Genomic DNA, 72,089 nt, shown 5'->3' on the forward strand with positions numbered 1-72,089 from the left:
TTAACCTGCAAGTGAAAAATGGACCTTCTTCTTCCGGAAAGATTTATATGAAACTGTAAAGGGCAAACCATCATTTGTGATGTTATCAAGGTTCAAAATCTAGAAAACATCTTGTGAGCCTCCAGAGAGGAAACGTAAGTGACCTAAAAAGTGGAAAATAATTAGGCTGGTTTCAGACTTTTCCACTGCAACCTTTAGTGCAAGAAGACAATGAAGCAATGTCTCAATGTTCTAAGAAAAATGTTACCTAAGAATACCCCACCAAACTATTTGTCCTTAGAGTAAAAAGTTCACAGACATTTTTAAAAATGCAAGGACTCAGGGAACATAGCACATAAGGGATGGAAAGGAATATAGCTTAAAAAGAGTTGTATCAAAATTGTACATTCAAAACTGAAGCAGATGTGAAAAAAAAAGAATAGGTCATTGGTATTAAATACTATTGTGTATATATCTAAGGTCAAACATAAGACACATAATTGTATAATGGGACAAATAATTGGTCTGGGTCCAGATTCTTATAGTTTCAACTCTGATGCATTTTAGGTGTATAATCTTGGGCAAATTAATAATAAGAAAGATTTCAGGAGGCCATTGTGAAGATTAAATGTGTTATAATATGTAAATAAAAGTGAAGGAGACATTAGAACCCCTCAAAATATGTTAGCTAAAGGAAGCAAACGTGTATTCAGACAAAAAGAAAAATTATCAATCTCTGATAAGTAAAATATAACAAAATTGGAAAGTGAAAAGTGCAAATGTAAATGAGTGCATATAAACTAGAGATACTTTTAAAAGATTTAACTCAATAACTTTCATAATTTTTAATCTTTAAATGGATAATTTTGGATATTTTCTGGAAAAAATGTCTATCAAACTTTTACCAATTCCTTAAAGTTCAGTAAATTTTTCTCATATTAAATATAAGTTAAATATTTTAAATAAAATATATCACAGTATTATATCTTGTAATATTATTTACACCTACGTCTTTCATCCCTTTTTATCTGTAAATATGCAGAGATAATAATATTTTGGGTGGTAAGCATGTGGATGATTATTTTGCCTTTTTCTCAAAACTTGATTATAGTCCTTGAATTTTCATAATGATGAATATGTATAATTTCTACCAAAATAATAAGCTTTTTATAAAAATTCAACATAAAAAAGACAAGTAAAATGTAACAATTCAGAGTCTCAATTATGATAAAATAAGAATTAACAGTATCTAAAATTGTTATTTTAATTTTTACTGATTAAGCATGAGTAATGTGAAAATGACAAGGAAAATATAGTATACCATAAACTATGCATGAAGCAGAGATTTAATGATACTACCATAACATATTGCTCATCAATGATTTGTATATATCTTACATCCAATTCATTTGCAAGACAGATAAGAATCAGAAATTTAGCAAAAGAAACAGCCAAAATAGTTTTCAGAAAGTCCACGCACAAAAGTTAAAAGAACTTGCGATGCATGACTAATTCACCCTTCTTTCACTAGTATTTTCTGGGAACTACTCTTCACTCCCTTTTCAGTCTGTTGCAAGCTCAAGCACTTGGCCAAAGGTCCAAGTCAGCTCATTAATTTATTCAACAAATATTTATTGAATGCCTAATAAGCGCAATGTACTAGAAGTACAGCAATAAACATAACAGATAAACCATGTTTTGTGGAGATAACATTCTGGTGGAGAAAATAAATAAACTAATAATTTATGCATTGTCATATAGTTATAAGCGTTATGAAGAATTTGGTGCTCTTTTATATGGAGTGGTCAGGAAAGGAGTAACTGAAAGGTAACATTTAAGCAGAGCCTCAAATTAGGTACAGATTCAACCAAATAGACACCAAATTCTCCCAAATCTATTGTTATTTTTTTGGTGTTTGTTTCTTGAGTGATGAACCTATGATTTGATCAGAATCAATAGCACAAATGGAAATATTTTCTTGGGTTATGAGAATAAAAAATTGCCACTTTCTCATTTGATTTTAACCTAAAAATATATAAGATATGGAGCAGATGTAGCCAACACCTCCATGTGGAAGACCACCAATTATGACATCAACCAAAAGGAAGTTCTCTGGAAAGAGAGGAACTTGTACTTTTCAGTTACTTGGGTCAACTACCTTTTTTCTTTTCCTTTTTATAATAAATTTATTTATTTATTTATTTATTTTTGGCTGTGTTCTGTCTTCATTGCTGCTCGCAGGCTTTCTCTAGTTGAGGCGAGCAGGGGCTACTCTGCTGTGGTGCGTGGGCTTCTCATTGCGGTGGCTTCTCCTGTTGCAGAGCACAGCTCTAGATGCACAGGCTTCAGTAGTTGTGGCACGCAGGCTTAGTTGCTCCGTGGCATGTGCGATCTTCCCAGACCAGCGCTTGAACCATGTTCCCTGCACTGGCAGGAGGATTCTTAACCACTGTGCCACCATGGAAGTCCCCAATTACCTTTTTTCTAAGTCAGTTTGATTTGGAGTTGTCTATACTTCTATCCAGCAGTCCTAAGTGGTATGGAACTCTCTCAGATTCTCATCAAAAGTCTGTACTATATATCTTCGTATGTAACACAAGAAAGTCTTTAGCAAATAAACATAAAGGCTTGCTGCATGAGGCCCATGAGCAATGGCTTGAAAAGTGTCCCCAACCAGACAGATTGACAGTTAGCTAGAACAGAAAAATGCAATTAAAAAAAAAAAAAAGAGAAAGAAATAAATTTAGCATGTTAACCAAGAACCAGTTATCATAAGTGGAAGTAATCCTATATATCTTAGAATAGCCCAAGGACATCATTACAGTTTATTAAGTGATTGTTTATTATTTTGAATTACTTTGCATTTGATTCATACAGTCAATCATTAATTGATTGATTCATTCAAAAAACACTGGGCAAAAATTATGGGCCAAGGACTACTTTAGACATTAAGGATGGAACTGTGAATATGACCAGTAAAGATAATGCACTGTGGAGTTTGTATTCACCTGACAGAGACATATATAAGAACAGAAAAATATAATAACAGGTTGTAGCAAGTGCTATGAAAAACAACTGTGGTGAGGCATCACCTTCTTTTCCCATGAAGGAAGTGGGTCTGCTCTGATGGTGAGGGGGACAGGGAAAGGCCCTTTGAAGTGACATTTATGCAGAAATGTAAACTATTTAAAAAGTGAGCCACTCATTCTAAAATGAGGGGCAATGATATTAAGTGCAATACTTGGAGGAAACAGTGATTGGGCATGATTCAAGAACAGAAAGGTCAGCCATATGACTGCAGCAGAGTGACTGAGGGAGAGGTGTTTGATCTAAGCTTAGAGAAGTAGGTAGGCCCCAGCTGATGGGGAGCTTTCCAGGACATGGCTCAGGAGTTTAGATTTTTGTTCAAAGAGAAATATAAAGCTACTGAATATATTCAATGAAAAAACATGGAGCTTTATATATTTACATTTTAAATGACCTCTTGCTGGTCTTTGGAGAGTAAATGATAGAAGCACAAAAGAGGAAGCAAGGAGATCCAGAAGTCTGCTTTTTTGGTAGTCCATGGGAGAGAGGATGGTGGAATAAGATATATTTTAAGTAGAACTGATCTCTTCGATATATTGGATGGAAGAGACACATTAAGGAAATGGGAGAAATCTACAATAATTGTAAGCTTTGGGCTGGAGTCAACTAGAGAGATGTGATATCATTTAATAAGATGCAGAGTAGAGGAACACAGTTTAGGGGGGGTCCAAAGGCCATTATTTCAGGCATATTATGATTTTCCAATTAGACATCCAAGTGAAGACGTCAAGTTCTAAGTAGTCAATGGCATAAAAGAGTCAGCAGCTCAGAGTGAACTGTGCAGACTGGAGATGTAATGCTGGGAAACTTAAACATAAGGCGGTGGTTCACTGTTGTGGTTAAGAACTTGGGCTTTGCTGCCAGATGGCTTCAGCTCTGATTTTGGCTCTGCCTCTTACTAGCTGAAGTCACTTAATCTCCCTGGACCTTGGTTACCTCTCCGATAAGTGAGGATGATAAAAAATGCCAGGCTCACAGTGAGCATTCAAAATGGTGGTTATTATTAAAATTACTTTTGTTTTTGTTGTAATTTTAGAGTGGAAACAGACGAAGTCACCCAAAGACTAGAACCTGAGGTACTCCAACATTTATCGGCCCGGTAGAGAAAGAGATGGCTGAGAAAGGAATTGAGAAGGTATAGCCAATGAGGTATGGAAACCAAGGTGGGCTGCCGGGACAGCAGTAAAGGCAAAGCCAGGAAATTACCCGTACAGAACCCCAAACTGCAGTACAATGAAGAGTGAATGGGAACAGAGCAAGAAGAAATAGCAAATGCATACCATATTTTTTGAGATTTTTTTCTGTAAAAGGGGTCATAAAATGGGATAGGAGGAGGAGGGGATAGTAGGAGGAGGAAAATGTGGAGTCTAAGAGCCATTATTTTTTAAAGATAAGACATAATATCTGAAGTTATCATTGAAGAATTTATAGGATGACTCAAGTCTGTAGATACATTTTTAGACTCTGGAGTGTTTTAAAATAATTTGATTTTGAATTTTATTTTAGAAATGGCATGTGTTCTCACGGCTACTACTGTACCCATTGTATTTTGTATTTTCATTCAGTTCGCTTGTGTTACGTAGAATGCCTGCCTGACTGTGCACAGACCATGTATGTACATAGAATTGACCTAGTAGGGAGGGGAGATTCTGAGGGGGAGGAGATAATTAAAGAAGTGTAGGCCTTGAGAAGAGGAAAGGGAATTAGATCCTGGGCATCATTTGGGGAATTTACTTCTAAATTCTTGCACTGTCACAGAAGGGAAAACAAAGAAGACACATACAAGTGCAGGTGGATTTTATAGTGGAAAGTTAATTGAACACTTCTCTGATGACTTCTACCATCACTCTGTGGATGTTCCGTGAGGAGAAAAGGAATATAAGACTTTAAGGACAAGGAAAATCTTCTAATGTAGTCATCTTAGAGTGTTGGAAAGGGAATCAACATCAGAAACACAGCAGATCTGCTGGCTAGGGTTGATGCTTATCTTTGAGAATTTAAAGTAACACCAATTGTTGTACATGATTTTTACTAGGAATATACAGCTGCTCAGATGCAGGAGAGAAGAGAGTTGGGTGTTGTGTTCAACCGAAATTTAAGTCTTCATAAATGAGTATGATAAAAGGAAAAAAAGAAGGAAAGCAGAAAGTGCTTGAAAGGGAGTAATTATGATAATGGTCCATCAAAACTAAAGTTAAGGAAGGATTTGAAGATAGGAGATTTAATAAATAGTGAAAAAGAGATGGAGTCTGTGGAATGAAGTTCTCATGAGGTGAAAGGAAAAATGGTTAACAATACCCCAGTAGTAGGGTTATATAATGCCCGGTGGTAATAAGCTGGAGGGTATGACAATAATTGTGGGTAACTTTACTACACATGAGGAGATAAGGCAACGCCTAGGCCACCACGGTACGTGGATTATGCACATGGAAGCACGTCACCGGACATGATGACCAGGCATCGGGAGAGAGTATGAGTGAGGCAGGAGCAAAAGTCATTGACAAGGAGAGGCTCGACTAGGAGGTCCAGCAGCTGGGGACGGGGAAGAGGTTGTAGATAATTAAACCAGATGTCATGAGTTTCAGAATGGATGGAGTTTTTTGAAAGAGTAAAAAGAAGAAATTGTTTGGAAGAGAAAAAGTAGAGCAAGGAACAGTAGTGTGTTCTTTGAGTTATGTGAGTGAAGAAGAAAACACAGCCACTATCTTAAAGGACTGCAGTGCAAAACCTTTGTCAGGAGATAGCCAGATACTTTTAAGATTAAGAAAAGCAAAGGGAGGGCTTCCCTGGTGGCGCAGTGGTTGAGAGTCCGCCTGCCGATGCAGGGGACACGGGTTCGTGCCCCGGTCCGGGAAGATCCCACATTCCACGGAGCGGCTGGGCCCGTGAAGCCATGGCCGCTGAGCCTGCGCGTCCGGAGCCTGTGCTCCGCAACGGAAGAGGCCACAGCAGTGAGAAGCCCACGAGGACAAAGGAGAGTTTTTGGGTTGCGGATCAGGCTTGAAAGTTTCTGGAAGAGGAGACTGGGTAAGATTAGGGAATACAAGCAGCACATTGTATATGAGTTTATGGTGATGCTGGAAGACCTGGAGCTTTGGAATTCTGCTGATAATTAGGTATCTGAGGCAACAAGGGAATTCTTCATAGTGGGGTAGCTAATCATTTCAGGCAATGGTTTTATTCCTTATAATCAGTGGAGTGGGATATCTATACCGTCCTGCAGGTCTTACTGATGTGGCCTTTGGGGGCTGGGGACAAGGACAGAGAGCAGTGGACTGTCCTCAGAGCGACTGCTCCTCTCTGCTCACCACTGTTACAGAACAGAGAGAATGCAATCATTAACAGAAGACCATTCTGTTTAAAACGAATTCTGTCTCAGCAAGTAGGATGGTATTTAATTAATTTTGTAGAGAGTTGTAGCCAAAAGGATTTGTAAAATGTTTGGGGACTTAAAGGGATAAAGGCATAAGGCCTCTGTTACTAGGTAATACAACTTGTCATAATAACTGATCTCCCAAGGGTGTCTGATAACAAAGTTCAGGCTCTATTAAGAAAATTATCATGAAACTAGAAGATATTTACCAGGGATATGAAAGGCTAGAACTGGTAATTAATCCTCCCTCACCGTTCAATGGAGATTAGAGCCTCATGAGGTGGTTACAAATTTGAGCTCCCACAGTTCAAAACAGATTTTGAAATATTGGAGAGAGTCCAAATAAGAATAAGATAAATTATTTTTTAAATTGTCCATTTAAAAAAAAATTTTATTGGAGTACAGTTGATTTACAAAGTTGTGTTAGTTTCAGGTGTACAACAAAGTGAATCAGTTATACCTACACATATATCCAAACTTTTTTTTTTTTTTAGATTCTTTTCCCATATAGGCCATTGCAGAGTAATGAGTAGCGTTCCCTGTGCTATACAGCAAGTTCCTATCAGTTATCTATTTTATATATAGTAGTGTGTATATGTCGGTCCCGATCTCTCAATTTATCCCTCCCCTTCCCCCTTAACCCCTGCTAACCGTAAGTTTGTTTTCTACATCTGTGACTCTACTTCTGTTTTGTAAATAAGTTTATTTGTACCCTTTTTGTTTTTTTAGATTCCACATATAAGCGATATCATATGATATTTGTCTTTCTGTGTCTGACTTTCTTCACTCAGTATGACAATCTCCATTTTTATAAGGAAAGAGAATTTGGAAGAAGAGAATACTGACAAATGATCATTTCTGCTTTCAATTCTATATTAAGACTTGTACTTGTCTTAATATAATGTTAATTCTGTATATAGTATTACTTCTATATATAAGACATATATATGTATATATAAGACTATATATTTCCAGAAATAGTCTTACAAAGTCAGCCAGAGCCTTCCAGAAAGCAAGGAACTAGGTAGATCCCACCTCACCGTCACCTGACAATGTGTGCAGAGTACTAGACTAAATAATGCAGGAAGAGGAAGAAATATTAGATATTTCCATGGATATTTTATTCATCTATTTTTATTCTAAAGCATTTGAAAGATCTGAAATACTAGTGACAGGTAAGCAGCTTTCGAATCTAAGTAACTGAGAGATATCTGCCTTTTGACGTTCACCGATATCCCTTAGATGGGCCCAGTAACATCTGGGAACTTGTCCCAATCGATTTTCTCTTTGTGTCACATGTGACACTGGATAATTTAACCTCTGTAAAGAGTGATGATCACTCTGATTGAGAATGTGTTAAAAGAATTAACAACATATAAAATCATCTAACACACAGTGTGGACATTGCTGCTTAACAGAGCCAGTGTAGGAATTCAGATTCAGGCCTCTTTCCAGAAATGCTTCGGAAAGCAGCCTCTACATAATGTGGTAAGACTGCCAGCATGCAGGACTGCCAGGAGGAAATCGCTGCCTCCAAGATGGCCTCTCTACTGCTTGAGAGGTCTTGGTAGATTTCATACTTTACCTTGTATCACTGCTTCCATTACAAGTAAAGCTGGTCCCAAGAAAAATAACTCACACTGAGAACAAATTATTTGGAAGCAGGTATAGATGATGAGAGTAATGACTGAGAGTGCCCTGAAGACACGGACAAAGCAGTCTGAGGGAGGAAAGATGGGAGGGAAGAAGAAAGGGGAAGAGAGTTCTGAAGACATGCCATCTCCTCCGTCAGTTTGTCCAGGACCAAACCTGTTTCTGAAGTCTAGTACATAAAGCTATTCACCTCTGGTCATGAGGAAAGATTCCTGATGCACAGGTGAGAGCTAGATTTACATAACACATACCAGAATACAAAATGCAAGTTTTATCTTTCTCTAGAACTTCTGCAGTGTGAGTGGAAATGAAGAACGGAGATTTAATACAAATATATTTTCTCTCCATACCTATAATAAATCTCAGTTTCACAAACCATGTCAGGTACCAAAAGCCTAAAACAAATCTTGTACTCTGGGAGAAAATTTTTTTTAATGTAATTTGATTTGTTTGGCTCTGATAGATAAAAGAGAAGAAAAGGAGCCTTCTTTTCAAAACACTCAGATCATATTTATGCATTATTTCTGGGCATAATTTTTCATAAATATTCATGCAAGAGGTTCATGGTTTGATTGCTCTCGAAGCTTTCCAAGCAATCAAAATATTTTTTTGGTTCTGTTTTGGTTTTTGCTTTTACTTACCCAACATTATACAGGTAAGGTTTTTGCAACATTTACTAAACTTCAGTTAACATTAGTGAAAATTGAAGAAAACAATTCAAGATATGCAAGGTTTGGGAAAATTACTTCTTATTAGAACATTTCTGAAATATCCATCTACAGTATCACTGTTTACATTAATGTCTTAATTGGTGAATTGGTTATAGATGAGATATGTTAAAACCAACTTTTTCCATTTAAAATTTTTAAGGTGACATATTTGCAATTATACCTCCTTTAACATAACTTCAAAAGCTTCATATACTCTGTAGTTTGAATTCTACTGCTTAATTTGAGTGATTATAAAATAATTTGGAGTTTTTAGAGACTGAGAAGCATTTCCCAAGGTTAGCTTTTCCAAACAGAAAATTGAGTATTATAAATTCCACCTCCCACAGACCAGAATTCACAACTATTGGTCAGGGGCAAACACCACTGGCTCTGCGTCCTCAGTCACTGTGTGCCATTTCACCAAGTAGGAGCCAAAGGTAAGTTTTTACACTTGCTTTCTTCTCAGGTTATACACTTTCTTCCCTACTATAATAACCTTTAAAAAAATAATTCAACTTGCTTTAATATTTTGTGGTGAACTTTGATTCAATCAGCTGGGTTTACTTTTGCTCTTTTTATATTTATATTATTCTTGGAAAATCCAAAATTCTGAATTAGCTTAGGAATTCATAACATACAGAAAAATAGTTGATCTTAAGAGCCAGGAGAATAAAATTAGATGCCAATAAAATTACAGTAGTTTCCAATATATTCCTTAAGTCAGGTGCCCTGACATGGAACACGTTCTTTGCCAGTATTGACAGGCACTATTGATTGTTATTGATTGAAATATTATGCAAAAGAAGAAAATGATAAGATTTCAGGTGTTTAAAATATACTGATTATATTACAATTTTCCATTTACAATGTCTTTTTAAGCTATGTATTTTAAATTTTTATATAAGTATAAGCTATTAAAATGTCATTAAATGGTATAGAGAGGACATTATGTTTAAAGTTTCAACAAAGACATTACATTAAATACCAATGTAAGTATTCGAAGGAAGGAACATGCTTTTTTAAACTATACATGGATATGTGTTCTTCATATTTCTAAGGTTCACAGACTGCCTTATTGATGATAGCTTTAGGGGATATGTCAAATGTAAGTAAACTCTAATATGCAGATATATATAATCAAACATAGAGTATGAAGTGAGAAAAAGAATAAGCAAGTGCATAAGTTTTTTGAACAATGAATGTTGCCAGAACTGTACAAGGAAATCTATATACTTTTTAGGTTAGTGGTGGCCACTGTTAATGCTTCCCATCTGAATATGGGAGAATGGTTTCTGAAGGATTTGCAAATCACACTGTTTTATTAAGTAGGACTTTGTTGATAATTGCATAAAACTGTTCCAAATCTGAGATCCTGCAAAGACCTCTGCAAAGGCAAGTAAAATAGAGGCTTAGTTTATCCAGTATGAATAAAAAACTTATTTGAAGAAAGCATAGGAAAGGATAAAAAGGAGCTCCTTGTACTACTTCCTATTCTCAGAGGAATTTCACATCCTTCTGCCTAAACCTGCTTCATAAAGACTTTCTTTCAAGTAACTGAAGGTCAATTTGTCTGCCAGTGCATTCAAGTTTGAAAGTAATATTTATCATGAATTCCTTTTTGTATGTGTGCATAGGTACAAACACCACATGTACTGTTCTTAAAGTAAACCCAAGAAGTGTATCCAAAATACAAAACCTTTAAAATTAGATATGCTTGATCAAAATTTTACAAATACTTTGCTTCCTCAATGAATGATCACTAGGTAACACTTTTCATAGGCCTAATTTAAATGTTTAAATTAAACATAAGAGTTTTTTTCTAAACTAAAATGTATGCAAAGGAGTACATACAGAATTAAAATAATTAAAATTATAAGATCTTGACTGATTCTCCCCAAAGCATGATGTTACCATGGAAACTAAGAATAGCATTTATTAAAGAATTACAAAACAAAAGATTGCTCTAATCCCATGTGTGTGCAAATCCTCCTCTAAGGAAATCTTGCTAAATGGTGACTTTCAGACATGTATTCCTATTGATTCTAAGTTTAAACTTTAGATAGCCACTAAGGATTGAAATAAAACACTAAGGACTAAAAAGGAAAAGGACTAAGGAAAAAAATAATTTTCTTGTCTGCTCCATTTAGTTAAGACAAGCTTTGAAAACATTGCATGAAACATTAATTTTATGTGTGTAAATATTAAATTATGTATGCATTAAAGACACCCAGAGGCAACAAAGAAGTAAAAGAAAGAAAAAACAAACCTTCATTATTTTGTCTGGAAAAAGCCCTAGACTTAAATGTACAAGAAACAGTCCTAGCTGTATTACTAGCCAACTCTGTCTTGGTTTCCTCATTTGTAAAGTGGTGTGACAGTTATAGTGATCAGCATCATCATCCTCATCATCCCTACATCCCAGAGTTGATGAAAGAATCTTAATGCTTAGTAAGTGGTAAAACTCTTAGATAATGTGAAGGCTTTTGTGAATAAGTATACCACAGTCTTTCTGCATACCATTTTCTCCATGTTTCTCTATAAAATAAAATCAATTTCACCATAATTCCAATATCTACTGTAAAAATGTGGATAGGTTTGTGAATTCTTTTGAGCATCTGGCATCAATAGTCCTCGGAAGCCACACAACTTCATGTGCTATGTTTATAAATTATCCATGGAAAGAAAGCTACCAGCTTGAGTTTCTCAGTATTGACAGTGATTTATCATTCCTATTTAGTGAAAACTATTCATAAGTTATTATCAATTAAATATGTATGTGTTTTAATATTTTATGATTAGGAAAGTTTGAAAAATGAAAACATTAGCAAGACTTGTTCTGGGACTTGTCATCTTGGATGCTGCTGTGACCGCCCCAACTCTAGAATCCATCAACTATGACTCAGAAACCTATGATGCCACCTTAGAAGACCTGGATAATCTATACAACTATGAAAACATACCAATGGGTCAAGCTGAGGTAACTGATTCCTCCCACTCCTGAGACTTTTTAAAGCATTGTATGAGGAATTATTAGGGTTTCTTCTCTTTAAATAGATTTTTGTTTACTTATAAGTGGAGATGTTCCATCAATAATTTCATATTAACTTTTTCTCCAGAACATGTTCAATGTGATGGAGGTTAACATTGGGAAACTCTTTTGCTTTCTTTATACTTCACTTTGTTTTCTTTATATTTCCTCATAAAATTGAAAAATAAAAGTTTCTATCAAGTTAGAACAGAGAAAATTAGGGGAAGAGGCAATCAATGAGGAAAAGGTGAATTCAAATAGTACATATAAAATGATAAGGAAGTTTGAGAAGTTTGAAGTAAAGAAAAAAGACATGAGATTAAAATGTAATAGAAGAAAACTAAAAGAATGCAGAAAAAGGACAATGATTTGAAACTTTACTGTATTCCAAGCGCAAATACGCTTCCCTAAATGACTGATTACCCTCAGCAGTAATGTAGGCATTGGCAAGGTTACAGACCGTTACCTAAATCTGATATGACATGTTCCTAATTAAATGGTAGGCTTTTTACATAACTAAAGGATACAGACTAATTTTTCTGAATCAGAAAACAAGCAGATCTTGAAATGCTGGAGTCTAATGAATGTACAACATTGACAAAAACTAATTAAGTACAAATAAACCGAAAGGGAAATTACATCACCTTTACAAGATCAGAACATATTTGGGGCAGTCATTCAAGTGTAAATTTTCTTAGAATAACTACTTTTGACAACTAGGAAAATGAAATATTTAGACAAAAGCATGTATTTAAATTGCATGGGACTTAGATACATCTTTATTAAAATAGTAAACATTCTCATTATTGTTTATGTTGCTTTCTAAAATACAAGAATTAGATTTTCACAGTACAGTAGTTTTTACATATTCTCCCCCTGCACTATTCTTTTCCTGTTTTTCTCTCTTTTGCCATCTGTCTCTCTCTATCTTTCTCTTCCCCACTTTTTAGTAAAGTTTCAGGCTTGTCAGCAGGCCACTTTTCTTCTGAACATTTAGTTATGACTCTGTTTTTAAGTCTTTATCAACATTCAGTGCTTGATTCATTTCACTGTGTGGCTTCTATTATGTGAAGGGGATTTTCTTTTGAGAATTTATAGTCATTAATACCAATCTTGCTATATGTGATCTCTGTATCTCTAATCTAATGCATCAATGTAGAGTATAAGAAGAAAGTTTTTCAGTGCTTAACTCATCTGCCCTGTTCCTTTTTCCATTTTGCAGAAATATTAAAAAAAAAAAACTCAGTGCATATCTGCAGTTATCTACCAAATTAAATATTTTAATTTAAACTTATTTGTCATTCTTCCAAAAAATATTTCATTGGATTGGTGAGTACCATAGTGAATTCTTTATTTTAAGTAGGGCTGGGGAATTTGGATTCAAGGGTTTATTTATTCACTTCAGAAGACCAAATGCATAATAGAGGGACTACCATTTGAGACCAAGCCTACCCTAGGCAAAACTGTGAAGGAAGTGAATTTTATCTGCAGACTGCTTTTAAGCTATTCCTTGCTGTCAGGATCCTTTCTGTTGCCCAGGAGGCCCTAGACATTCTCATGAGAGTCTGAAGTTCTTCCTGCCATCAAGGAAAATTAAGCTAATGTATATATACATATTAGCTTAATTATATATATAATATATAATTATATATATTATATATTAGCTTAATTTTATTTACATATATATGTATATATATATGTGTGTGTGTGTGTGTGTGTGTGTGTGTATATATATATATATATATATATAAAAAGATGATTTATTATACAACCTTTCCTCAGTATTTGCTTATTCTGGAATAACAACCTTCCTGTAAGGTACTGAATATGTGGCATTGTATCCTTACACACCCTAGCCCTTACTTCATGCAAACATTTCTAATTTTCTTACTGGCTAAGCCAGACTCAGAAACCCTAACAACTGAGGGTTCCAGAAAGCCACTGATAATCCCTTGTAGTTGACTGAAATATACAAGTCAGCCCTGATTTAACAATCCTTTGTGGTGAAGTCATCATCAGCAAACTGGTTTTAGGTAGATGATAGATATGGATACAGATATAGCTATAGATATATACATGTGCTATAATAAAACTATAACACATTTGAAAACATCAAATATACATAATTTTTTAAAGATATTTACAAAGTTGTTCCAACAGCAAAAATCAATCAACCAACGTACTCACCCACCACCTATTGGAAAAAAATCCCAAAACAAACAAAATCAATATGATAAAGAAAATAAGATGACCTAAGGAAAAAAATTCAGAAATTTAACTCAGATCTCAACAACTTATTACTATAAATTCCTTACAAACAAACAACTAGCATATAATTCCCTATGGGAAAATATGAAATAAAGTCAATACTTCCAGTCATGTGAATGGATTCTAGAATTTGGTTAACATGGCATGAATTTCTTGAATGCAGTCTTGTAAGTTCAGATTCTGGAAGGTCAAATAAACTTATTTATCTCGTTTTTATAAATTAAAGGCAGTGGTTGCACATGTTCTTGATCTTATGTGACACTTTCTGAGTGAACACTGATAACACACCCATATAAGGTCCAGTTGATGAAAAGGTTCATAGTAAATGATAGACATAGGGAATGATGGGATCAGATTCTTCAGTTTTTTGTCCTTGATGCCAAGAGTATGGTTCTGCATAATTTAGCCTAGAATTTATTTCAACTGTACAAAAGACAACTTTATATTCTAAAGTTGTAAATTTATAGGATAACTGCTTCTAAATGCCAATTTCTTTCTTTTAAAGTCGAAGACTTGGCATCTTATGCCAATAGAGTAGACCCTTTCGTCTAAACTTGGAATGATTAATACTTAAGGCCTTTGATATATGTGGTAGGTAGAATTCTAAGATGTGCCCTAAGTGGCCCATCCCCTGATGTGTCCATGATCTTTGTAATTGTTACCATCATGAATATATTGGGATATCACTCCTGTAATAGGTTATGTTATATGACACAGTTGAAATTTAAAAAGGGAGATTATCTTGGTCTGCCTGACCTAAAGTCATGAGCCCCTTAAATCAGTGTCTTGAGGTTAGGGACAAAATTTGAAGCATGAGAGAAATTCAATGTAAGGGAAACTGTTTCTGGCTTTAAAGATATCAATAGATGGGTCTATGTTCATAACAAGAATGCAGGAATTCTCTAGATGCTGAGAAGAAGCTGACAGTCAGCAAGCATATAAGGATACAAGAAACTCAGTCCTAAAGATACAAGAAACTTCAAGTACTTCAAGTACTACATGAGGTTACAGCCCTGGCCATCACTTTATTTTGGCCTTGTGAGACTCTAAGCAGAGAACCCAGTCAAGCCATCCTTGGACTTCTGATCCACAGAAACTATCCGTTTAAAAATGGGTATAGTTTTAAACTGCGAAGTTTATAGCAATTTTCAATGCAGCAACAGAAAACTACTACAATGTAATGATTTAAACTTTTTTTTCTGAAAGCCAAATTTGAATTACTATAAGGCTGCAAGGCTTCCATTTATGAGTCCAACAATTTATCTAGTCAGTGAACCAAACCACCCCTGATTCCCAGGGTTAGAATTTCAATACAGCTTTATTGATTTCTGTTGGTGGTAGTGTATTCATTATCTCCTCAGTGGCTGGAAAAGGGTAATTGAAAGTATTTCTGTTTTGAAAATTATATGCAGCAATAGTATTTCAGACTCATGACTTATGTGATTTCTGATGATCTAGAATATCCAGGATCCACTGGATACTATGTTAGAAAAAGATCTTAGGTCCAACAATTCCATCATAATGTTCTATATTAGCCAGTGGATAACTTTGCTGGCATAACATAAAGTTGTTGCAATTTTTACTGAGCTTTCATTTTACTTTAATGATATGGATAGGAACTGGTTATAAGCCATAAGACCAAAATGCAGACGTTTTGCTTACTGATGAATACTAGCTAACCCTGAGCACTTCTTATGTGTCAGTAGTGTTCTAGGAATATCACGTGTATTATCTCATTTATTCCTCCCCCAAAAATAATGAAGTGTCATTATTATTCCCATTGAATATAGATGAGGAAGGATATTGAGACAAAGAGCAGTTAAGTAACTTGACTAAGATTACAGTTATTCATAATGTATAATCATAGTGATGTTCTCATATCAGAAAATAATTTCCAACAGACTAATGAAAGATTATATTATCCTCCCTCCATTTTTTACCACTTTCTAATTGTCCTTTTAACTTGAACTGGTTTTGGTTGAGCTGAATGCCAGGTGCATTCTATACTGCACTCTTAGAAAGAAAAGCATTCTTCTATGGGTGAATAATATGAACTAGAAGTAACATTTATAGACAACTGACTGTTATCTAATTAGTGTAAGAAAAAAATGGCTTAGACTAACTACTTAGTCTATACTTGAAAGAATAATTGTGAATATGTATTTGCCAACATATATCTAAGTTATGAGTAATAACCTGAATATATGCATATATACACATATATATACATATATAGATATATTTGGGAGTCTAGGATCCAGGGAAACATTTCCCTATTTTCCTTAAAACGTTCATCAAAAAACTAAATAGTTCAAAATTCTGTATTCTTTGAGTGGCTTAAGTTGCGACTGCGTTTTTGACCAAGGCAGGTATTTGTTTCCATTTTCATGCTATAGTTTTTGGGTTATTGATTTTCCATTCCTCTTAGGTCTAAAAAAACATTGGTCCTGACCATGAGTAATTTATTTTGCCCAGAAAAGTACTCAGTGACTATATTAATATTTATGGAAGTTCTGCTGAAAGATATGAACTTCCATTCCTCCAGGAAATTCTCCTTGGCTCCAATCAGATAATTAGACTTCTCCTCACCTATATCACATTATTTAGTCTTACATAATTACCTCTACTTAAGTGAGCCTGCACTGTTCCTGCATCTTCAATAAATACCAGGAATGTTATACCCTGTGGTCCCATGAAGCACTTGATTGTATTTGCTGTAGGGTGGCGTGAGGGCATTTTCAACGCCACACAATGCTCTTTCATGAGAATGTGGAGGAACAGGTTGCAAGTTTTAAGGAATTTGTTTATTTTCTGGGCCATACACCTTGTAACTAAGTGTGCTGATCATTTTGCTCAGAAAAATGGCTCTTAATTGTTGCCTCATTCTTCCCTGGTGTCATATTATTTCCCACACCTTTATTTTCCTATCATCCTAATCTCCTCATGGAGATTTTTTTTGAAGTATTACCATACATGCTTTAAAAACTGTTGGTGGGAATGTAAATTGATACAGCCACTGTGGAGAACAGTATGGAGGTTCCTTAAAAAACTACAAATAGAACTACCATATGACCTAGCAATCCCACTACTGGGCATATACCCTGAGAAAACCATAATTCAAAAAGAGTCATGTACCAAAATGTTCATTGCAGCTCTATTTACAATAGCCCGGAGATGGAAACAACCCAAGTGTCCATCATCGGATGAATGGATAAAGAAGATGTGGCACATATATACAATGGAATATTACTCAGCCATAAAAAGAAACGAAATTGAACTATTTGTAATGAGGTGGATAGACCTAGAGTCTGTCATACAGAGTGAAGTAAGTCAGAAAGAGAGAGACAAATACCGTATGCTAACACATATATATGGAATTTAAGAAAAAAAAAAAAAAGAAGAGCCTAGGGGTAAGACAGGAATAAAGACCCAGACCTACTAGAAAATGGACTTGAGGATATGGGGAGGGGGAAGGGTAAGCTGTGACAAAGCGAGAGAGAGGCATGGACATATATACACTACCAAACATAAGGTAGATAGCTAGTGGGAAGCAGCCGCATAGCACAGGGAGATCAGCTTGGTGCTTTGTGACTGCCTGGAGGGGTGGGATAGGGAGGGTGGGAGGGAGAGAGACGCAAGAGGGAAGAGATATGGGAACATATGTATATATATAACTGATTCATTTTGTTGTAAAGCAGAAACTAACACACCATTGTAAAGCAATTATACTCCAATAAAGATGTTAAAAAAAAACTGCCTTATATACTTTCTGGAATGAGATAAGGTATGCATTCATAAGTAAATAACATTAACAACTAATTTAAAAAAACCACATCAGTAACAATTGGCCAATAGGAAATTTCTTGAATGAGGAATGCTTTTCTTGCTATTACTCTCCATTGATCTTAAAATGAAGGCCATTTTTTCTCTTTCACAGAAAGAACAAGTGGCTAGATTGTTTAAAATTAACCCTATAAAGAAAACTCCCATTGAAATAAACACATTCAGCTTCAAAAATAGCATTTATGGATGAAGAAGCTATAAGCTCATCAACGGGATGAAAATTAAATTTAGTGAAGTTATAGGACTGGGAGAGAACTCAGTGAAGGCAGTTGTATCAAGTAACAATGGAGCAATGATTTCTTTTCTCTTGTCATAACAGGGTGTTATGCAACACATGTTATTATTCTTTTAGAATACATATTGATGGTCTGTAACACCTGAAATTACTTAAGTAGAATCAAACTAATTTAGGGCTACTTATAGAAATCAACATCCACTTTAGATAATGATATATAAGAAGGATCTTAAAATTAGGTTATCTAAGTATAATAAATTGGTATAGAACTTTGCTAATGCTAGAGGATAGTTTGTCTCAAAAGTCATCTTTACATTTTCTGAGCAAAAAGTAATTAAATTACAGATATTTCTACAATTTATGTCCTCTGGTGAAAAAGGCTTGCAATACTTTTATTTTTATATTTGGAATTATGTCTCACTTTGGCCAATTTATACAATATGAGTTAAAGTTTCAAATACATGGTTGGCATATAAAATACCTCTTACTGGAAGAAGTAACTTGTTAAAGTGTCAGTCAGCCTGAAGTAAATATTCTTTTCAGGATATGGCAAAAAATAAAAGTTAACCTTTCTCTTTACCCTCCCTTTTCACTGAAGATGCTCTGGAGGATGAGAGGAAAGAATTTTGCTGATGATCTTTTAATACTGTTGTCTGACTGACTTTCCATAAGCTTCTTTCAAAAGCAGCATTAAACCATTTGATTCTTATGGTAAGCTATTTGAAAACCTTAAAAAAATGAAGCAACCAAAATGTACAATCATGCAGGCTCACAGGAAAAGAAAATTATTCATAGTATTTGCCAGTGATTTGTTTGTGTTTGTATCTGTATTATACATTATTTATGAGACCACAAATATAAGTTAATTATCATAACTGTCCCTTGAAATAAGACTTGTTATTACTATTATCATTATTATTAAAAACAACTAAGGATCAGAATGTTGCCCAAGGTTATTCAACTAGTAAGTTTCAGAGTAAAATTTAAACCAGGTTCTTTTAACGTCAAACTAGAGAGACCCTGGCACTAAAACCTCCATTATTTTCCTGTTCCTTCTCTTTCATCTATACTTCTTTTAGCTGTGTCCAATATTGAGGTTTATTTTCTCTGAAATTAAGTAATTTGATTATTAGGAATCAGAAAAAAATTTTCAAGTGATTGCAATTAACACACTATCTAAGCATCTCTCTTAGCTGTCAAAGTATTTAAGGGAGAGACAGGACAGATGATCCTTCTGAACTGAAAGCAGCTTTGTCAAAAATATGGGGACTGAGCAATCTTTGCCAAACACATTTCTTCCTCATTCATTTTCAAGATAAAGTAGAAAATAAGATACAGCTTTCACTGCCAATGTTCATGGTCACATTCTTTTAGATAATTAACATGAATCATTTAAATCAGTTTGAGTACCAGACTTATGCTTAGAGCACAATTTCACTGCACTTAGCATACCTACACGCCAGCATGTGGAACCCACAAGAATATTCTTTAGTAACTCAGGCCGAATGGCCCAGGGCCTTTTAACATGTTCAGAAACCAATTTCTGATATAATGATAACAACATAGAACACTTTCAAGACTGAGTAGCAAGTGGTGGGATAATTTGGGAGAAAGATAAATTTAAAATTGTTTTGTTTTACAAATATCTTACTTAGTGTTAGAGTAAAAATCCAAATAGCATTCTGGATTTCGAAGACTAACAAAAAGGGAGATGGGCCTATAATTTAAATATTATGTGCTGAGGAACTGAGCTTATTGGTTAGGTATAGACTGGCAGGGTGGCGACCCTAAACTAAGCAAATAAACAGATGAGGACTTTTGCTTCTCACTCTGGCTTTGCCTGGGCACTTAAATCATTACCACACACACTACAAAGAATGGTGGGAGAAACCACTAGCTTTGGGTGTTGCTCATGTGCACACCCCATTCATCCTTGAGAGCCAGTTTTTCACAGTGTTGAGTGACATGGGCTATGGAGTCAGTCTCCTCATGTGTGAGTCCCAAGTCCGTCACACCAACTGTGTGGCCTTGGACAGTCATACAACTTCCTATTTATAAGATAACTCGTGAGAATTAAATTAAAAACTTAACGGTTTAACTTAGAACCTGGCACATAGCAAATATTCAATAAATGTTACTTTTACCATGGAATCAGTCATTGAATCAACAGCCACGGAAGCTTATGCACTGGTGATCAGAGAAGCCGTCAGGGAAGGGATGGGATTTGCGCTGTAATGAAGACTAACTCTACTGGGCATGGGTTCACCTTGCATCCACTTCCCAATCTCTTGCTGAGAGCCAGGAACAGAAGCAGGTAAATCAGACCAAGTCCTTCCCTGTCCCTCAGTATCCCTCAGTCTAGTTATCTTATAAACACACAATTTCAACACAATAAAGGAAGTGAAAAAATAAGAATAAACAAGATCAGTAGTTATTGGGACATAAGGTTTCTATGAGTTCAGTCACAAAATATATACATATGCTGAGAAATTATGTCTCCAAACCTGCCATTATTTTACTTATATGTTTATCTACCACCTTTTTTGAACAGTATGTAAGTCTACTCACATGAATAAAAGCTATAATACAGAAATAGATATATAAATATATATAATAAATATAAATATAGATAAAATATTAAATATAAGCTACATACAATATTATCTCATAAAATGGTTTATAATATATATATATAATATAGAGTATATTATATTCTCCATATCACATCTTATATTGTATATTATTAATTATGTGTTATATTACATTATAGTATAAAATTATAAATTAGGAGAGTGAGGCAAAGAAAAAATAATAGTTGAGAAAATAATATGAAGCCAGGGGCCAAGTACATATTTGAAAATGCATACCATTTTGTATTATGATACATATAGAGACTTATAATATTGAAGTTTTCTGGGCAATAGTGTTAGGTTTTAAGGAACCTCATATGTGCTTCTGCTATGCCCTACCTAACTTTAGAATCAACTGAGGGACAAATGGGACTCAGACAAATAACGTTCAAAATATCCCCTTTATTACTGATAAAGGCTAGGTTGTAATATATGACTTAGGTGTGAAGCAACTATGGGCTTCTTAATACAAAACTTCAGAAATAGACTAGGTCATCAGTCACAGGCAATGCTGGCCAACCACAGGCCTCAGAATACAGTAAACCTTCATGCATGCACTGAGGGGCAAACCAGAACTTATGCTCCTGACAGGCAGGCGACTCCCCTAAAGAAGAAGATGAACCACTCAGGCCAAGCTCCTCTCACTCACCAATTACCCTCGTCTTTCTTCCTCTCATAGGAGGAGTGAGTAAAGGGGCCCACAGAGGATACATCCACTCCCCAACACGGTGGCCTCTCAAGCCATCAGCCTTGCCCATTAGGTTCAGTTTAGCTTTCCATGTCGAGAGAGAAAAGCAGCCCATTTCTTAGGACAGTCACTGCTACCTTCATGAGGCCTGCCCTCATGCCAGCTGGCACTCTTAGATGTCCTCTGGAAGTCTGTAGATTTTGACCCCAGAAAACTCTGAAGTGGATCCAAGAACATCAGTGAATTTATCTCAAAGGCCTCTCTGCACCTAAGATTGAAATTTCACTCTCAGTTCTACGTTCTACCTCAAATTATATCAAGCCACATTATCTAATATCAGAGTTTATGAGAGTTTCTGCAATGAAATGAAATGCTAAGTAAATACACTCCAATAAGACAATTCCAGAAACAGGACACAGATTAGCATATAGCTCTCCTACCTCTATAAAGTTTTTGAGGAAAAATTAAAAACTGCACGTTAATGTCTCTTACATATTAAAGTCTAAACTTGTTTAAATCCAAAGATATTGCTGTACGAAGTCAGAATTAGTTGCCTTGTGATTTAAAAGTCCAAAGAATATGCAGTCCCAAACTCCCCTTTCTCAATTTCTTTTGCTTCATCCCAGCTAGATGAATTCTTTTTGCTTGGGTCAAGCCGGCTTCTTTCAGTAACTACAACCTGAGTAGCCTCTACTAGATTCAGATGTAGTTCTTCAGAGGCACATAAATTGCTATTTGTTCATTACCAAGTCTCCCATGGCCTTGATATTTAAAGGGAATGAAGCATTAATTGCACATACAATATTATCACATTATTGACCTTAACCCCCATCAAATTTTTAAAAACCAGATAATCCTGAGTCCCTAAAATAGTTATTCTAGGCAAGAGTATATTCCCCAAACCAGTACATACTGTCCAGAGACCAAGAAGAGAGTTGATGGTACCTGAGAAGTTGGAACATGGAAGAAATCTTGGTTTGACCTCATCCAGATGTTGGTCAGCATATGTTCATTGTCTCTAGTCTGCATAGTTAGAGCTCAAGTACAATTGGGAGAAATCTCCCACCAGGAGTTAAATTATGGCACTGTTTTACCATTATTAGAGCAGCTGTTCTCAAAGCGTCAGCATCTCCTGGGAGCTGGTCAGGAATGCTAATTCTCAGGTCCCACTCCAAACCTAACGAATCAGAAACTCGAGAGGGGGGCCCAGTGATCAATGATCTAACAAACTCTCCATGTCATTCTGATGCACCTACGGTATGAGCAGCACAACATCCCCAAACACAAGCTCTTCTCTCAGAGTATTATTGGAGATATTCCTGTTTCTTAGCACAGTTTTTATACATCCTGTTATCTAGCACAGGTGATTGACGGCAGGCCCAATTACCAGGTCCATTTTAGGCTTCTCTTTTTTTCTGCATACTGCCTTTGAATTCCCACTTTCCTGCTAAGCCCTGGTATTCTGGTACCTGGTGTTGCATTGAGTATGTGTTCTGTCAAGTGACAGATTCTGTTGTAAGCAAGGATTCTCAGCCAGGGGTTTCTCTAGTCTGGAAGCTGTGTGCCCCAGGGCAGGGGCTTTTACTATTGCTTCAGGCTGTGGAATTCAAGAAATCCGCCTCCCAGGGCGTTTCCACTTCTTCCCCATGTTTTTGTTTTGTTTTGTTTTGTTTTTCAGCTGGAGAATCAACCTCAGCAGATTCCTGAACTGAAACTGCTGTTGATGTTTCTGATGCCTGTGGTCCTTGGGAGGCTAGTAAAAAACAATCCTTCTACCATATTCTCATCAAGACCTTACTCAACATTTCAAAGTTCCAGGACTTAATTAGCATTTCTGTCTCCCACGTCCTATTCTGCGGAATTAATTTCCCCTCTAGTGTAGTGGTTCTTGACCTCGGCCATATGTTTGAATCACCTCTAGAGTTTTAAAACATTTCAATGCCTAGACCACACCCTAGACTATTAAAATCAGAATCTCTGGGGATAGGACCCAGGTGGGGTATTTGATGTCCCTCAGCTATTCTTTTAGTGTGTCAGGTACTATTTTTTTAACCAGTTTAATATGCTTTTCAATTTGGTCCCTTTACTTCTCTAGTACTGTGTGCTAAATGAGAGCCTTTTTCTCTTTTCTCTCTGGTCCAGATTTTTGTTTTACTGACATAGTCCTCCAGATTTTGTCTTGTGGCATCTTCCACAGAGACATTAAAAAATCAGTAAATTACAAATCTGCCAAAAGTAAATAACATTGTTCAAAAAATCTTTGGAAATCTTCACATTTCTGAGTTGGATAATCCTATCCTGGACATGTTCTCCTACCATACTAACTTCTAACCCCAGATGGGACCTGACCTCTTATTGCCCTACATAGCCTTTTTCTTAAATGCCTAATTTTCATTAGACCCTCCCTAATTCCACAAATTTCTCATTCTAACACTCCTAGGCCAAGTTATGGTAAACCTTGTCTTGAGTTTGCTAGGAACAGAGAGGCTTCCACTGTTAAGGTACACGCACACACACGCACTGAAATAATTCAAGAATTACTACTTGGCAATGTTGTCATCCATCAGGTTGTACAATTATTGGCTTGTGATGTCAGTGTACTCCACATAAGATGCAGATTGGCGGGCCCCAAAGGATAATCACAGTGACAGCATATCAATATCTTTGTTAACATTCAATACGGGCTTTAAAGAGGTAAATGGTATATATGCAAATATATTAAACACTCCATTTCTTAATTCATATAAGGAGAAAAGCAAATAAAATATATCTAAAAGATATTGAGGATTGATCAACTCTTTTTTAAGTGTGTTTTCTCTGGAGTTATGATATCAAAACTCTGATCAAAGACATAAACATGAAAGAAATCAAATACAGAACATTTAAGATAAAAATCCTTCACAATAACTATATTGAATCTATAACATATATAGAATGGAAATTGAAGGGGATCCGTACATTTTTGTACTGAGATTAAAAAGGAAGATCGGGGCTTCCCTGGTGGCGCAGTGGTTGAGAGTCGGCCTGCCAATGCAGGGGACACAGGTTCGTGCCCCGGTTTGGGAGGATCCCACATGCCGCGGAGCGTCTGGGCCCGTGAGCCATGGCCGCTGAGCCTGTGCGTCCGGAGCCTGTGCTCCACAACGGGAGAGGCCGCAACAGTGAGAGGCCCACGTACAGCAAAAAAAAAAAAAAAAAAGGAAGATCACAGAGTGAAATATTGCCAAAGCCAATTAACTGTTATTCAGCAGCCTTCTCCTATTGGCAGGAGGATATCTATCATGTTAGACTGCAGAAACTTAACGATAGTCAGCAAATCTAAGGATTTCGAACCCTTGAAAGACAGCCCTTCCTTTACATTATGCTATTATAGAGCTGATATACCCAGGTTCTGCTCCTACAAACTTCTGATTATAATCAGGCCCCCAAGTGAAGCTACAGAGACTACAGAGAACATATTGGTGGCAATAACAGGGTTCAGGTTAGCATCCTGGTTTAGTACAGTCTTTGGAATTTGTTTAAAGTAATTCTTCCCCCTGAGAGATAAAGTAAGGTTTCTAAATTTGTAAAATTTTTCAAGCCTTTACCACTGAGACTGTACATGAGGAAAAAAAATAATGTAATAACTATCTATTTTGAAGGCAATTGGCTACTAGCTGCTCCTCCCTGGGACATCCTCCAAAATGCACGTTTTCTTATTCAAAATGTCTATAATTACGTCTGATAAATACATCATCAACATCATCATCAATGAATAGCAGTTGTATGCAGAGAAGTTCTACATATTAAAAGGCACAGCTTGTTACAGTTTGTGCCTCAATAAAGTCTGTGTTAGAAGGAACAATTTGCTTTGTGTTAGGATGGGAAAGATTGAAACTTAAAAAAAATACTAAATTACTTCACCATAAAATAAAAGAGCTAGCATTTGAAAGGTTCTAAATATCTTGGTTTTCAGTCCAACTTCTTTGTTTTCAATTACTGTGATTGACTGTCTCTCCCTACCCCCATCCTCATGAGATTACTGATTTCAGCCTACACTAAATTGTCCTGGCATCCTTACTTGGGGAACAAGGGCAGTAAGGGGAAAGGGAACATGAACTGACTTTGCTATTAAATAGTGTTTCTACAGCCTTTGCCAAAGTTCCCTACCAATATTATTTGGAGACATTCAATTAGAACTAGATGATACATTTTGTGAGAACTAAGATGTTGGAAACCTATTAAGTTTCTGGAGTCTAAGGGGATGATGGTGAACAGAGTCCTGAATAAACTGGGATAAAACTGAAGTAAAAAATCTTTCTGGCAAGTAAAAATGAAATATTGCCATGTTCTGACAACAAGGAAAGGAAATGAGAAAATAAACATGTGAACAAAGAAAAACATGCTGAGGTCCCAGAAGAGACACAGATTAGGGAGGGTATGATTAAACGGAAACTTTAAATCATCAGCTTTTGTTTCTTTTGCATTAAATTTTTCACTTAAACATTGCACTGAATACAAAGAAGCATTACCATTTAGAGTTATTTATGAAGAGTAACCATACGTTAGGATTGATTAAAAGAAAAGGAAGCATTTACATGTTTTTGTCAATACATACATACCTTAGCAAGTCAATATCAAATGTTATGATTATTATATGCTATTTTGATTAAACAAAAAGCCATTAACTAATTTTGATTTTGACTTGCAGATATTTATTCATTATATAGATTTATTAATTTTGACTTAATAAAATACTGAGATTTAAAAATAAATTGAAACAGTGGTGAATTCACTAAAAAAGTGATATAATATTTCAGTAAGTACTATACCAAATAACCAAGATCAAAGAACAGTTGTTTGTAAAAGAGAAATCAGGGAGGATAGAGAGACAAAAAAATGTGCATTTATTTTTTCTAATGTCAATGATATGTGCTAGATAGCTCAACTCCCAAAATATTAGAAACTGTTCCATCAGTTTAATTAGGAAACACATAAGAAAACAAAAATTGAAAAGGTCTATATTAGGGCAAGTTACATTAGCAGCTGTAACAAGCAATTCAAAATCCCAATGGCTTAACACAATAAAAATTTATATCTTGCTGACATGACTACCCAATGCAGGTCAATGAGTTTACTGTCTTCCAAGTAGTTATTCAGGGATTTGAACATCTTTCATGCTAGAACGTCACCATCCTCACCTTTGTCACAGTGGATCTTCTGTTGACAGATTAAGGGAAGAGAAAGAATATGAAGAAAGTATGCTTATTCTTCACTGAATTTGACCAGATGCCGCACATGACCTTCTCTGCCCGTCAGTTGGCTAGAACTAGCCAAATGACCCAAGCTAGAGTCAAATAAATTGGAAAATTTATTTTAACTGAATACCCAGGAGGAAAACGAGATGATTTGGTGAATATATGAAATTGTCTTAGCCATCATGCTTAATCAGACTAGAGTTTCATTCTACGTAATACTTATTTCTCACAAAAGTGAGAGAAAATTATAATAAATGCGGCTGGAATTTTACACTCTACCTACAGCCCTGTTATGTGATTTCTTTTTATACTTGTCAATTTCAGGGACTGACTGGCTGCCAAGTGCTACCACCGGGCAACATGGCCTTGGTAGGGTGTTCAGCCTTCAGGGTCAGCAACTGACTAACATGATCAGTCACCATCAGAGCTGATGGTAGGTTGATAAATGACACCAAGAAAAAAAAAATCACGTGAGGCTTAAAATATGTACAAGGAAGTCCATTTATGAATTTATAATGTGAAGTCATTCCCAGCGATGACAATGCTCACTGTTCCTATCCAGAGCTCCTCTTCCTCAGAATGAAGATATTTAAGAAGTTAGATTATTCAGCATGATTTTTTTTTTTTTTTTTTTTTTTTTTGGCTGAGTACAGAGTCAGTAAATGTTAAGGGCGTTGTGCAGTTCTGTGGTAACGATAATCAAGTTCACATCCTGGCCTTACTACATAGAAGCTATGTGACCTCAGGCAGTTTATTTAACCCTCCCTCCTTCCATCCTCAGTTTACAAATCTATTAAATGTGCACAATTATTGGTACAGATTTTTGTGCTGTATATGTGGCTATTTAACTAATATCTATTTCCCCATGAGGGTTAATGTTATATACCTTATTGTTGTTTTTTCATCATTATATTTGGTGGCTTAAAACAACCATTTATTTAGCTCACAATTCTGCAGTTCAGCAATTTGGGCTGTGCTATGCTTCTAGTTTGCACTGGGCTCACTCATATATCCCCAACCAGCTGTTGGGTTGGTTCAGGGATGGATGGACTAGGTGGGCCTCAGCTTACATGGCTTTCCTGTACTCCATATGCTCTGTCATTTTCCAACAGGCTGGAGCCAGCTCATTCATATGATGACTGGGCAGGGTTCCTAGAGATCAAATGAAAACATGAAATATTTCTGGAGAACTACCCTCAAAACTGACACAACAATACATTCTGTTGACTGAAGCAAATCAGAAGGCCAGTCTAAATTCAAAATTCAAGGGATGAGAAATGACCCTCTACTTCTTGATTGCAGGAGTTGAAAAGTCATGTTGCAAAGGATCTTAGAAAAGGAATAATTGCAACAATCCAAAAAAACCACACAAACCTACCATGAAATCAAGGGTGGATGTGCCAAAAGAAGTACACAAAGCTCTGAGAGCCGCTCATCAAACATGTTTGTCTAAGTCACAAAGATCACGAGATGTTTCCTTGAGGAAGTAAGACCTGAACTAGATATGAGGGGCAAATAAGCGATTACAAGGCAACTTTGGGAGGTGGTGGATATTATCTAATATCTTGATTGTGATGACGGCATCACAGATGTTTGCATATATCCAAACTCATCACACTGTACACATTAAATATGTGAAGTTCTTTGTATAGCAATTATACTTTCAATAAAGCTGTCAAAAATAAAATAAGGGAAAAAAAGCTGGGGAGTGGAGGGAGTTCCAAGCAGATGACTAGTGCATTCAAATGTCTATAGAAGAAGGAACATGGAGAGTATAAGAAACAAAAGATCGCCAGTGTAGCAAAAGAAAACAATTGGCAGGAGTTGAAGGCAGAGGACACTTGAAGGGCAAACCATGCAGGACTCTGTGAATCAAAGAGTTTTAAATTTATTTTAATAATAATAGCAAACCTTTCCATGGCACTTACTATGTGTCTGACATTATTCTAAGTGTTTTATGTGTATTAACGATTTCATCCTAACACCGCTGTAATATTTATATCAGGATTTTACAAATAAAGAAACTGAACTTCAGGGAGGTAAAGTAACTGCCTAAACACCGAGGCTAGATTCAAACTCATCTAGTCTGGATCCTTCCTCATAATCAATATGTTGCAGTGCTTCTTCAAGGCCATTGTTCTGTTGGTTATCAAGAGCAATAAAAAGCCACTGAAGGCTTTCAAACAGGGGTGGACATGATCAATTTTGTATTTTTAAGAGTTTATTCTCACTGAAGGTTGAATATATAGTAGAGGAGATCCCAACTTCCTGTAAGTAGACTATGACTGTATTTCAAGCAAGAGAACAAAGTAACTTAGATTATGGTGATGGTAATAGGGAGAAAAAACAATGGTGTTTATAGATGTTTAGAAAATATTAATGATGGGTAAAATGGACAGTTGATCATCACTTAAGTGTAATGTTTGGCACAGACATTCAGTCTGGTTGATTAGACAATTATAAAGACTGGTGAACCTTCCATCATTTACAAATTCACTTATTCATTTAGTGATCCTTTCACTCATTCATAAAGATAGGAATCAAATCTGAGTAACAAATTCTTTCATAGCATTCTTTCCATCACACGTATATTACATTTTCATTGAGTTCCTCATTGGAAACAGTGCAGATTAAACGCAGAGATGAAAAAATATTAAAATATCAAAAAACAAAATACATTCGTTTTTATTAATTCAAACACAATGCTTAACAGCACAAATGGTTTGTGACTGCTCTGAACACGTGTGAGCCGCATGCTCAACAAGAGGTCTCTACGGAAGGAATCAGTGGTGAATGAACCAGTTAGGAAGAAGTGTGCCTGCTGTTTCTGAACATACTAATTTTTCATATTTTTACTCTGAAATTAAGATAAATAAGAGGCTTAACGGTAGTAATATGGTTAATATGGATGTATGGATCACTTATATGTGCTTTTTGCTAAGGGACAAATGGAGATTTGATTGAAATTTGTTTTTTGTTTTTTTAAGTTAATTTTTATTGGAGCATAGTTGATTTACAATGTTGTGTTAGTTTCAGGTGTCCAGCAAAGTGAATCAGTTATACATATACATATATCTACTCTTTTTTAGATTCTTTTCCCATATAGGTCATTACAGAGTATTGAGTAGAGTTCCCTGTGCTATACAGTAGGTCCTTATTAGTTATCTGTTATATATAGTGTGTATATGTCAATCCCAATCTCCCAATTTATCCACCCTCCCCCTTATGTTATTGTCACTTAAAATGTTGCTGAGCACTTTTATAGGAAGATTCTTCTATGGGCAACTTTGCTGACTATTGGAGAATAAAAGTCTCAAATCTTTTGCAGTATTATTAATAACAATATAAATATTGCCAGTAAAAGTCTGAGTACACATCATCTGGTACAAAAAACTGTAACTGACTCACTTTCTATTGAGATTCCTTATTTCTCCAGGAGCAGAAACTTCATCTAAGACACTCACTTTCTATTGAGATTCCTTATTTCTCCAGGAGCAGAAACTTCATCTAAGACACTGTGTCTCCAGACACCTTAGAAACTTCATCTAAGACAATATAAATATTGCCAGTAAAAGTCTGAGTACACATCATCTGGTACAAAAAACTGTAACTGACTCACTTTCTACTGAGATTCCTTATTTCTCCAGGAGCAGAAACTTCATCTAAGACACCTCGGGGTCATTTCAGCCCTGATTTTCCTGAGATTGCACTGAGGTGCTGGGTTGCTTCTGTGGAGTCAAGTCTGTGCTGGGTGTGGAGGCTGAGGCAGGGTGGAGGACTCCTCTTGGCACTATGATCTCTCCAGCCTGACGTCTGCTGAGACGTCACTCTACCCAGGTCACTGTCTATGCGCTATGCATTTGTCATCCCTGGTAGAGATACACCTCTCTCGTGGACACGGAAAGTGCTTCTAAACACAGTCCGCATGGCATCAGTCATCTAAAGGACAGTAAACAAGAGAATAGAATGAGACCACAATCAACTCAAAGATGTACCCTGCTGGTACTGGGTCAAGAAGATAAGCAAGTGCAGTGATAGCTAAGCTCAAGGTCACATGTGGGAGTGACCCTGTATTGTGTTTTTAAACTTTAGGGAAATATAATGATTAGATCAAAAAGTCCATTCAGTAGGGAGCAAGTCTGAGTAAAATAAGGCGGCAAAACGAAAAAGAGTGGAGAATAACTCCAAAAGAATGAATACTTGTATCAGAGGCTCAGATATGTTTGCATTTGAGTGTTTCCAATTGTAGCCTGAGAAAGGGGGGCAGGGATATTTTCTGGCCATTTGTGTTTGTTCCCCAATTTAGGTTTCTGCAGCATAAGCATAAAAGTCTGCCACACGGAGAGCCAGGTGGTCACGTTTCCTTGGCCTCATTTCTCTGCGTGCATTGCCTCACAGCTTCACATCATGGTATGAAAATTGTTAAAGAGGAAAAGACGACAGAAGCCTAAATCACTTCTATTCAATGTGAGAATAAATGGTGTCTGCAATACAAAAGGCTCTCCAGACACAGTACTTTGAGGTTACAGTTCTGTAATTTTGCTGAACTGAAAAAAAATCCCTTTCCTTTGGTCTTAAAATTTATTCAACATTCACATTTTATTAGCAAGTAAGCATGAACAAAACAGCTTTTGATAAACACAAAAGTTATTTTGCCTCATTATACTGAATGACAAGTGAGACCTTACAGCTTCACGTCAAATCGGTGGAAAAATAATTATCTGTAAAAAGTATGTGCAAACATTTTTCTACAAAGCTAAAGATTCAAGGCAACGTGTCTGGAATGTGTTTCTCCCTTTAGGCTGCCTCCATTCCATGAAAGATCTGTCTCAATTTCCGCTCTTCCCAGAGCCTCCTTTTGGTCTCTCTGCAAATCCATTCCTTCTGAATCTGCCTCCTTCCGACCCTGCAGATGGAAACCGTATGTTTCTCTGTTTAGGGAAGTGTGCCTAATCTTCTCAAGCAGAGATTTCTGGACACGTTTTATAATATCTTCATGTATGGCTTCCTAATGCACCAAATACACTGTAATGTGCTTTTGGTTTGCTTTCAACGCATTAATACATTCGTTGATTTTTTCTCAGCAAAATCTCTAAAATTAAGCATAGAGTTGTGAATTAGATTTATTTTGGACAAGCAAAATTGTTTTATTATTTTCAGTAAGTACTTGTTGATCACCTACTATGCTACAGCCTTGAGGTACAAAGATAAAAGACATAACTCAAAGCGTACCATCAAGTAGGCTTGGGTTGGCGGAAACCTGATGGAATCAATCCCATACAATGTAGGAAGGGCTGAAATGGAGAAACTACAGAAGCATAGAAGGAGACACATCCAGAAAAGTAAACTGACAAAAAAAGTATAGCATTCCTTAAAAGGATAATTTTCATTTGTGAAGGAATGTATTCAAGTGTATAAAAGTGACATTAAATCATAAGTCTATCTTAAAATTTTATGGTTAATGGAAACATCTATCTAAAATATTCAGAAAATATCTAGCCTAATTATGTACTTATCTTACACATGAAAGTAATAGCTTGCATATCATTTTGACATTAAATAAGTTAGAAAGCAATTTGTGTGTTTTGCTTTTTTTTTTTTTTTTTTTTGCGGTACGCGGGCCTCTCCTGTTGCAGAGCACAGGCTCCGGACGTGCAGGCTCAGCGGCCATGGCTCACGGGCCCAGCCGCTCTGCGGCATGTGGGATCTTCCCGGACTGGGGCACGAACCCGTGTCTCCTGCATCAGCAGGCGGACTCTCAACCACTGCGCCACTAGGGAAGCCCTGTTTTGCTTTTTTAATGAAACCAAATAAAGGATGGCAAGAATCAGGAGGCCATATCAAGGTGATAAAGCGAGAATTTGGAATTTCTGGGATGCCATGAAAAAACTAGGCCTCAAAGGGTGGTTCCTACATGTTGATAACTAATTGTCTTGAACAGATTTCCTGCCCAAAGTTACAAGGTCGGCAGGAATGTAGGGTAGGGAGGTAGGGATTTACTAAGGGATACAAAGGAACAGACTGAGATAAGGAAAGAAAGTTGAGAGTAACGGGTTGTTTTAAATGCAAACAGTGTTCTTAGAGGCAACAACTCACTACATAAAATATGCAAGTAAGAAGAGAAAAGCAAGTGTAATCTAAAACAGTAGCCATGAAAAAAACCTTTGAGAAGCTTTTCAAATTTTATAAAAGTGCCTCCTATTGTCAAAGCTCTCAAAAAGGTCAATTTTAATACCCAAATATTATTGGTAATATTTGTTATTCAAATAATAGTGAAAATATATGAGAAATAGCATTCTATAATCAAATCATGTAGTTTTCTTGTCTCCATATATTTTATTTTAGTACAAAGGATACTTTTCACTAAAAATGCAATTGAAGGAAGTGTAAGTCATTGTAAAGGAACAGCATATTTCAATCTAGAAAACCAAGGATTAAAAGGACTTGAAAATACACATCAATTTCTTATTGGTTATTGTCTACAAGAAGAGTAGAACTGGGGCTGCAGGATGAAGGGGACTTTGGACTTTACTCTGCACACTTCTGGATTAATTTGAATCTTTCACAACAATAATATATTCTTGCAATGGTAGGTATTTAGAAAACAATAAACGAGGTTATTTTTAATGTTGTAAAGAGCAGTAAGACCAAAATTAAAAAGGCATTGGAAACTATTACTAAGATTTGAGAAACAAAATTAATTAAAAACAATAACAGTAACTGGAACCGCATGGACCTTCCCAGGCAAGCAGGCGTCCCACCTTGTTCAACTTCAGAACACCAGCGACCTCTTGCGGCAAAGATGGATACATTTTAAATTTGTGTAACTGCCACAGAGGGTGATTGAGAAGGTTGCCTGATGAAATTCTGCTTCTTTTTCAGATTGAAATAGCGACAGCGATACCTTCGGGGAACAGAGAGCTCCTCACCCCGCCACTACAGCCAAAGGATGCTGAAGAGGAAGAGGAAGAGGAGTCCACCCCCAGACTGATTGACGGCTCTTCTCCACAGGAGCCTGAATTCCCTGGGGTTCTGGGCCCACACACCAATGAAGGTCAGGTCCATCAAAGCTGGATTGTAATGAAGTCCACTTGTACATTCCTCAAAACTGCCAAGCTCCAACTCTGCAGGGAGCCCCCATGACCCAAGGAGTAAACTTTGTTATAGGCTAGGTTTGAAGCAGGAGATATACATGTATTTGGTATTAAAATATAAAGCTGTTTTAATACTTCTGCTTTGGCATGATGGAAATGATCAAATAACCAAAGATTTGGGGTCAAAATATTTTTCTGGCATCATTACTCAGAAAGCTTTGTGGTGGAATGCATTTCTAGAACAAACGATACACTATCAGCAAGATCAGAGTCCGTGTCTGAGAGATCAGGCCCCAGCAGTTCAAGGAGATCAAGTGATGATGGACGACGATGATGATAATGATGATGGTGATGATGGTAATATTATTTTACATTGATTGAGCACATGCTTTCTGGGGGCCATAATGCTCAGCACTTCACATTATCTCGTTTGACTATTGCAACCTCCTTGTGAAGGTATTAGTATTATTTTTTTCATTATTACCAAGGAAACTAGCTCAGAGAGCATAGGAACTTTCCAGAGATCACATAGCTATTAGGTTCACACACTGGGTTTGAAGCCTGTTCTGATTCTTGTCTGTGTACTTATTGGAAAACAGGCTTCTTTTCACTCAGTCCTGGGAAGCAGCAGGAAAAGGAAAAGAGAAGAAAGTATTTCATAACATCGGACTCCATCTAGTAGGGCCTGAAGTTGATGTAAACCATGGCCTTTTATTTAGGTCATGAGAAGGAATTCCTGGTGTTGAGCCTGATTCTATGATTTGTTGGTATTTCATGTTAGAATTTGCCAGTGTCAACCTTGGGGGCTGTTCAAGTGGACTCACACCAGAACACTATTACACACTTGGAGAATGGTGTTGTGAGGGGGTACAGAGTTCCCATTGCAAAGGTTTGGTTAGTATCAAGAGTCTCTGTACTAGAAATTCTGGAGATACAAGACTTGTCTTAAAATGACTACTGTTTTCACAGATATTTCTGTCTAGTACATAGAGACAGACATGTAAACCAACTTAGAGACAGTGATATGTTACAGGTAATATAAGAAAAGTTTGTACAGAACACACTGAGAACAGAAGAGAGGAAAGAGCATTCAAATCCCAGCTTTGAGACTTTGCTAGATACACAGTCTTGAGCAAAGCAGTCAGTATTTTTTTGCCTTTGTTTTCTCATCTAAAAAATGGGATAATAAATAATAGATCTTACCTCATAGAGTCGTTATAAGGATTAACTGAATGAAGTTAGTGCCTGGCCCACAGTAAACATCATATTAGTTATTCTCAATACTCTATTCTTGATAGAAGAGTACATCTTTTGTTTTTGTTTTTTTTTTGCGGTATGCGGGCCTCTCACTGTTGTGGCCTCTCCCGTTGTGGAGCACAGGCTCCAGACACACAGGCTCAGCGGCCATGGCTCACGGGCCCAGCCGCTCCGCGGCATGTGGGATGTTCCCGAACCGGGACACGAACCCGTGTCCCCTGCATCGGCAGGTGGACTCTCAACCACTGCGCCACCAGGGAAGCCCGAAGAGTATATCTTTTTTGTTTACTCTCAACAAACTTTTCAGTGTGCAATACAGCATTGTTAACTATAGGAACTGTGTTATAAGCAAATGTCTAGAACTTAATTCATCTTACATAACTGAAACTTTATACCTGTTGAACAGCTGTCTCTTTCCCCCTCCTTCCAGTCCCTGGTAACCACCAATCTACCCTCTGCTTCTGTGAGTTTTTAACTGTTCACCAATAAGTAGTGTAAAAATGTTGTCTTTTGTGAAATGCTGCCTATACGCCAGCCACTAAAGTGTTTTATGTACATCAGCTCTTTGAAGAGATACAACAATACTAAGTACTAGTTACTGTTATCTTCGCTCTATAAATAGGAAAACTAAAATTCCAAAATACTATAAAAGTTGTCCAAGGTCATGGAAGTGGTACGTAGGGGCGCTGGCATGAAAACAGAGGCCACTAAGCCCTTTCTTTAATGAAGACACCATATTCTTTCCACATAGTCAACTTTCTATGAAGTAGCAGAACACGCTACAGACAGAACCAGGGAGATACACACACAGTGAGAAGGAAATGTATATATCCAGCAGAAAGTCCTCAAAATAGGGAAATTAAATATCTCTAGAACATTACTTACTTTTAAGTAATTTCAGATCTTTCAAAAGTTGACTGATCTGGCATCATTACCTAATGAGCCAGGAACAATAGAAGAGCAGAATGTCCAATCTTTTTAAAAGCTTTAGTAAAACTTATATGGCTCAATAATGTCAGTTTTGAAACAATATAAGAAAAATTATGACTTAAAAAAACTTTTTGTCTCTAAAGGAGTCTGAGAATAAGTAATGAAGTTAAAATTTTAATTCACATTTTACTTTCCAAAGAGGAAGCATCTCTCGAAATTCTAAACTTTAAAATTAAATTTAAATCTTATAAATTTATCAAAGGCAAATAGTTTGGAAATATTTAAAACATTAAAAGTCAAAATATTATTTGTTACTATGAATATCAATTTCTAGAAATAGTATTCTGAAGCCACATAAAGTAGGCTTGAGTTATGAGTGGAAAAAACTAGAATTAAATAATAACTGGTGTGACTATATATAATTACCCTAAGTGATTATTAAACTAGCATGACCATGAATATATAGAACAAAATGCTTTACTTTCTAAAAACTGTGATAAGTAGCAAATACTCATTTACAGTGATTAGAAAAATTAGCAAGTACTAAATAATGCATAGCTCTCCCTTAAAATTTTTTCCTAGATTTACATTCCTAAAATAGTTTTCATTCCTGAAGTTGTTATTATACGTGATTTTTCTATTTAACAACAGTAATAAGACCTTAGTAGGTGCATTACCAGTTCTTGATCTCAAACCACGAATGGCTCCTTCAACAAAGGCAACCAAATGTCCCGATTTGCCTGGGAGTGAAGGGATCCCAAGACCGGGGGCTTCCAGTGCTAAAACTAGCAAAGTCTCAGCTAAATGGGGATGAATTGACACTGAGCAATCCCAAGAAAGTCTTCCATCACTTTCTTCTTCTACCTCTCATGGCTAGTTCACTTTCCCCATCAATCTCATGTCTCACAACTTTTTTCTCCTCCTCCCTAAACCCCTCAAACTCATCAGAGAGCTTAGCCGCCTCCTTCACAAAGAAAATGCAGTCTTCTGGTCAGCAGTTCTTTGGTCTTTCTGTTTGCAGACATATAATTTACCTACATCTACATCCATGCATCTACTCCTATTACAACAGAGGAACTGTCTGTCCTCCCACATGTGGGATGTAAATTCTTCCGATTGTGTTTTTTTCCCCCTACTACACCTATGATTATCAGAATTTTGCATTCTTTTTCCAGTAACAGTGGTAGAATTACATTAATTCATAATTTTTCCAGGGTATGACTAGTGACCAGAAGCAACTAGGAAAACTGACAAATTATAGAACAAACTTTCTCTCAATGAACTAAATGATACATACAGGGATTGAGCTAGGAACCTTGGTTTCACAGATGCGTCCTTCACACCACAGATTTTAAATTAAACTGAAATCTTCATTCTTCCCATTGTGTTTTGAGTCCCATTTCCTGCTGCCCTCTCAGTATCCTTTTTATATTCAGTCTCTCTTCCTCTGGATTCTATTCTTCAAATCTCTCTCACTTTAGTCCATTTCCTCATCATACACACTACAAATACGTCTTCTTATAGTTATCACCATCTTTCTTTCCTTTTTCTTTACAGTCAAACATCTCAATAGCACGGTTTGTATGTGCTGTAACTATTTCCTCACCTCTAACTTCCTCCTTCGTGGCTGTAATCCAGCTTCCAACCTCATCACTCCACAGTGTTTACTGAAGTTTCCTATAATCCCCACAGTAACTAATCCAAGAGACATTTTTCAGTCCTTAACTGACATCTCAGGAGGCTTAGATTATTTTCTATTCCCTATTCCTTCAAACTAACTCTCCACTTGGCCTCCGTAACATCGTCCATCCTATTGTCCTTTTCTTCCGGCCATTTCTTCTCTATCTCCCTTGAAGCTCACTGTCCTCTACATGACCAATAAACAGAGTGCAAAGGACGGGTAGGAGTGTGTATGTACGGGGGTGATAGAAAAAAATAGATTAATAAATGGAGATATAATCCAGCCTGACAACTCTTTTGGATCTGTTGTCTTTTCTATCACCATTACCCTAGCCAAGCAACCGTCATCTTTTATCTAGATAACTCATCTCCTCTCTGCCTACTGGCCCTCCATCAGTCTTCCAGCTTACCTTCAATCAGCGTGACATCTTAACATGCAAATCTGATCATGTAATACCCCTGCCCATCCTTAAGATAAGGAACAAAATCTGTAACACAGCCTATAAGGCCCGTGTGTGTTATGTCTTAAACATTGCAATGCTCGCTGTACTGTAGCTACAGGGACCATCTTTTGGTTCCTCCAAAGTGAAGGGACTTGGCACCTGCTGCTTCCTCTGCCTGCATGCTCTTCCCTGTCACCTGCATAATCAATTCTTGTTCTTCCTGCAGATTTCAACTCAATTATCACCTCCTCAGAAAACGATGACTCTCAGACTGAATCAAATTCCTGTAGTTTATGCTCCTATGATATTTCTTGACATTTACCACAGTCATCATTTTATTTATTTGTGATTAACATTCATCTTACATAGCAGATTACAAAACAGAACTGTCTCTTTGGCTCACCACTGTTTCATCAGCTAGCACAGTGCCATTTACAAAGAAAAGATTTAATAAATGCACATTGAGTGAATTAATATTAATGATCATTGCCCTTTTTCTTGATTTTGTTTCAGTGGGTTGTTTAAATATTGAACGAAAGACCTAATAAAAATATTATATGTGATGTTTTAAATTTATAAAAACCACAATGTTAATATTTACATCTGAAAATAGAATTTCCAGTAAATATAAGAGCAACAACCATGCAATATTCACTCAGTAATTTAAAATAAAATTTTAAAGCATTACAAAGAATATACTAATTATTGGGGTAGCCTTAGTTGGTATATTTGACTTTAATATTCCATTTAAAGAAAACTATATGAGAAAATATTAAATATGCCAGAATAGTCTGAGACGCGAATCTTGTTTAATAAATATTCGTAATCACATAATTTGTTAGAAGTTGCTTTTGTTGCTTACATATATTGTTTGCCTCTTTTAGACTTTCCAACCTGCCTTCTGTGTACTTGTATAAGTACCACGGTATACTGTGATGACCATGAACTTGATGCTATTCCTCCGCTGCCCAAGAACACTGCTTATTTCTATTCCCGCTTTAACAGAATTAAAAAGATCAACAGAAATGATTTTGCAAGCCTAAGTAAGGATGATGGCACTAATACCCTTCTCTTTACAGACTTTTCCTAAAATGTTTGCACTGTGAAATGTTGGTACTGAAAATGAAACTTGAATATCAAAATATGACTCAAATCAATTATTTTTACTTTTGAAGGTTTGTTTTATGATGAGAAAAAATGGTTGTTATGAAAACTATAAAGGTTGTTATGAAACTATATAGTTGTTGATACTCTCAAACTATTTTCAAATAAAGAAAAATCACAAATAATTCTATTTTATAGGTTAAATCTCATTATCATGTTGTAACAATAAGAGTAGAAAGTCATGGTCATATATTTACTAGGATCTGGCTTGTTTGAATAGACTTCCAGTAAAGCACAATTGCTTTATGACTGATGAATGCAAACCTAAATTCTGACTTTATAATTGTTGTCAACTTTGAAGAATTTTGGTATTTGTCTTCATTAAGTGTTTTAATCATTCGAAAGTTTCTTTTTAATGCTTTTGTATTTTAATGCTAATGCATCTATTACTATTAGAAAATACAATAATCTCCCATCAATGAGAAAAATGTTTTAAATAGAAAATCCAGACAAAGTTTATGAAGAATATAGGGAAAAGACCAGTTAAATATAATGAGTCAGTTTCTTTGCTAAAGTTACACTTTCTTATAAGAGCATAAATATGAATAGTATTTGGGGGAAACAATTAAATTTTTATGAAGTTGTTAGAAATAATTGTTTCATTAGTTGTCCATTGCTAATTAAATTCATATTTATATTTGCTTGTATATGGGAAAGTTTATATTCCTATTTTTATGTGAGCAAAACATATTCAAGAATATTTAACTACTTCCCTCATTTTTTTCCAGATGATCTAAGGAAGATTGATCTGACCTCAAATTTAATATCTGAGATTGATGAAGATGCATTCAGAAAGCTACCTCGACTCCGAGAGCTTGTCCTGCGTGACAACAAGATAAGGCAGCTCCCAGAATTGCCAACCACTTTAACATTTATTGATATTAGCAACAATAGACTTGGAAGGAAAGGAATAAAGCAAGAAGCATTTAAAGTGAGTTTTGAGTTTGAATATGAAAGACTTTCATCTTCCCATTCCCTTTGCTATCAATGACTAGCCTTTTTATTTCCACAAAGGGATTCAATTTGATGAGAGTTTTAACTCCTAAAATAAACTTTACAACACTATGTATCATGCTTTGGGGAAATACTGTGTTCTGGTACATTCTGAGGCTGCTCAATCACCAAGAACAGAAAGCAGAGCTGGAATAAGAAGTGCGTGGCTATCTGGAGCACCACTCTATAAATTGCACCTGGAAATGCTGTAAGCTGGGTGAATTGTATTTACCAAAAATGCCACTTAACAAGAGTATCTTATGTGGTTGGAAGGACAACTACTTGTACAGAGTGTGGGTGGTGCCTTTGAGGGTAGAAACCTTCTAAATTATTTTGTAAGGAGAATGGATTCAGTTAATCTTATGCATTTTGTTTTTTAAGTGAAGGAAACAAGTTTGGGGTTAGAGTGACTTGCTTGGAATAACAGCATAGAATCTGAGAATAGTAACCAGATTGGCTTTCTTACCCACTCTTACTCCATTCAAGCTGCTCCTCTAAATATATGTTGAACAAACAAATTTAAACTACTGTTTGAAGGGACATCACATTACTTCCATGGAGGCTACAGGGGGTTACATGGACCCGTTAGCACTGAGCAATGGTGGAAACCCTGTCTCTCCACTAACTCTCCTGTGACACCACCCTGGTGGGCAAGGAAGTTAGGGCACCTCATTAGAGCCTGGCAAAGGCCAAAATCTAGTCTCTCCACTCAGATTTTGTTGGCATGGGTGGTAGTGAGTCACAGTTTGTCCTGTGATGTTTGGCTAGAGTAGACCTGTTATTATCTAAACTTATTCTGTCTTGCTAGGCTGCCCTTTACCTGGTACTTGGGCTGGAGCAAGATTTTGTTGGGGAGAACTTTTCATTTCTCCATTCCTGTAACATGAAGGAAATTCTTGCTATGTCTCACCAAAATCCTCAAAATCCTATTGCAGAGTGTCTTCTGTGGGAAGTCGCTGCCTTGCTTAAATAGAGAAAGTTAGAGTGGGCAAAGAAAGCTTCTGCCTAGAGATTGAGAAACATGTTTCATTTGCATAGAGAGATATTTGCTTGCTATCAATTCTTCCAAAACTCATTTGAATTGTCCAGTAACACAGAAAACTAATTTGCCTCAATTTTGCAAAACAAGACCTGAACAGGCATGTATTATTTCACAAATAGTTTCACAGACAGGGAATTAAAAATACAACTGTAGCACCACTAATTTTTATTAAGACCCTACATTTGGAATGTTTACAGGATATGTATGATCTCCATCATCTCTACCTCTCCGATAACAACTTGGAACACATCCCTCTGCCACTCCCAGAAAATCTACGGGCCCTTCACCTCCAGGTAGGCTTCTGCTACTAAGTTATCCCCAACACCTCCATGGAAAACAGAAGCAAACAGGTGAAGGTGGGATGCAAAAGCTGTTTATAATGGCATGTTGATACACTGTGACAATTTTTCTTTTCTTTTCTCCTGTCTTTAATTCATTCTCTCAATCTGAGTACAAGGTAATTGTACATTCATGACTCTTATCTCTACTGATTTATTTCTGATGAGTTTAGTCTTTATTTTCATTCTTTGCCAAGTCATAATGCATCTTTTTGACATACAAAGCTTCTTTTAAAAAAATGAGAGCTTCATCTGCTGAAGAAATGTGTAAAGATTAGAAATGGAAGAGAAAAAGAGGGAAAGAAAAATCTGATTTGATTTCTAGCTTTCAGGGGGGGAAAAATGTCAGTTTTAGGTCTTGATTTTAGGTTCCATGTACTGAGGAAAATTCAATCCTAGGACATTCCTATCTGCTGAGAGATGACAGACTTCCATCTCTCTGGATTAAGAAAATGCAGTTTTTTCTAAACAAACATATTTGAAAGCTTGCATTATTTTAAATCCCTTTAAGCTACATTTTATCTCTGAAATAATGAGTGAAAACACATTTTCAAAATGTTATGATCTAATATTTTCTAAATATATTAAAAATACGATCAATTAAAACAAATGTTTTTGGTTGTTGAAACAAAGAAAGATAAATTATTTCAGATATGAGTAACTTTTGTTCTACAGCTGTAATCAATGTAATAATTTCATCTGTGGAATAAATCTGTAGGGAACACAACCATTATGTGCTCAAAGACACGATATCATGGTGTAATATTACAATCTTTTAGCAAAAAATAAAGTATAGACCATCACAAGAAGTGATTTTGCTATGTGAGAGCAAGTTTGATTCTTTTTTTCTCTGTGGACCCTGTAATTATTTACCTCTGTGAACTTTCTTTTATTCCTAGTTATATCTTTCCATACTTCTTTTTGGTGTCTTTTTGTGAATATCTGTCTATGAGTCTTGTCTGAGTCTGTCACTTTTGAGAGTTTTTCTGGCTGTGTTAACTTCCTTAATGTGTATTCCCTTTCTGGTGCTCGTCCTGTTTCTCTATGGCTCTCTCTTGGTCTCTCTTTTTCTGGGGGTGAATTTCTATAAATATGAGGATTTCTTGACTTGTTTAGGATTGGAAGAGGATTTTCAAGGGCATCCTCAGGGAAATTTTGGAATTTTTTTCCAATTCTGAATTAAATTTTATTATTATTGTCTTTGCTGATATTAACTTCTACAGAGTAACCAGGTCTCTGATGTTATATTTAAACTGAATGCGCTTGTATATACAATATAAGATTTTTTTTTGAAGTAATTGGCTTTACAGTCCCTATTCTAAGGTTTAAAAAGGCATTAAGTGAACCTTTTAAAATATTTCTCTTTCACAATCACCTCAGCAATATCCAGTATAAAGCTGTTTTTAATTTAAATTATCTTCATTTTATATTCATTTTAATACTCATATAAAAATCTCCTTTTTTGATTCATTTGAAAAATGTTTTTCACCATATGGTATAATAATTAAGAATGACAACTCTGGCAAAATCAGACTCCCTGGGCTGAAATTCTACTTGACACTATTTAATGATTAGACAAATATCTAAACCTCCCTGCGTCTCAGTTTTAGTTTATAAAGTGGGTACTGCATTTACTGATACATGAGAAGTATCACTTAAAGGGGAGGCATGATAATTATTAACAATGTGTATCTATTACCTAGCAAAGAAAATAGTACAGTGCATAGGCACTAAATCTGTATTATTCCTCATGGGCACTTTGTAATCATAGAGAGTCAATCCATCAGAAAGATGTAATGCTTATAAACACATGCACCTAACAACAGAGTCTCAGAATTTATAAAGACTACACTATCGGAATTAAACGGGGAAATAGACAATTCAACAATAATAATTGGATTCCTCAATACTCCACTTTTAATAGTGGATAGAACAACTAGCCATAAGATCAACTAAGAAACACAAGACTTGAGCAACATTATACACCAACTAGCCCTAACAGTCATCTATATAACATTCAACCCAACAACAGCAGATATACATTCTTCTCAAGTGACAAGGAACATCTCCAGGATATACAATATACGAAGCCACAAAACAGGTCTCAACAAACTGAAAAGAATTGAAATCATACAAAGCATTTTTCTGATTACAATGAAATTAAAATAAAAATCAACAACAAAGAAAACAGGAAATTCACAAATATGTAGATATTAAACAACACCTTCATTAATAAGCCATGGATCAGAATAGAAATCTAATAAATTAGTTCAGCAATATGACAGTTTACAAAATCAATACATAAATACTAATGTATATGTATATACTAGAAATGAAAAATCTGAAAATAAAATTAAGAAAACAAGCTTATTTGTAATAAGAAAATATGTAAAATAAGAAAACAAACTTATTTATAATAGTCGCAAAATAATAAATTACCTAAGAATAATATTAATAAAAGAATGCAAAATTTGTATACTGAAAACTATGACATATTGTTGAAAGACTTCTGCACAGCAAAGGAAACAATTAACAGGGAGAAGAGATAACCTATGGAATGGGAGAAAATATTTGCAAATCATACATTTGAGAAGGGGTTAATATCCAAAATATATACAGAACTCAAACAACTCAATAGGAATAAAACAAATAAGCTAATTAAAATATTGGCAAAGGAGTTGATGAGACATTTCTCTAAAGAAGACATACAAATGGCCAATAAGTATGTGAAAAGGAGCTCAACAAGACTAATCATCAGGGAAATGCAAATCAAAACCACAAAGAGATGTCACCTCACACCTGTTAGAAGGGCTATTATCAAAAAGACCAAAGTTAAGTGTTGGCAAGGATGTGGAGAAAAGGTAACCTTTGTACACTCTTGGTGGGAATATAAGGTGATACAGATATGGGAAACAGTATGATATTTCTTCAAAAAAAAATTAAAAACAGAACTACCGTATGATTCAACAATCCCACTTCTGGGTATATGTCCAAGGGAAATGAAATAAGTATCTTGAAGTTATCTGCACGTCCATGTTCATGGTGTCACTTGTCACAATAGCCAAGATATGGAAACAACCTAAATGTCTGTCAATGGATGAATGGATAAAGAAATTGTGGTCTATGTATACAATGGAATATTATTAAGCCTGAGAAAAGAAGGAAATCCTGCCATTTGCAATAACATGGATGAACCTGGAGAAATAAGTGAAATAAGTCAGCTATAGAAAGAAAAATATTATATGATCTCTCCCATGTGTAAAATCTAAAAAAGTCAAGCTCAGAGAATGGTGGTTACCAGGGACTGGGGGGTGGGAGATATAGGGAGACATTGGTCAAAGGGTATAAAGTTTTAGTTATTCACAATAAACAAGTTCTGGAGGTGTAACATACAGCATGGTGACTGTAGTTAATAACACTATACCGTATACTTCAAATTTATTGAGAGTAGATCTCTAGTGTTCTCACCAGACACATACACAAAAGGTAACTATGTAAGGTGATGGAAATGTTAATTAGCTTGATTGTGGTAACCATTTCACAATGTATACATAAATCAAAACATAATGCAGTACACCTTAAATATCTACAGTTTTATTCGTCAAAGGTACCTCAATAAACCTGGGGGGAAAGAGAGCTAAATAAAGGAAAGATATCCCCATATTCATGTTTGGAAGTCTTAATATTAAGATGGAAATACCCCCCAAATTGATCTACAAATATTTTAAGTAGAAACTCACAAGTAATTTATTAAATTATTTGAACTAATCAATGAGTTCAGCAATGTGGAAGGTTATAAAATCAACATAAAATATCAATTGTATTTCTATGCTAGCAATGAACTAAACCACAATGGGATACCACTTTACACCCACTTGGTTGGCTAAAATAAGAGACAGACAATTACAAGTTTTGCTTAGGATGCAGAGAAAAATGGAACCCTCATACATTACTGGTAGAGGTGTAAAAGAGTGCAGCTATTTTAAAAAGCAATTTAATACTTCCTCAGAATATTAAACACAGAGTTATCATATCACCCAGCAATTCAACTCCTACGTACATATGCAAAAGAACTGAAAACGTATGTCCACACAAAATTTGTACACAAATGTTCATAGAAGCATTATGCATGAGAGCCAAAAAGTGGAAACAATCCAAATTCCCATTATCTGATAAATGGATAAACAAAAATGTGGCATATCCATAGAGAAGAATATTATTGAGCAATAAAAGAAAAAGTACTGATACATGCTGCAGCATGTGCGAATCTTGAAAATACAATCCTGAGAGGAAAAACCCAGTCACAAAAGATGATATATTGTTTGATTCCCTTTGTGAAATGTCTAGAATAGGAAAATCCATAGAAACAGAAAGTAGTTTAGAAGTTGTCAGGGGCTAGAGGTTGGGGAAAATGGGGAGTTATTTCTAATATCTATGGGGTTTCTTTGGAGGATGTTTAAAATGCCCTGAAATTAAACTGTTGTGATCCTTATACAAGTCTGTAACTATATTGAAAACCACTGAACTGTACACTTAAAATGGGCGAATTTTATGGTATGTGAAATGTACTCAATAAAGCTATTTAAAAAAATCTAGGGCTTCCCTGGTGGCGCAGTGGTTGAGAGTCCGCCTGCCGACGCAGGGGACACGGGTTCGTGCCCCAGTCCGGGAAGATCCCACATGCCGCGGAGCGGCTGGGCCCGTGAGCCATGGCCACTGAGCCTGCGCGTCCGGAGCCAGTGCTCCGCAACAGGAGAGGCCACAACAGTGAGAGGCCCGCGTACAGAAAAAAAAAAAAAATCTAGTTCTGGGCCCTGCCCAGACCTATATCTTCCTGACATTTGCTCACTCTCTCCCTCACTTCACTTCAGCCATGTTGACTTTTTTTCCCATTCTTAAACTTTCCATACTAATTACTCAGAATTGGAACTTGGTGTTCTCTCTGCCTGGGATATTCTTGCCTCAGCTCTTTCCATGCCCATGTCTCCTTGTCACTCCATGCTCAGCTCCACTGTTGCCTCTTAAGATAACTTGTCACAGTCACCATCCTTTCTTCTGAGTTCACATCCTTTTTTGAAATAACTTGTTTTCTTTAAATTTGTTTTTTCACCTCCTTATTGTATATTCCCATTACTGAAGTACAAGCTCCGTACTTGTGTATTATGTTAATTGATTTATCCCCACTGCTTAGAAAGTGCTTGATGTATAATAATCACATAACGTGCATTTTTGGATGAGAGAAGGAATGAAAGAGTAAAAACAGGGGTGAAGCAAAATGGACTATATTATTAATCAATACCAAGAATATGTTATATCATGTCTAATCATTTATTTTAATCTTTTTTAGAATAACAACATTCTGGAGATGCGTGAAGATACCTTCTGCAATGTTAAAAATTTGACTTATATTCGTAAGGCACTAGAGGATATTCGATTGGATGGAAACCCTATCAATCTCAGCAAAACTCCTCAAGCCTACATATGCCTACCTCGTTTGCCTATTGGGAATCTTGTCTAATTGCAGATAATGGTCAGCGTTATGATGCCTGCTACAACAAAACAATTCTTACTGCTCTCTTACAAAAGAAAACTCAGCATGATACTTTCAAAATGTGTTCTGAAAGATAATTACATAAAATACAGCTAAAAGTTATAATATATGATAGCAATTTAGGAATCTAAGAAAACACGAGATGAATCAGGAATAAACTAAAAGATGTACAGAAAGTGCAAAACTAAAAGATAGAAAATATTTCACAGATATTCTTATATGTCACATGTAATCTGCAAGTTTTAGGGATTCATATCCTCTATAATTTTAAATTAATCATATAATAAAAATTAAAAATTAACATTTTAGGTATATTGCCAAGATTTAAATGTTTTTAATTAAACTTTTCTCTCCTTTTTTTTCACTAAAACATGTTTCTTTTTTCAAATTCATGAAAGAAAATGAAGAAAAGAATAAAAATATTTGAAAATTATAATGGCTTTGTGGAAAAATATTCATTATAATCACAACATGCAAATAAGCATAATAATATACATAGCTTCAGTATTTGAAAAATATTTTATCATCTTAAAGACCTGCCAACTCATTTCAGACCTTTCCTAAACTGACACTGGCATATTTCTGTGCCTGTGAAAAAAATAAAATATACAAAATGGAAAACATAAACAATGATATGAAAATCACAGTAGGGAAGAAGTTGAGGAGTACCTTCTAGAAAAAGTTGATCTTTCTGAAATGTATGATAATAATACAGGCACTTGCTTAAAAACTGAAAGATAACAAAAGAGTATACAATGAAATGTGAGTTTCCTTCCAGCAGCAAACCCTAAGCTCCACTCCTTAGAAATAGTCAATGGTTTCTTGCATACTTTTATTAAGTTTTCCATAAGAAACAAAAACTTGCACATAAATAATTTCCCTTTTTTTACAGAAAAGTGTATGCATTTGCTACATGTATATATATACCACCAATATGTACGTATCAGTACATGTAAACATGGATTTTTAAGCACAAAAGATAATCACTATTCTGCACCTTCCTTGTTTCACTTAAAAATATTTCTTGGTGATGTTTGTCATATCGGCACATACAGCTCTACTGATTCTGAACAACACATATCAGCCCATTACAAGGATATACATTGTTATAATAGGAGCCAATTCTCAGACACAAAATACGTACCAGGCATCTACTGAGGTGTTCTGCATGTATTAATTCACAACATCTTAGGAGCTGGAGATAGTAATGACTATTCCAAGTCACAGATCAGAGACAGAGCTTAAATAATTTGCCCTGGATTAAGGGCTGACTCCAAAGGTCTATCCTATTCCACTCCACTGTCCCGCCTCAAATACTATGAATGTAACTTTTCCCTGTTTTATAATACAAGAAAGTGGTGTACAGGCTGGACAGAGAAGTTGTTATGAACTGAATGTTTACCCCCAGAATTCCTATGTTGAAACTCTGACCCTCAATGTGATGGTGTTTGGAGACAGGGCCTTTGGAAGTTTAATTAGGGTTAGATGAGGTCATGAGATAGGGTCCTCATGATGGGATTTGTGCCCTTATAAGAAGAGAAAGAAAAAGAGATTACTCTGTGTGTGTGTTTGTGTGTGCGTGCGTGTTTATGTATGTGCACATGCACTAAGGAAAAGCCATGTGAGGACATAATGAGAAGTCAGCCATGTGCAAGCCAGAGAGAGAGCTCCCATTAGAAACCAAATCAGCTGAGACTTTGATCTTGGACATCCTAGCCTCCAAAACTCTAAAACTGATCCCTGATTAAATACAATCCTTTTTTTAATGACAACGTTTTTTTCTTTATGAATTTGCTACACACATTTACTTTTCTCTAAATATTACAGGTTATTTTCCAAAAGGGAGGACACTGCATTTTATTGCCCCGTATTACAGTGTACTTTAAAACTATTTATAAGCAAACATTTCCATTTAAAATTCCTAATTAATTCTTACTGAATACACAGGTTTTTCAGATGACAGGCCTAAAATGTGTTGTGTTAATCGTCTGAAAACCCTGAGTTATTATAGGGTTAGTAATATTTTCAAAGGACGATAGCAAATAATACCTACACATAGTACTATTATGAGTGTGAAATTCACATCCTTACTTCTCTTTAAATCTGTAGCAACACTGTCTTTGTAGTTATCTCATTACAAAGTTAATTTTCCCTTCCTAATTTACTTAAATAATATGAGAATTCATAAATGTTTTGAAAATACTGAAGTGGTATTCCCTGATTCACAACATGCCTCACCAATTTGCAAACTAACCCCACAACTTCCCAAATTATGAAGACAAAGCAATGAGTTATTTTAAATTCCTTTTTTCTCACTTTCAAAAAGTCAGAAAGGCTTAATACCTTGTATTTAGCCTCTGGAACTGCTAGATGGTTTCAAATTACATGATTATATTCACGGTGGAAAAAGGCACGTTTTTGAGAGTGCATAAAATGAGTTCTATTGACATTATTTTTCGTATAACATAGCAATGCATTGGTTACAAAGATAAATCTGAAATACTTGTTGTATTTCATTTCTCTGACCAAATGTATCAGGTATATCCAACTTTTCTCTAAAGAATTTTATTTACAAGTTTAATTAGCTGAGGTTTGAGTTCCAAAAGCCTGTCAAAAAATACTAAACTCTAATAAATATACCCAATGCCACCACACTAGAATAAATAATAATTAATATTGGCAACCTGGAGTAATTTAAATAAGGTATTCATGATCAAATATATTTATAAAGGGTCTAACTTCACGTAGTTTCTTTCATATAAGGACTTTCACTGACTGAATTTTGAACGAGTTACTACTGCCATCAAGTGTTAGGATTCATTCTTTTCAAGTCACCCAAATGCACAAAAATCAACACCAAGACTGCAGTGTTTTCAACTTAACAACATAATCCTCTGAATAACATAAAACATAGCAAAACCCATGCTATCACATGGCACTTATCAGAATTTCAAAATGCAACAATATCATTAAAATCTCCCAAATAAAGTTGTAACTAGTTAATACGAAGGACATATTTTACTGCATTGACTTGAAACGTGTGGCAAACAGACTCTAAGTTGATCCCCAATGATTTCCTGCCTCTTGGTGTTCATGCCTTTGTGTAATCCTCTCTCCTTGAGTGCTGGTAGGACCTGGGCCTTGTTTCTGACCAATAGGATATGGCAAAGGTGAGTGATGTCACAAAAGTCAAGCTCCATGATTATAATACGTGTGTGTGTGTGTGTGTGTGTGTCTCCGTGTGTGTTCATTGTGCTAGGAAGCACTAAGGAGATGCTCTTGGCTGGCTTGATGGGGTGACCAGCCATGTTGAGGAAGCCCATGGAAAGGAACTATGGGCAGCCGCTAGAACCACTGCTGTCCTCGAGGACCTGTAGTTTACCTCGAAACCTGAAGGCTTCCTTCAGCCAACATACAGCTAAAGGGTATGGCCCTCAGCTATACAGCCACAGAAAACAAAAGAAAACAAATTCTGCCAAGAATATGAATAATCTTGGGAGCAGATTTTCCCTAATTGAGCAGCAGGATGAGAACCCAAATGGCCAAATGCTTTGATCACAGCCCTGGTAAGACCCTGAGCAGAGGGCACAACTAAGCTGTTCCAGGATCCTTGGAAACTCTGAGATAACAAATGTATGTTGTTTTAAGTAACTAAGTTTGTGGGAACTTTTTATGTAGCAATATAAATGAATACAATATATAAAAACACGGTGTGTTATATTTTAATGTTGAATCAAAATAATTCATTTTGCAGCATTTAAAGAGTATGGGTCAATTTTAAAAGTCTTTAAAATTTCTTAGCTGCATTTCTGACAGTGGTTTTGAACATGTTCTTGTGCTAATTTTCTTGGGTGATTTACCAGTACGTGTATTATAATGTCAATCTATTGAAAAAAACAATAATCATAAATTGTAATTTGCTGCTTCTCTTAAGAGTAGCACAAAACAATCCTGCATTAATTTTTTTTAATAGGGAGGATGAATATGAAAGATATACATCTCACCATGAAAAAAGTGTATAAAGCCAGTATTATTGGTATAAAGTTCACATCAACTGTTCAAAAAAATGATGTCCTTAATTACCTGTGAGTTAATCTTTTTTAAAAAAAAAGAAGAAACTGATGGGAATTCCACTAAGCAACATGTTCAATTTCTAAAGCTCTTAATTAAAACTCAATATCATATACCAAGTATATTCTTAGAAAAATAAATCTGGATTATCACCATTCCGTTTCAAGTTAAGCAGATCAGAGGCTGAGGCCAAGTGTACGAGTCTCCATCCAAAAAGAGACATTGGAGGCTAAAAATGTCAGCATTCTGCACTTTGAGTCAAGCAGGCTTGTCTCCTCAGCAAACCACAGAGCAAATGAACTTGAATGATGCCTGTGGAATCTATAGGTCCCACAGCAAAGGGTGGAGGGCTGAACCAGGAATCCATGTACTGTTCTCAATTTTCAAGCAGGAAGGCATAAATGACCTTTGTAAGCATCAGGGCTTCCCCTAATTTTGCTTCTCTATCATTCAATGGAAGCTTGTATGGACTCAGGTTCCCAGTGGGCAGTGTTCCATTTTTGCACAATTCCACTCAACACAGGAAGGTGATAAGGAGATATACTCAGTGGTTTTCTGTAGGATCAAGGCTGGTAGCACTTTCTTGATGTTTCTCAAAAGTGGGACAAGAAAAGGACCCAAGGATGGGGGTGTCTATTTTTGCATCAGGCACAGGGTTAGTTATCTTTACGCATACTGTATCAATTTCTTTACAAGTCCTAAAGCATGTAAATATGGTACTGATGATAGTTCACAGTTACTGAGTGCTCACAGGGTACCTGTGCTAAGTGCTTTAATCAATACCTTACTTAATCCTTAACATAACTCTGGAACAGGCACTATAACTATACTCATGGTATGGGTAAGGAACTGGAGGCTTCCAGAGGTTAATTGGTAAGTTGAAGTGGAAACACACCTCTACTTTTAAATAGACCTTGTGTTTTAGAGCAGTTTTAGATTCACAGCAAAACTGAGAAGGTACAGCGATTCCTCATACACTCTCTCCCCCTACTTATACATAGCCTCCTCCATTATAAACATCCTCCACCAGAGTGGTACATTTGTTAATAATGAACCTACATTGACACATCATTATCACCAAAAGTCCATAGTTTACATTAGGGGGTCACTCTTGATGTTGTACATTCTACAGATTTGGATAAATGTATAATGACTTGTATCCACCATATAGTATCATTCAGGGTAGGCTCTTGTCTATTTAAATCAAAGCCCATATTCTTAACCTTAATACTATAAAAGCTCCCAAGGTACCACACTGTCTGGTTAACAAAGGGAAAAATGTAATTGGCATACTAGCATTTTTAGGTACAAACCCATGGTATACATCCTGGTAATGTTTAATCAACGGACATATGTTTTGCATATGCTACAATTAGTAAACTGCTTGTCCATACAGATTCCTTGTACTCATCACCAGAGTCCTATTTAAGGTGCCTGGGCAGTGTAGTATAGTAATCTCATGGAGAATTTGGACTCTGAGGTCAAACAGGCTCAGGTTTACTAGCCCTGAAATTCATCAGTCCCACAGCCTTAGGTAGATTAATTTCGTTTCCTAATCTATGAGACGTGGTAACAATGCATAGATTGTTATCTTGCATAAGATAGGCATGAGGATTATGTGCCTGAGTAGGCATGAGGATTATGTGCCATGAGCCCACCTGCGCGCAGTAAGCACACGCAATAAACGTTTGCCGTCTTGTTTCAGGTACGTTGACACAGAGCTCCTAGGATTTAGAAGAGTGGGCACACACCACAAGGTAAGGAGTGGGGCCCAGTTTTCTGACTCCGAGGGCTTTCTCTTTACCCCCTGGGCCGTCCCAAAGGTGTAGGATATTGTTTTTCGATACACAAATTCTTCCCCAACCCCCACCTCTGCGTTCAGCCGAAGGTCCATCTTCTACAACCTCGCACCTCAAGGTGGTTTAAGGGTTCAGATAAACTGCCTCAAGCGTTTCCTAACGTGGGCAGCACAAATCCAGCCTCCCGCCCCTCGCCACCTCCCTCAAAAACTGCGTCACAAGCCCCCTGCGAATGTTCACGGGCAACCTCGTTCTGGGCGGAACTCCAACTCCACGCCCAGGGACAACGACCTCAACCCCAATTGGCTGTCTCCCTGGGCAACCAAGGATGCGGTGGGCGCGCAGGGCCCCTGGCCGGTATTTAAAGGCTGCCGCTGCCCACCCCGCCTCAGTCTAGCCAGGACGGCGGCGGTGAAGCACCTGGATTGAGGAGGAGCCGCAAGGTAACGCGCAACCCCTGCCCCTCCCGTCCCCAGCCCGAGCCTCCTGTGAGGCGGGGGTGTGTGGGACCCGGGAGCGGGTCTCACTGCGCGTCGCCCACCAACACCTTCCTCCCCCCCATCCTTACCCAGCCCCAGTCCCACCCAAACTCACCTGGACGAGACAACCCGGGTGCCAAGGGGCAGAGATTACGTGGAAGAACGATCGAGCGAGCAGAGAAGAGGGGTCCTTTTGGAGAGAAAGGCGTGATCCCAACAGCAGGCACGTGGTGCTGCGCAGAGAGAGAGACATGAGGCTCTTCAGACCGTCAGATCTGGCCAAACTTGACGGCAGCTTCTAGGACGCTTCCGTTTAGACCTCTCAGAGCTCCCTGAATCATGACCCAGCCCCTCGATAGAAAAGAGGATCCTCTTAACCTGGGCCACGGGGGGGCGTCCTCTGCCCCATTAAGCACCTGGTCTTCCTGCCATCGAAGGCTCAGGGGCGCTCCGGTTTACAGGCAGTGGCATCGCTATGGTCCCAAGGCCGAGTATGAGCCCCCAAGGAAACAGCCGAAGCAACAGCACGGCTCAGGACCTTGGTTCCAGCCACCCAGACGTCCCTCTTGGGCCGTGTATTCTAATTGGGGGCGCTGGGGAGGACCCTGGCACCCACCTCCGGAGGGATTCTGGAAGCCCCCTGGCCGGGTGCAAGTGATCCGGGTGTACGGCCTGCACCCATTCTGCCTTTGCTGCTGCTCCTGCTGGCGCAGCCCCTGGAACCCCGGCTGGGCGAGGCCCCCGGCCCGGAAGAAGCACTGGGGCCGCCGGGGCCGCGGCCTGCGCCGCGACCCTCGCCGCTCCTTCCAGAGGAGCCCTTCAGAGGATCTGAGCACGCTGCTGCGGCCGGTCAATCTGTGCGGGTGGCGGGAACCCGGCCTGCGGGCACCGCGGAACACCACCCAGTTCATCATGAACCAGATCTACGAGGATATGCGGCAGCAGGAGGCACTGCGGGCGCAGCAGGCCCAGGCGGGCGGCACCGCATCCGCGGCCGGCTCCTTCGGAAACGATGCGGCCTCCAGCGGTGGCGAGGAAGACGCGGAGCTGCGGGCAACTTTGTATAGCTTTGGGCAGAATCCCTCTCTAGCCTTCAGTCCGGACCCGGATGAGGAAAACCAGTCTCCAAGCCCACAGCCGGTAGAGGAAGAGGAGAGAAATGAGGAGGAGGAGGAGAAGTGTGGCGAGGAGGAGTGTGACTGCAAGGAGTTGGAGAGCGAGGAGGAGGACGCAGAGGGCGAGGATGAAGAGGAGGCCGAAGAACCTGACTCCGTGGAGGAGGGGGCGGAGGGGGAGGAGCATGAAGAGGAAGGGGAGGGGCTGGAGGAGGAAGAGCAGAGGGAGGAAGAGAACCGTTTGTCTCTGGAAATGCCTTTATCAACCTTAGTGGGGGCTGAAGAAGAGACAGAGAACTTTATAAACTGTACTTATTGAAACCCCAAACAGATAATTCCCAAAGTGCCACAGGAAGCTGACCTCATGGTACAGGACATTAACTGTTAGACATCAGGAAAGGGACTGGGGAATGAGATGGAACTGATGTGAGGCTAAAATGAATTAGCAACTTATTAAAAACTAATTAAAAAATGAGTTCCATTAACAAATATATCTATGTAAACCCCTTCTTTGGCCATTATAAAACGTTTAAAAATTGGTGTGCTTGTGTATGGCTATGACTGGGGGAGGGAGAGCTTTCAAATATAATTTAACTGGAAATAGTTAAAGGCCAAATAGTCATTACTACAGTTTGAATCTTTTCATTTGGTGTTTTCCCCTCTAGATGCTTGAGTTTTTCATTTTTTGTTTTTAAATTCTGGCAGTGCTGAAAATGTTTCTTTTTATAACAGATTTATACATTCCATGCCTAAGAAGCATGTGCCGTGTCTATTGAATGTCCATCAGTGCTCTTAACATGATAGCTGAAACTTTTTTAAAACGCCTATTTTAATATTTTTTTCTTGTAGTTTTTCCACCTTCAGAGTTCATTTTTGAGGGTTGTATCTTGGTAACCCCATTTGCAGTCTCTGTGGCATTGCTCATTTATATTCCTTGTTCCACAGTGCTACGGATCTTCCTCAGAAGAGCGTGAAGTTGCTTCTGTGGAACTGGGTATCTGCCATGGCCTCAACAATCCATAAATCCATGAATGTAGAGGATTCCCCATGGTCAGAAGTCAACTTGCACACCTAGTTAAAATCCAAGCAAACTGCAAACAGTGGAACATAGCTTAGATTTTGAAGCCTTGTTCCTGGATACATTCCTTGTCATAAGTTCACAGAAATAATAAAAATAGTTTTTGCAGAATGGATTTTTTTTTTTTTTTTTTTTTTTTTTAAAGACGATTGGCCTTGGGCTTCCCTGGTGGCGCACTGGTTGAGAGTCCGCCTGCCGATGCAGGGGACACGGGTTCGTGCCCCGGTCTAGGAAGATCCCACATGCCGCGGAGCGGCTGGGCCCGTGAGCCATGGCTGCTGCGCCTGCGCGTCCGGAGCCTGTGCTCCGCAACGGGAGAGGCCGCGGCAGTGAGAGGCCCGCGTACCGCAAAAAAAAAAAAAAAAAGATATTGCGGGCTTCCCTGGTTGCGCAGTGGTTGAGAGTCTGCCTGCCAATGTGGGGGACATGGGTTCGTGCCCTGCTCTAGGAAGATCCCACATGCCGCGGAGCGGCTGGGCCCGTGAGCCATGGCTGCTGCGCCTGCGCGTCCGGAGCCTGTGCTCCGCAACGGGAGAGGCCGCGGCAGTGAGAGGCCCGCGTACCGCAAAAAAAAAAAAAAAAGATATTGCGGGCTTCCCTGGTTGCGCAGTGGTTGAGAGTCTGCCTGCCAATGTGGGGGACATGGGTTCGTGCCCTGGTCTAGGAAGATCCCACATGCCGCGGAGCGGCTGGGCCCGTGAGCCATGGCCGCTGAGCCTGCGCGTCCGGAGCCTGTGCTCCGCAACAGGAGAAGCCACAACAGTGAGAGGCCCACATACCACAAAAAAAAAAAAAAAAAAAAAAAAAAAGATGATTGGCCTTTTGGGGGTGGAGTATCTTTTTTTTTAATTTCTTTCCCAGTTGTCTTCCTTATAAAGGAGAGTAAAACAAATATGTTTAAGTGCAAGGCTGCGTGAGCTAGTTTCTAATGTGTAAACAATTACCTACGGAGAATTCATCACTCGGAATAACAGCTTTTATTCAAACATTTTTAGGAAGTAATACCGTTCTTCTTGGACCCTTAATACTCATAACTTAATAAAGGTTCTAGCCATAGCATATTTTCTTAGATGAAGAATCTGAGCCCCACTTCTCAAAAATTACGTCTTTTGACAAACTATACTTCTAAGTATAGTTTGAACCAGAATTCAGTATTTAGTGAAGAGAAGACTGTAGGGTGATATCTTGCCTGGATGCTGATCTTATTGCAGCTTTCAGGGGTGATAAGCTTAAACTGTTAAAAAATAAATAAGAAAAGTGTTGAATGAAACTACTCTGCCTCTCACTTCTTATTTTTTTAAATATCAGACCTCTTATTCAGCAATACTTCAGTGGCCAACAGGATGAACATAAGAAGAAAAACTAACACAAACATTGTGGGATTTTTTAAATCACACCAAACCCTCCAAGCTACAGCAGTGAATAACCAAACATTTATTATACTCTTAAGAAGTCACTATTTTCTACAAGATGCAATTTTTGAGTGACCTATAAAAGTAGTATAAAACTGACCACCCATTATGCATTTCTAATGCACAGAAGAATCCTGCTGCTGATATTGATCAATAAATCCTTACAAGTCATAGTCCCAAAATACTTTACCCATGATCCTCAATCTCTAAGTTCTCATTAAAGAAACACTTTCATTTAGGACTGAATTGCTTCACAATCATATCAGGACAATCCTCAAGTTATTCTTATAAAAGATTCCACTTTTACATTACAAAATTCAGCACACATTAACTGTCTCCACATACGCAAGACATTACCCAGTAGTCATTGGAAGGGATGCAAATATGAGGAGTGCCTCGAGAGTTTCGTTCAGGAACCATTATGTAACAAATAATTAAGGAACTACTAGGGGCCAAGCACAGTGAATAGTGATAAGGATACAGTGGTGAGTAAGCAAAATCCCCACTCTCATGCTGCTTGTAGTTTAGTTGAAAGGACAGGCACTAAATGAAGTTGGACAAATTAGTCACTGCAAGAATTCTAAAGGAAACACACTATTATGAAAGTATATATGACAAGGGAACCCAAGAGTGAAGCTGGGGATGTTTACTGTGGACAGAGGGAGCCTTGAGGCTAAAGGCCGCTGACAGCTGGGAGGAACTTGGTGCCTTTGAGGAACTGAGGACAGAAGGACAACAGTGTCCTGAAGGAGTGGCCAATGAGAAGTGACAGCAGTAGGCAGAAACCATATTACCTGCTCGTTTCTACACTATCCATATCTTCTGAATAGACACCAGCAAAAAATTAATGAAAGGAGAAAACAATTAGTCACTGATGATTCTCTACCTGAACTCATTTCTTTTTATTAGCCAGATACTGTGATGGTCCCTTTACTAACCCTGGAGGCTGATGTGAAGTGATTAAATCAAGTCGGGGGATGGGAGGGTTAGACATCCCAGTACACCTATTACACTTTTCAGAGACCTACCCTCCCACTACCATGTAATGACAGGGTCCTAGGCATTGCTGCTCAGCATGATTGGAGCTCCCTGGAGATGCTCCACACCACCTGATGATGATTCAGGAGTATCAGTGTTACTATGGCTCAGAATAAACCCCGTCTTTAGTTTTAGAGGTAAGTATGCTTGAAGAAAATTCACAATTTTTAAAAAATTCTCATTCTCAAAATCATTTCAACCTTGAGTGGACACAATGCTAATGAGGTGCCACTTATCCATGTCTTTCAAGAATGAAAGTACTATTTCCTTTGTCAACTGTCAGAAAAATAACTTAATAAATCATAAATATATTTACAAGGCCTAGGTTTGCTGTCTCTTGTCAGGTGTTTTTACGTGAGAGATTCTGGTATTTTCCTTTCCAGTGACTGACAGCGTTTCTTGATTTATCTTCATTACTTTGTCTCCACAGTAACTTAAAGGGATTTTTTTTTCTGTGAAAATATTAGTCTTCTAAGGATGGTAAATACACTTGACATTTAGAGATCAACTCTGAATTCTGAGTATGGTTTCATAAAATTTTATAACATCTGCATACGAGGACAAGCGTTATTTCAACATATTTAGTTCCATGAAAATAAACACAAGAGGTTAAATAACCCAGCTATACCAAACCCACAGAGTCTGGGAAGAATATGATATGAATATCACCCGTTAGGTGGTCTTGGGGCAAGGGAGTGAGTAGGATGAGAAAATAGCTTCTTCAGTTTAATTTCGATTTTAACAGCATAATAAAATGATATACGTGGCTAAATTGTTTGTATTTTTACAGGTTCAAACTAACTAATCACAATTGAAAATTACTCTTAATATTAATGCTTCTGAATCATTTTGGCCTTGATTATCTGTGTATTTAAAGCAAAATCAGAATGTGGCTGTATCTTAGCTGTTTCAGTATTAACATTTTTCTACATCTATTTAACTTTCAGCCAGTTAATGGAACATAGCTCGACCTCAGGGTCAGCTGATGGAAGAGAAGAGTTTGGGCACCTGTGTGTTGTCACTGCTGCCTGAGAGCGGTGGTGGTAGTCTTGGGTCTCTGTTTCCTCAGGCATAGCTGTCCTACCTTATTACCACTCACAACGATTGTGAAGACCAAATAACCAAATATTTAGGAACAACGTCATTATATACTGTTAAATCACTGTTATTGTCCACAAAATTACATTTTATAATCAAAGCCACCATCTCAATTTCTTTTATTTATGTATTTATTTTATTTTTTCCTTTTTTAAATCGTTTTATTTTATATTGGAGTATAGTTGATTAACAATGTTGTGTTAGTTTCAGTTGTACAGCAAAGTGATTCAGTTATACATATACATGTATCTATTCTTTTCCAAATTCTTTTCCCATTTAGGTTGTTACATAATATTGAGTAGAATTCCCTGTTCTATACAGTAGGCCCTTGTTGGTTGTCCATTTTAAATAGAGCAGTGTGTACATTTCAATCCCAAACTCCCTAACTATCTCTCCCCCCCCCCCTTCCCCCCCCCACCCCGGTAGCCATAAATTCGTTCTCTAAGTCTGTGAGTCTGTTTCTGTTTCGTAAATAAGTTCATTTGTATAACTTTATTTTTCAGATTCCACATATAAGTGATATAAGATATTTCTCTTTCTCTGACTTACTTCACTCAGTATGACAATCTCTAGGTCCATCCATGTTGCTGCAAATGGCATTATTCACAGCAATATTTTTTTCGATCCATCTCCTGGAGTAATGGAAATAAAACTAAACAAATGGGACTCAAAAGCTTTTGTACAGCAAAGGAAACCATAAACAAAATGAAAAGACAACCCACAGAATGGGAGAAAATATTTGCTGGTGATGTGACCGACAAGGGATTAGTCTCCAAAATTTACATCATCTCAATTTCTGAACATTCGGTCAGTCTCGATCCATTAACAAGGCTCAGGAAACCTCATCTCATTGTAGTTTTGTTGGACTGAGATATCTAGGTATTATAGTTGTTACTAACTGAACTAAGCGTGAACCAGCTTGTCCTGGAAATTTGGTTTTGATTTCTGGTAAAAAAAAAAAAAAAAAAGTGTGCAAATGCAGTACCCTGGCACCTTGATATTGAAGCTGTGGTCCATGGACCAGCATTAGGGGCACCACCTGACAGCTTTTAGAAATGCCGATCACTCAGACCTACTGAATTAGAATCTGCTTTGTATAAAGACGTCTAAATGATGTGCATACACGTGAAAAACCTAGAAGCTCTGTGGGGTTTTGATCCATCGTAGAGCCCTCTTGGGAATTTAATGATTGAGACTGTGGCTTATGGGTTCAAAACTTCTGTTATTTACTACTTGTGTGACCTAAGGCATATTCTTGAAATTTCAGCTTCTCATTTTCCTCGTCTATAGTATCTACCTCATGGTGGTAAGTGAGATTATGATGATTAAATGGGTCAGTGCTTACCACACACTCAGAACAGTGATATATTCAATATCTACCAGTTATAATAATAAGTATTTAATTCATGCACAGATGATACTACTGACATCTGGTATCTAAAAGTCACCTGCTAGTAATTAGAGCAAGTATAAATGTAATATCTAACAAGATAACTAACAAAACAATTCACTAACTGTCTTGTTTTCTCTTGGATAACTGTAGTCAGTTACATTACTTTGAGCTGCATATATTCATTGTGCAGGACTGTGAAAACCACTTAAATCTCTAGAGCTGAACTCATTCCCCAAGTGCACTTTCTGTCCTTTATCTCCTCCCCTTACTACCAGGTCATGATATTTCCTTTCTTTTTATGGCTGACATTAATTCTCTGATAGCTAGAGCTAAGAATTATCCACTCAAGTCAAGATCATTCCTTCCCATACAGGCAATGCATCTTTTCAAAATCAAAATGCATGTATCAAAATGCTTAAAGAGGAAGGTTCTGTCTTATGCTATACCTGAAGATAGTGAAAATTTCAATAAATATTAAATACCTACTATAAGCCACTTATGCAGAACACAAAAGCTATTCAGAACAGAAATCTAAGAATTCAAAAAACATTTAAGCAAATGCAAGATTTTAACACGCATTATCATATACAACCACACTATGAACTAATGCTTTATTTTCCTTTTACAGATCAAGGACCTGCAATTTAAAGAAGTAAATTGTTTCGGGACTTAAAGGCCTCTATTCTGAGTTCAAAGTTGTGGGTCCACTGTACAGTATTATTGGAACATATCTCCCTGTTGTCTTATTTAAAACAACCTTTCTAGGAACAAAATTTCCTTTAATAAGCTTAACCTGAGTTCCAAAGAGGGTAGAAAAAAACAGTCTCTTCAGTGTGTGCTCGGTAACAACGGTACCTAAGGAAGAAATACTGATATCTCCGTCTCAATTATAATTGTTAGTAGTAGTTTAATAGCTTATATAATTCATATAATGACCATCTAACAAATTGTTGATTAACAATTAAAGTATTAATTGTTGATTAATATTTTTATGTATATGTGTACCAACATACACATATTTGGTGGGAAAAAAATACCTGAGTGGAATAAATTAGCCTAAGATACTGTTGTGGTGCTGTTCATCTATAATTAAAGTAAAATCAAAATTTTACTGTAGGAAAATATTCATAAAATTTGTAGGTAATTTTATAAGTGTATAAGATAACTGGTTAACGTTCATAATATTACCACATTATTGAAGGTTCTGCCTTGTGCTACACCTAAAGATAAACTATTGATATTAGCATCTTCTGATGTTTTCATATGGCATTTGAACTTTTATGATTGATACTCTGTTATCATGAAATATTTGAATATTCTCTCCTATGAATATATTTAGATTTTAGCATGTTACTTTTAGTTCTAGTAATTTAAGACTTTTAACTGATGTTAATTTATCAATTCTCACAAAAATCACTAGTAGATTTGATAATTCATATGGCATTTATCATTAAATAGCACTACCAAATGCAAATGGAATATAGAATGCTGCTATATATAACTGTATTTTTTGTGATTTTCTATTGACTGTAGCATTCCCTTGAACTGAGAGATTATAATATAAAATAACAAGCTGAGGTCAAGACTAAATGGCTGTACATTTTCCCTTGCTCCCAGTGGATTTTCCAAAGTCAAGCTTGATTTTTTTTATTTTTCCTTAAAATAGTTTATGTTTTTCTTTTTCTTAAAAAAAAGTTTTATGAATCCCACACTATTTCCTGCAATAAACCCATGACCTCAAAATATACACTAGCACAAATATTTAGATACAAAACAAAGTTAATAAAACTAACTTTCCTTTCTCTCATTTACTTTCTATTTTGCCTTCTTATGCAGAACATATGCTCACCAACTATTAATATTTAGGTGCCACCTAGTGGCAAAGGTATTGGATTGGCCGAAAAGTTCATTCGGGTTTTTGTAACATCTTACAGAAAAACCTGAACGAACGTTTTGGCCAACCTAATAAAACCTTTAAATAAAAATATTAATGGTCATGGTGTTTCTGTCGTATTTACAGATGCATTTTTGGTGACACATAATACATTGACACATATAAAAGGAGTATTGCAAATGTGTTGGCACAAAGGGTCATATTAAAATATTTATATTGTTTGTTTGAATGTGTTGCCATACGTTGTGTTGTTTAATAATAGTATCTTTTTGCCCAATGAGACTAAGCCACAAAAATAAACTATCAAAGTTTGTAAAGGAAAGAGGGAAAACATAGACCCACAAGAGGCCTTGGATTTCCATGGATTATTCTTTTTATACTTATAATAAATTTCACTGTTAATAAGAGTTTAAAGGCATTACTCCAAAACTATCTATTCTGGATTCCCTTTGACATTAACTCCACTAATTAACATTAGCAATCTGCAATTATATCTGTCTTGCTTTTAATACTGACAACAGAGAAGACAATGAACAAATCTGGAATTTATATGTTTACATTTTAAATCCAAATTCCTAAACTAAATAAAGCTTAATATCTTAATCCTGATAAATAAAATGAGGGTATATGTCCCTTGGCCTAGTTTTAAATGCAAGACTTGTGAAAGTCAATTACCTCCTAGGACTTGAGCACCATTTAATTTATTAATGATCACAGCCACTTATTAGAGCACAATTTGTTAAGGAAAGAGACAAACCTGTTTATTTGTTGGTCTGGTATAATTTGTATTTGTATTACTGCCCTATTTCCAGCTCTTTCCAGCTGCTTAACCACTTCTATTGGAAGCATAAATCAGTGCTAAGGACTGGCTCTGCCTTAGACAGTTAGTTTCCACATTTACAACTTTCTTAAGAATGCATTCATCAACTGTCCCAGAGTAGGTACTCCTGCTTTGTACTTCCTTCACACTCACTCCGTTAATAATTCCATTATCCTTTTACAATTATAGTTGACTGTGGCTCTTTTCTGCCTAGAAAATCCTAGAGGGCAAGGAACTGATTTTCTACTTCCAGTGCAGAGTCTTGCATATAAGAAGCCCTCAATAAACATTTTTAATATTATAAAAAAATAGGTATAACTAAATCATATGCAATGAACTATGATTATCAAGTAGTTCTAACAGGGAAGCACAGTGACTTATTCATGATGTGTGTACTAAAACCACTTTCAGTAGGAAAGCATAAAGCAGGGTGAGCAAGGAAGGAGCTGTTAGAGTAGCAGGTACCCGACCACATCTCTTGCAGCCTGAATTCTCTGTTATACAACAGACTGGTCCTCATGGACAGACAGATCCTTATAGGAACAGAACACAAAATCCTTTGATGTAATAGGGAAGCTCTTGGCTCTGACTTGCTGGGCCACAGATTCATGAGTATGAACCTCCTTGATAATGCCCACAACAACGATTCTCCTCTTAGGTGCACATTATAATAAACTTTAAATGTAGTCTACAGCTTAAAGTACCTGGCTTGGAAATTGAAAACAGCCAACACATTTTATTCCATGTTTAAACTAGCATTTGCTGAGCGCTTACCCTTTACCAGGGCCTGGGCTAAGCACACGTGCGTAGTTTACCAACGAGAAAGCTGATGCTAACAGCTACTGAGCAACTTACCTAAAGCCACACAGCTAACAGGTGACAGAGGCTGGAAGCCACACAGTCTGTTTCCTTATATCATTAACTCTGCTCTGTGAAATGGATGGAAGTATGATGAAATTTTAAATTCAGTTCAGATTATTCAAGTATATAGTTCTGAGTCAATATTCCAAGTCAAATTTTTGCAGTCATACTGCATATTGTAATACAGTCCTGGAAAAATGCTGAGTCTCAGTAATTGATGTCCAAATGTTCTGTGATAAATTACTTATGAGATGAGAGATTTCAAAGACAGAAAAGAAGCAGAGTGCAAAACTGCTGGAATATTCACATCATTAGAGAGGTTTCCTGGCCCCTTTCCTCTTTCTTCTAAGGTGAAAGTATAAAACTCACTCTTATTGCAGAATTCTTAATTCTCTAAATTAGGAATCAGCTGTCACTAATGGAAGTGGGTGGAAATGAAAAGTTGCTAGCTACTGGCAGGAGAAGAGCCTAAGGGCTGACACATGGCAGTCACAGTTAGGGGAAAAAAATTAAATACAGTATAAAAAGTAAAAGCAGTCACCAATATCAGGAAGTCAGTTGAAAGCATCTGGGTCTAATGAAGAATCCAAGTGTAAAAGCTGAGAAAGTTTCGCCATAAGGAAAGTATCAGGAATTAGAGTAAGAATCTAAATAGGAGATGTGGATGAAACATAAAAAGAAATAAGAATTTATCTAGGAATAATGTCATGTAAGGTATTACAAGTCCTACGTCCCTAAGATTACCAACAGACCCAGCCATAAGTATAGGCAAAAGACAGAGTGTTTACATCTCGTTGTACTTTAAAACTCTATTTTATTTAAAATAGTTTCTACTGGTCACTGGCATATTCATATTCTCTCTAGCTTAAACATCTCACCTTAAGCGTCGCCACTCCTTTAGCTTAAGACAAAATTTATCCTTATAAGTCAATTATTAGATTCTGTATATATCAGGAGAGAGTTGGCAATTAATAATTCCTGGTGAATATATTAGTATATTAGTATGGATTTGTTTATTCAGTTTGGTAAAGTTGTTGCTTTGAGGGAAAGAGAGACCGTAGGGAGTAGAAGAGAATAAGATCTGATGGGGATTCAAATGTGGTGATGCATTGTTGAAGGATAGGAGGAGAAAGCTGATTGGTCTAGATTACATACACAAGACAGAGCCACAGGATTTGGATAAAATCTTGGAAGTCAAGTATGTTTTAGAATGCAGAATTTTTCAGCATTTAGGGTGTTCGTTACTATCAGCCATTTTTACAAAAAAAAATATAGCACAATAAAATTTAGACTCATAACACATCTACTCTGCAGACAGAAGTTAATCAGTACTAGATGGATTTAACATATCTTAGGGGTGTTACATGTGAACTGCCAAGTAATTTAAATAATTTTACTAGGCAGTGATCAAATGTCAAGTTTAGTTATCTAGGTAGATAAATTTATAATCCATCTTAATATATTTAAGAATCTTTTCTATTCTATTACCAAAGTTACTACTCATTCCTAAGATTATATTTATTTGTGTATTATATAATTATGTGATTATTTATATATATACATATCATTATATGATTATACATGTTTACATAGAAATACAATTTTGTATGATAAAATAGTTCCCTTTGGTGACCATTATCTTTTGATTACCTATAAAGATGCTTAGTCTAGTGATAACCTAAAAAAGGGATGAGAATAATTTATATTTGCCTTTGCCTTTACAAATGTTAATTATGCCTTCTACAGTAGACTAACTTCTTAATTATGTTCTTCTATTTTTTGTGGGAAAGTGGTACATTCGGTAAACATACACAAAGCAGTGGGTAGGTCCAGTTTTGGAGGCCATTCACTCACCCATTATGCTCTGTATACCTCCTAAATGTCAGGCACTATATACATTCTAAGTGGTATAGATACATGTATGGGTTATATTCAAAATATTCAACCACTGGTATTTACTATGGGTACCAATTAATCAGAACAGACACGGGCTCAATACCACCCTGGAAATGACTGTATACAAAACAGAGTCTCTGCCTCCAAGGATCTTACCATTTAATGGGGAAGATGGAGGAGTTAATAGCCAGTCACTAAACAGTATGACAACTGACCTAATGAGGGTAAACACAGGACAGTAAAACTTCTTCAAATAATCCATAAAGTTGTTTTCTCCCTGTTTATACTTTCGCCTATTCGATAATACTTGATGCATTAAAAATTCACAATCCTGAGGCATCTAATTAACAAAAAATTATCTTCATTACATGTGATTTAATTCGAAATTACTTTTAAGAGGTTTTTTTGAGAGAGTTAACTTTTGAAGGTAACAGTTTTTTTTTTTTTTTCTTTAAACAGGACATAAATTTCTCACGGCTGCTAAATCATCCATTCAAAACTACCTTGAAGATTTTTTGCTTTCAAGTTCTGTTATTTGAATATAAAGATTATAAAGATTATAAAGATTACCACATGGATCATATTTCATGTTGAATTGCTTTCAGAAAATGCAGTGGTTCAAAAACAGAAATTGAAGCAAAGAAAAATAGCCTATATTTACCTGAATCAACCAACTAAATTATCTCTCACTCTACTTGTTCTGATTTGGGACTTAGGCAGAAATGCTCAGAAGCAAATGAGTTTAAGGAGAAAATGTTTTTGTTAATTTCTAAGACTAAATTGACATAGAAATATTTGACATGTTAGGCTCAAACATTTTCAGGGTCCTAATTAAAATTCCTCCTCATTTTTAATTTTAAGTTGAAGAATTTGCCCCCAATGTAATCAAATGTTAGGATACCTATTTTCTAAAAGTATTTCTAGATATTGAGGAAAAAATTAGAACTCAAGCCCTAATGCATAAGCAAACCTATATGCAGTTCTAATGTTACTTACAAATAAAAATAAAATTAGACACAAAAAAATATTCTAGGGCCACCAGTTAGTATGGGTTTTGTAGGTGGTTCACCTCATTTACTGAAATATGAGAACATTTTACATGTTTTTATTCTTAAGTATGTCACCAGGTATTATGCAGCATGTGTGGTGCATTGCAGATGTTGCTTTGACTTATAATTTCCCCTAGGTGGCGATCTTTTCAAAGAAGCGTTGCCTGCACCTGCACCTAAAAGAACTGAGCTGGTATCAGCACCTAATATTTATACCCGAATCTAGTTGCTATTTTCATCTCCACCGGGAGAAAAAGAAGATACAATTTGGGGACACAATATGATTTTGAATTTTGTCTCCAAAATCTCAATATATTGAAGAGATGAATGTTATCTACTTTAAATTTTAAATGCATGTTTGAGAAAAGATGCTTCAAAAACATTAGTTTGAATTAAGCTGGGGTTTTAATTAACTAAGGTGGTAACTGAAGCATTTTACTCAAATTTTAGTTTCTGAACTGTCTAAAACTCCTTTTCTAAAATCCTGACATTATTATTTAATGAAATGTTCATCGATCTCTTTAGATTGGTAAATTTATTTTTTTCTTTTACACTGTCCACAGTTGCTCTTTTGTGGGTATACCACTGGTGAGTGAGAGAAGGTGAGTAAGTAGGGCTAAGCCCCCTTGCATTTTAGACTCTTCCATACTATATTGAAAAAGAGAGAGAGAGAGAAAATAACACAGAAAAAGAGAGACTACTTAGATGTAAGAACATGATATGAAGTGAAAAATATTCTAAAATTCACAAAGATACAACCTTTTTTTTCCTCTTCCCACATTCTTTTTACCCTGATATATATCTTCTAGGACAGTCACTCATTCACAATTGACATTCATATATATATAAACTTAGTTTTCATCTGATTTGGAACTTACCTTTTGTTTTTGCTTGGTTTGTGTTTAAATTTTTCATTTCGTCATCGAGAGGTTTAACCTTCAAGAGACATAGGGCTGGCAATGATGAAGCATGACTCCAGCATCTCTCTCCTAAATGCTGTTACAGAGTAATTTGAAGTATCCCATACTCCTTCAAAAGAAAAAGAAAAGAATATAGAATTAAAGTACCGATTAATATTTATGTAGCTGTTTGCAAGGCAATTTCACATTTATTAAATACTTTAATGCTTAAACAATCCTGAGCAGTCAGAAAGCAGGAATTATCACTATCCCCATTTTACAGATAAACTTCAAAGAAATTAAGGTCTGTAATCAGAGTTAAAAATTGGGGTTTTTTTTAGCACTCAAAGCCTGTTCTTTTTTCCTCTGTAAGCTCAGTGGTTTGGGTTGTATCCAGCTCTTTACAATGAGACCCAAATTCTGTCCCCACTGCCTCTACCTACCCACTGGCCTCTACCTGCCCACACATACCATGAGTTTACTGTTATATTCCACGAGAGGAGCTGTTTCCAATATGAAGTGCAGTTTCTCTAGCTAAATGACCCCTGGGAAAGGATTTATTGAACGAGCTTGTAAGAACCTCTCAACTTTCTGTTTGGTACCCTGAGCGGAAGCCATCAGCAATAAAACTGAGCATTAGAGTTCAGTCCACTTACACTAGACTTGTCCTAGAGTTCCATTTATATCTGTGACAGGGTAGCTTCCATGTCTTTCTGTTCCTCAGCCACTACTCAAAATACAACGTCCACCATCCCCTGTTGTCTCAGCTTATCAATCCATCCTCCTCCTCTCCTAGGGTCTAACTGATGCCTCTTCTCACCAATCCCTCTACGCACTATTGCTCTCCTATCATCTTTCTCGTTACCTTTGGAAACCTCCAGTCAGGACCTGCTACATAATTTGCAGGACCCAGTGCAAATGAAAATGTAGGTCTCCTTGTGCAAAAAAACAAGGGGAAAAAACTTATTTTTTCCTTTCTTTTGTGATCTCTCTCTAAACCCATTCTGGTGGGTTTTATTATTATCATTCTGTGTCAAGCTCCCTCAGGCAAGGGGTGAGTATAGACTTGCCCAGGAGCCCGGCACAAGTCTGAGTGTGGGGCTTGCATTGCTAATCCCCATCCCTCCACAAGCCCCTTGCTAGGTCCCCTGGAGGTGGCAGCATCACTGGACAATGGGGTGGGAGCCGGGGGAGCAGGTGGCTGAGGTCTTGCCCAGGGAGGCAAGATAACAGGTGAGCTGAGGTTCTAAGCCCCCTATGCATTCTCCATCATCCCACCAGATCAGATTTCACTTGGAAAACACAAATTCAGGAATAGAATTGAGAAGAATTTCAAGGTGATATCCAGAATGCAGAGTCCCTTTTGAGAGCGAGATCCTGTTTGTGGGCCCTAGGAGCACACATAGGAAGCCCAGTGGACCCCGCCATGGTGAGCAGCTTTCCCAGCATTCCCAGCATTTTCTCAGACAGAGCCTTCTGTCCTCCTGAAATCTGGTGCTCCCTCGAGGAACTTGGCATCTTTTGAAGCTGCCTGAGGGCGCACTGCTTACTCTCACATGCCCATGGGAACTGGGGTTGGGGTGGGAGACACAGCTCCCAGCTCCATGATGCTGCCTCACTCAGAATCCATTACTCTTCCAACCTAATGTAAACGAGGTGCACAGCATGATGGTAGCCACCATACACTTTCTCTTCATCCATCAGCCTCCTGTATGCTGTCCATCTTCCATTGATCATTTACTGCCTCTAGATCACAATCTTCCTTTCCACCCCAAACCCTGCCATCTTCCTAGCCAGGTTAGAAACCATGCACCAGTCCCTATTTCATGGGCTCTTGGCCTCAACCCCATTGTCCTTCAACCCCACCTAGTCACTTAATTTGTTGTCATATCCTCAGACTTGCCGTAATTGAGAGCCACCAGGCCAATGAAATCTTAAATTTTAACCTCCTGTACTTTGGCAACTTTCTTCTCTTATTCTGTTCTCTAACCCCTTATGCTCATAAAGAGTGAGAGGAACCGATTCTTTGGATGCAGTTGATTTTGTCTTGAGGGTTTTAAATTGTCCCATATCAAATTATCCTGTGTCATATATTTGACAACTTTTGTAGTTGATATCATGTACTTTTGATAATGTTATCACATTTCAAACTATTATAGACACACACACACACACACACACACACACACACACACACACACACTTCCATTCCAGAAATTAGAGGAAAGGGAACACACTTTCTTCTCCACTCTCCATCCTGCCAACTCTCCATGTAGGCTCACTACACATTTTTCTTTGACTTCTTTGAGACTCTCAGACCCTCCAACACTCATTTTTCTTTCACTCTGCCAAGTCTTCACGTTAATCAGTAATATGTCTAAATTTCACGATCTATTACTTGAACTGCTTTCCTGAAAATATCCTCAAATCCTTTGCTTTTCCATTGAACCAGCCCAGAAAACTGGTTGAACCCAAGGTTAACAATGATCAAAAATAGTACAAAACATCACATGCTTTACATGTATTGTCTTGATTTTATCTAATTTAATCTTCACAATGATTGAATGAGGTGAATATAATTATCCCCAATTTACAGATAAAGAAACTAAGGATCAGTGAGGCTCAGTAACTTATTCATGTTATTTCTAAAGTTAGAATTTGTGGTTCTCAAACTTCAGTATATGAAAATATCATCTGGAGTTCTTGTTAAGTAGGGTTTCTGGGTCCTGCCATGGAAATTCTCATTTGGGAAAGTCTGCACGTGGTATGGGATTTCTGCATGTTTCATAAGCTCCCCCAGTGACTCTGACTGTGACACTCACTTTGGACTTCCATAACTATCTTTCCTGTAGGTGTTTGTTTGGACACTTTTGGTGAAGGGGAGACTTACCCAGAGGGGGATGGCAGCTTGGGGAGCCCTCATTTTTACTTTTGGACCATGGCTGTCCTATTACTATTGCCCTCTTGAGAGCAAAGTGAGATTAGAGTGATCTCTGTCCAAAACCAAATTGACTTTGAAAAATAAATCATGCAATGAATACCATAAAATATCAACTCTCACTACCAATCATATGAAAAATAATTTTATTTAAATTATTGACTCAACTTGAAATTGCAGTATTATTTATTAGTAAGTATAATGCTTTTTTCCTTTGTTTAAAACTGTTTTTCTCTATTGTGAGTTTAAAAAATTTTTCAACAGTATCCATAAACTGTTGCAGCACTTCTTGTTCTGACCATGAGAAAGTAAAACACGTGGAGATATGCACTGACTTCTCTGTATAATTATTTGCATAGTGCTATGAGTTAGAGAAACGTTATAAATACTATCATAATGAAGTTTTACATAAACATCCTACAGATAAACATGTCGTGATTTTAAATACATCAATAGCAGAAACATCCAGCATTTTGTTTTTGTTTAATAATCTGTGATTTTTTTTGTTGTTGTTAATAATGTATGTGTAATAAACAGTATTGGCTTTGAAAGTCTGGGATTCTATGTGCATTATAGGGAGTTTCAGTCTTCCACAGTCCCTACACTTGCATGTCAACCTGATTTAACTGCATTCACTTTGTTCAAAAGTCTGCAGTGTATCTGAAGAACCCTTGAAATGTTATATTCCATTCCTTTTTTTCCCCTTATGTCAGTGGCTGCTTTATTAGATGTAGACAGCTGGGATAGCATATGTTTCTTTAAAAGAAACCTTTAAAATTAAAATTTGGAGAGCACACTTTTAAAAGCCACCAAAAGTAGGGTGAGTTTTCCTTCTTATGAGACATGAGATGTCTGGAAGGATTCAAACATCAACATGTAAGAAGCTTCACTCTACACTTGAAGGTACACTGTAATAGAAGTTAAGTCCAGAGATATTTTAACTTTTGCTGCAGTTTCATATAAAACATTTAGATTAATGGTATTATATGTCTTCACTTATAAATTAAAGATAATAATGTTTGCCGT

At 36.9% G+C, this 72,089-nt stretch overlaps 2 protein-coding genes across 2 annotated transcripts; both read left to right on the top strand.

Annotated features, from left to right (window-relative positions):
* Positions 1–11,614: 11,614 nt before the first annotated feature.
* EPYC (epiphycan) lies at positions 11,615–47,190 on the top strand (the record flags this gene model as incomplete). Its single annotated transcript, XM_079937715.1, has 6 exons — positions 11,615–11,779; positions 33,614–33,785; positions 39,020–39,178; positions 40,028–40,230; positions 41,532–41,627; positions 47,020–47,190. 6 exons carry the CDS (start codon positions 11,615–11,617, stop codon positions 47,188–47,190), a joined length of 966 nt encoding a protein of 321 aa, XP_079793841.1.
* A 6,308-nt stretch (positions 47,191–53,498) lies between these two features.
* On the top strand, positions 53,499–55,006 carry CCER1 (coiled-coil glutamate rich protein 1; the record flags this gene model as incomplete). Its single annotated transcript, XM_079937009.1, has 1 exon — positions 53,499–55,006. The coding sequence occupies exon 1, from the start codon at positions 53,912–53,914 to the stop codon at positions 55,004–55,006; it is 1,095 nt and encodes a 364-aa protein (XP_079793135.1). The 5' UTR covers positions 53,499–53,911.
* Positions 55,007–72,089: the final 17,083 nt, after the last annotated feature.

This window comes from Stenella coeruleoalba, assembly GCF_951394435.1.
Source record: "Stenella coeruleoalba genome assembly, chromosome: 11".
Taxonomy (NCBI): domain Eukaryota; kingdom Metazoa; phylum Chordata; class Mammalia; order Artiodactyla; family Delphinidae; genus Stenella; species Stenella coeruleoalba.